The 72089-nt window shown below is 38.2% G+C and overlaps 2 protein-coding genes and 1 long non-coding RNA gene across 4 annotated transcripts; 1 reads left to right on the forward strand and 2 right to left on the reverse strand.

Annotated features, from left to right (window-relative positions):
- Nucleotides 1-1896: 1896 nt before the first annotated feature.
- On the reverse strand, nt 1897-34066 carry STT3B (staurosporin and temperature sensitive 3-like b). 2 transcript variants are annotated; one of them, XM_088977086.1, is made up of 7 exons: nt 33832-34066; nt 32684-33704; nt 29284-29820; nt 22046-22500; nt 16289-16411; nt 11965-12024; nt 1897-2280 (listed from the first exon to the last, which is right to left on the reverse strand). In XM_088977086.1, exons 2-7 carry the CDS (start codon nt 33584-33586, stop codon nt 2151-2153), a joined length of 2208 nt encoding a protein of 735 aa, XP_088833212.1. In that variant the 5' UTR covers nt 33587-33704; nt 33832-34066; the 3' UTR covers nt 1897-2150. The 2 variants fall into 2 exon arrangements, with proteins under 2 accessions (XP_088833212.1, XP_088833213.1); XM_088977087.1 differs by having other exon boundaries at nt 32684-33699; nt 33832-34034.
- A 5547-nt stretch (nt 34067-39613) lies between these two features.
- On the forward strand, nt 39614-41554 carry LOC148864186 (uncharacterized). The gene is made up of 2 exons (XR_016110686.1): nt 39614-39802; nt 40927-41554. It is a non-coding gene; the product is annotated as an uncharacterized LOC148864186 (long non-coding RNA).
- A 9360-nt stretch (nt 41555-50914) lies between these two features.
- Nucleotides 50915-52821, reverse strand: LOC148864187 (uncharacterized). Its single transcript, XM_088975621.1, has 2 exons — nt 52213-52821; nt 50915-51851 (listed from the first exon to the last, which is right to left on the reverse strand). The coding sequence occupies exons 1-2, from the start codon at nt 52594-52596 to the stop codon at nt 51288-51290; spliced, it is 948 nt and encodes a 315-aa protein (XP_088831747.1). The 5' UTR covers nt 52597-52821; the 3' UTR covers nt 50915-51287.
- Nucleotides 52822-72089: the final 19268 nt, after the last annotated feature.

Below are 72089 nucleotides of genomic sequence, written 5' to 3' on the forward strand. Positions count from 1 at the left end.
GGGTCTCATTGGACATTGTTTTATAAAATTTGGACATATATGAGAATTTTCTATAAAAAAGAATCGGCGGGTCTCACATAAGAAAAACGAACATAATTGATAGGTTCCATATGAAGATAGAGGTTTATTGTCTAACATGTTTTCTTTATTAGTGTGAATAAGCATTTCCAATATATGTGGGGCATGCCATCGCATTTCTTCCAAATTTGAACATATATGAGAAAATTCTATAGCTCCCGTTTGGATTTTGGTGGTGTTTAATCTGACAACATCCGCAATGTCGGAAGAATAATTTCCATATGATTTTAATCCTAGAATTCCAACGTTAATCTTGGGATAGATACTTAGATATCTGATTTTAAATTAGACAAGGTTCGAATTATTGATATGGAGCAGATTATAAATTAAAAAATGTAAAATATGCGTGTCGATACAATGAAACGCTTGATATCAATTTTTGAGTATCGAGAGTGCATCAATACTTTGAAGCTAATAATGTGTTAAACCCATTTCTCTGAGTTCAGATCTGGTCCCAACAAGCCATTGTAACCATTTCCCTTGTCCAGATCTGCTCCATTCATTTATGTTCATTTGATTTTCAAGTAAGCTATACAATGACTTTTCTCCATAAAAAGTCATTGTTAGAATGGGTAAAATTATTCATTTTTGGTCAATTTTTTTCCCAAGTTGAAAAATTACTTATTCAGGTAAATGATACTCAGATTTTGCATGAATATGAAAAATGAACATGGGAAAAATGGTCAATGAGAATTGCAATCACATTGACTGATCTTCCCCCTTCAGATCTGAAAAACAAATGGGGCCTAATGAAAAATCAATCTTGTATGTATATTATTGATTGGTAAGACACTGGTGGGATTCCACGATTACTTGGCCTCGGCCTAGATTGCTTCAATGGTGACTTGCTATTTTAATGTGTTTACATACAGATTGAGCCTACTTCTCAAATGACTTATTAAAGTTGATCTCTCGAGCTCTTCCAATTGCTTGATGATACTCTTTATCTTGGCTTTCTTTGATTTGCTTCACTCTTTTTTTGGTTATTAAAAACTTTCTTGGGCACCATTATAACTTTACATGGCTCTTGCTTAATTATTCTTTGCACAATTGGTTTGAGGATTTTTCCATAGGCTCAGCTTGTTTGTTTTTGCACTGGTGTAAATGCATGGGAGTGCAAATTTGACTTTGTCTTATTTATTTGTGAGAAACAAATAAGAAAAAAAATGAAGTGCTCCCCAGTATAATGTGAAAGATAAGAGGCCTACGATGACTAGACAATCAAATAGCATAAGAGGAATCGCTTACATTTTAGAACCACCAATGGGTTACTCTCATTTATGAAAAGATATCAACTTTACGGCATCGAGCCATCTACTTATCACCGGTCTAAGTTGGAAGTGAAAACTGATGTGAGAATTGAGATTATACTCAATACCAGTGTCCAGATAACCAGACAAGACCAGCCGGTTGGACAAAAAAACCATAAACCAATTTATTGGCCGCTTTGTTCAAGCCCTAAAACTGGTCAATCGGCAGATCCAAACGAACTGGTGAACTAGTCCCAGTTTGTTGGCCAGTTTGCTTCTCCTTCTGTTTTGAATGATATTGCCCCTAAAGAGTGTAGATTGTAAAACTGAGCTCATGAATGAAAACTAGCCTTAGCCTTTACGGCTTTTCCTTCGGAAAAACACCCCTACCTAATTCAAGTCTATGTCTCACAGTTCCATTGGATGTTAAGTCAAATTTCAAATTTGGATATCCCGGATTCTTATCAAATTGAATGCCAGATATATCCCTCTACCCAAATTTGACTCAACCTATTTGCAGCCCTAAGAAAATCCAATAGCTGCTGTTCCTAGGGAAAATGCCAATAGATGATGCCAAGGGAGGACAATGACAGTAATAAATAGCTAGCAACTTGTTCTTTTCGGGCATTTTAACAGAAAAAAAAAAAAAAAAAAAAAAAGAGCTGCCTTACCTGGCCAAGTGTGGTTCATTTGTCTTCCTAAAACTGTTACTAGAAGTCTAGCACATAAATTATTCCAAAATTAGAGCTCAATACATCTACAGCATTCTCCTCCTGTCCCGCCTAATACATCAGTGAGAGAAATGAGAAAATTATATGTATCTCACCACCTATTACTAGGTGGCTTGACCTTGTAAATTCGAACAATCCAGTTGGACGTCGTGAAAGCCTCTTCCAGATACTCTAGCTTAATGTCCTTATTTCCAATTTCGACCCCCCTTGCACGATCGTATCTGTTATCCAATCACACAAAAATAAAAACAATACAAAGTAACATTACGTCAATAAAGCAACATTGGACAGACAATGAGCCAAAAAAAAAAGAACCAGTCATGTTTGCATAAACATCAAATAATTCAAAATTTCAAACTGTTCAAATGTACTGATTCCAGTTATTTCAGTCGAAATAAGATTTTCACAAAGAAACCGAAGGGAAAGGATTCCCAGGAAGAATGATACTTTAAGCCTATGTTTGGTTTTAAGGAAAAGGTGGGAAAAGGAAAGGAAATGTAGGGAAACTCATGCAAGGTTTGTAAATGCATGGGAGTGAATCCTTGATTCGTAAAATCAAAGACATTTTGATCTTTTGACCTTTACCATGTCACCTTGTATATACAGAACCTGGATAGGTCCAACTATGAATCAAGCTGCTTGGCAAGGGCAAACAGGCTATCAATAGATTATAGACTTGTTCTTGGGCTGGCTCGGCCTTAGCTTTTGCCAAAATTTCAATGGGTCCAGACTGAAGCCCGAGCTCAGCCTGGCCCGTGAACAGGTCTAGCTATCAAGTCCCCAAAATAAACAATTCCACAAGGCTTTCTGAGAACCAACAAGGTGCAGTTGCAGGTTTGCCAGCCCACAAAAAGGAACTCTTGATGACCTGGTAATTTTGCATTTCGATAAGCTTCAGGAATTGTGCTTTCAAAGACCAACAACACAAAGCCCTATTGGGGCTTTGTACTTTGGGGCTTAAAAGCATTTTGGCTTCAGATTATAATATTTCTAAAAGAAAATCTTACTGATCGTTCAAAGCACGCTTTGGCTCAATTTTGTTTTCAAAAGCCATAAGCTAAAAAATAAAAGCTTATCCAAACAGAGCATTGGTTATGCAGGTTGCATCCCACCAAGAGAACCTGGAAGCATCTCTGGAAGCTGAATGCCCCCAACAAAGTTAAGACTTTGCTTTGGTGAGCTGTCCACAAAGCCTTGGTGGTAAATACCTCTCTTGCTAGAAGACAGATTCGCTCCGATCCTTCCTGCCCTCAGTGTGAACACTCTCCCAAAGATGTTAGCCATCTGCTCCTTCATTGTCACTTTGCCAGAGCAGTTTGGTTGGCAAGTCCCCTCAGCATTTGCCCTCCTACCAGTTCCACTATCACTTCTAAAGATTGGCTCAGAAATTTTCCCTTCAGTTGCTGACCTCAAGCTCTCACAGCTGCTAGTGGCTTGAGTGGGATAGCCAGTTGGAATATCTAGTTAGCTTGAAATCTTCTTATCTTCCATAACAAGCCGGATACTCCTTTTTCAGTGCACTGCACTCTTTGCCTTCTATCTTAAGTGTTCCCCGATCCCCCAGTTTCTTCCCCCATGCCTCCACCAGCTCCTATTCCATCAGGCCATTGGATCCCACCCTGCCCCCTGGAGGTTGGTTTAAAATCAATTGTGTTGCAGGGTTTCATCTCCCATTCTGGTAAGTCGGCTTTAGCTTGTGTGGCTAGATCCTGGACAGCAACATCATTACTTCACAGGGTCTCAGATTGTCCTGTAGCTGCTCTCTTACAGAAGAAATGCTCGCACTTAGGCAACATTATTGTTTCCTAGAAATTAACAGTAAAGTTCAGAACACCATCAACACTAACAAGATACCTCCTGGGATACATCTCTTGTGGTTTCCTGAATTACCTGATTGCCCTCCAAGAGCATGACTTACATGATCATGATGGGTCCCACAACTAGTGAATCTCCTTGACTCCACGTGACTTAAATTCCAAAAACCACTAAGATCCCAAAAAAGTAGAAATGGATATTGGAGGCCCTAAACAGTCTTTCAGGAAGTTTTCACATGTCATTACAAGCTCCCAATTACAGATGAGCCCATAGTCAACGGGAAAAACAACTGTACATAATAAGATAAATGGAGGCATTTTTTTGGGGGGGAAAAATCCTTAAACTTTCCCTGAGATTTCTTATAAAAACTAAAATAGCTCCTCAAGTTTCTTAAGTGAAATTGACCTCCCTTGTTGACTGGCATGGCAGGACAAAAATCACCCTTCACTTGTAGCATTAGTTGCTGTGGGTATATGATTACGCATAACATCAAAGTTCTGCTAAAATCTTAACAGTGCCCCTATTTAGCTTGACTTTAAATCAAACTGGAGCAAAATGCTCATTGTGGCTTACTTTAATACATGTAAATGTTCACCATCATTCAGATACCAAATATCCCTCTATAAATTTTAGCCACACATATCATTCAATAATTTTCTGGCTATTGAAATTTTGTAAAAGTAGACATCAAACTATGGATAATGTGCCAACCTTTGATTGGGCACAAAATTTACAGGCAGCATATTTAGAAGATGAGATTCAATATTGATGGTTTTGATCTGTCATGCCATTAGTTTGGCGACATTAAACATCCTAAGATCCTGTAAGGTATTCTTCATATTTCTCCCATTCTGTCAAAGTTCAGTAGAATCATTTGATGGGGATACTCAAGAATTAGGATAAAACTGGGGAGGATTAGGGATTTTATAGTAAAGGGGAATTTCATTTAAAAAGAAAATGGATACAGACATGTCAAAAGAGTTCACCATAAATCAGTACATCAAGAGATCCCCAAACAGCACAAAAAAGACATCAAACAACAAAACATAATCAAGGAGCTACACTATAAAACTACATTGTCTCCAACAACTTCTTCCCAAAGTCATTTCTTTTCAAATTTTTAAATTCAGAATGAGCAAGAGCCCTCTGAACAATTTAAGATCATTATCCACCACTAACTTCCTCTCTTGCCATGTCTTCAAAAATCCTATTGTTCCATTCTCTCCAAACACCCCAACAGACCACAAAAAGAATGGAGCTTCAAAAAAATTTAGCTTTCCTGCTGTCTGTTAATCTTTGCCATTTAGGAAAGATCTCCTAAGGATGAAGTGGACACACCAACAACACCTTAAATAATGCAGAAGAAAGACCGCAAACAAACACCACTACCCAACAATAAATAATAAATGGCATGAATCTTCTTCCTGCTGTTATGCACATCATACATCTGTTTGGAATCTGAAATCCCCTTGACTTCAAGTGATCAATTGTGAGGATACCATCCAAATAAAGAAGCCACACAAAAGCCTCAACTTGAGGGGAATTGAATTTCCCCAAACACCTGAAAAGTTGCTGATCTCTATGTGATTTCTCATCAAAGCATTGTAAAAAGATTTAACAGATTTTTTTATATATTTTTTCCATCACCTGGTACCAGATTTACAATCGCCCACCTTGACTTCTTCCCACTTGGCAAATAATTCTGCGCATTCATCTAATTCTCTATCCAATAATGGATGCCGGAACACTGGACCTACAACTTGATCACCTCTTGTTTCAAAGCACTGACAGTGTTTTAAAAGTGCAAGGTGGAGATTTTAAAAAAAATCAAAAAATTGCAAAAAATGTAAAAAATTCAAAAAAATGAAGAAAATCTTAAAATAGTATTAATGATAAAAAGTTCAGACTTTAATTTTTAATGTTTTAAAAAGAGCTATTAGCTCAAATTTAAATACAAAATCATAACATATAAAACATAATGGAAGTGAAATATACAAAAATAAAATAAAATAATGGCATGCAAAACATATTCAAGCATGTCAAACTTTTAATTTCTTCATTTCTTTCTCAATTGCATTATTTCAAATAGTTAATGTGATGCTACACCTTTCATTCCTAATTCTACCAGCTGTCTTTGTACCAAGCTCCTTGAGGTAAAAGCCCAAACAAGTCCATGTTAGGGTCTCAAAATTCTTAATAGTTAATACCTGAAAAATGATTTTATAATTTTAATTATCTTTTAGAAAGGTCTTTTATTAGGATGAATGTATGAACAACATTAGCAAATAGGGTAGAACCCCAACCAGGTTGCTGAGTTGGAGTCCCTGTATGAGGAGGAGGACATACCATGGTGTTTAGTGGGTGATTCCAATGTCACCAGGTTCAGTTCAGAACATTCTAATGGTAGAACCCCAACCAGAAGCATGAAAAATTTCTCTAATTTTATTGACAGACACAATCAATGTGATCTCCCTCTTACCAATGGACTTTTTACCTGGTCAAACATGCAAGAAAATGCCATATTTTATTGACAGACACAATCTATGTGATCTCCCTCTTACCAATGGACTTTTTACCTGGTCAAACATGCAAGAAAATGCCATAAGCTGCAGACTTGACAGATTTTTATTATCTCAGGATTGGTTGGAGAGATTTCCAAATCTGTGTCAAGAACTTCGTCCAAGATGTACCTCAGACCACTTGCCCATATTGCTGAACACCGAACGAATAATTAAAAGACCCCATTCAGATTGGAAAAATTCTGGCTACAACACAGATTTCAGTAAAAAAGGTTGCAACATGGTGGGAAGACTGCAAAGTAGAGGGTTGGGCTGGATTCAGACTTCTTCAGAAACTAAAAGCTTTGAAGAAAAATCTTAAAGCTTGGGGAAGAGAAGAATTTAAAGCTGTTGAAGAAGAGAATAAAAGAATACTTTCGGAATTGAAGGACTTGGACAGTAGAGAGCAAAATAGGACACTCAATGCCTTAAACAGAAACAAAAGAGCAGAATTAAGAAAGGAATGGGAGCAACTAGTTAGAAGGGAAGAGATCTATTGGAGACAAAGATCAAGAGTGAGATGGTTGAAAGAAGGGGACAATAATTCCAGATTTTTTCACACCTATGCCTCGGGAAGAAGTAGGAAGAATTTTATTTCTAAGCTCAATCTTAATCAGAGAGAAGTGGAGAATCCTGAGGAAATTTCTGAATCTTTCCTTTCTTTCTTTAAAAGCCTTTACTCCAATGATAGTGAAAATCAATTCACAATATTTAATTGGGATGGCACTACCCTTTCAGCTGAAAAGAGGGATTGGTTGGAAAGAAGTTTTGAAGATGAAGAAGTCAAGAAGACTATTTTCAGCATATGGACAGTGATAGGGCTCCAGGGTCGGATGGCTTCCCTATTCTTTTCTTCCAAAAATGTTGGGAAATTGTAAAGTCATATCTCATGGAGTTTTTCAGGGACTTCCATTCATCTGCCATTGTTAACAAGGGCCTTAATTCTACCTTTCTCTGCCTCATCCCTAAGAAAGAGGGAGTTTTGGAAGTTAAAGACTTCAGACCTATAAGTTTGGTTGGGAGCATATACAAAATTTTGGCGAAGGTTCTGGCCAACAGACTTAAAGAAGTCCTTGAAGATCTAATTTCCCCAAATCAGTTTGCTTTTGTTAAAGGAAGACAAATTGTGGACAGCATTCTTATTGCAAATGAGTGCGTGGAAGACAGAAAATCCTCTGGGATCCCGGGGGTCCTTGTGAAACTTGATCTTGAGAAGGTGTACGACAAAGTGGATTAGGATTGCATTCTTGATTGCTTAAGGCTAAGAGGTTTTGGGAGAAATTGGATCAGGTGGATTAAAGGTTGTATTGGCCTTCCATGGTTTTCAGTATTGATAAATGGTGAAGCAAAAGGTTATTTCAAGGCAAGCAATGGTCTAAGACAAGGTTGCCCTCTTTCCCCTTTACTTTTCACTTTGATGATGGATATATTTTATTATCTCTTTGACAAGTCAATTCTTTTCAACTTGGTGAAAGGTTTTGAAGTGGGTAGGGATAAACTTCACATCTCTCACTTACAGTTCGCCAACGACATAATCCTATTCTTAGATGCCTCTATAACCAACATCACAAACACTAAAATGGTGAATGTTTCGAGATTCTCACTGGTATGAGTTAATTTCTGTAAAAGCAGTATTGTGGCTATCAACTCAGTGGAAGTGGATCTTCTAGAAAATTTCAAATCTTTATTGGGGTGCAAAGTGGAGAATCTCCCCATTACCTACCTTGGGATGCCTCTTGGAGGGAATCCAAAATCCCTCAACTTTTGGAGTCCTGTGTTGGAGAAATGCGAGAAGAAACTATAGACTTGGAAAAAGTGTTCTCTCTCCAAAGGGGGTAGGCTTACTCTCTTAAAGGCCTCCTTATCAAATCTGCCAGTCTACTTTCTCTCTGTCTTCCAGATTCTGACCAAAGTCAGAAATCAGATTGAGAAGCTTCAAAGGAATTTTCTTTGGGAAGGTGGTGGAGATAAGAGAAACCATTTAGTCAGCTGGAAACAAGTATGCAGACCAAAAGAGGAAGGCGGTTTGGGTATTGGACAGCTTAAAGAGAAACTCCTCTCTTCTAGGCAAATGGCTCTGGAGATTTCCAAAAGAACCTAATGCTCTTTGGACTGTTGTCATCTCTAGTAAATATGGACGAAATACAAACGGGTGGGATTGCAATCTCCATTTGAACAGGATAAAGGCCATCAATCCTTGGAAAGGTATATGTTCCATTCATACTTCTTTCTTTCCTTTGATAAAGTATAAAATGGGAAATGGTTCTAAAATTAAATTCTGGAAAGATCCTTGGTGGGGGGGAATCTACCCTGGATGCCTCTTTCCCTAGGCTGTTTAACCTCACCCTTGTCCATGAAGCCTCTATCTCTGATTGCCTCCCAAACCAGTCCGCCGAGAATTCTTTAAACCTCCACCTTAGAAGACCCTTAAGGGACTCGGAGATTTCTGATTTAATAGCTTTAATCCAAACCCTCCAAGATGCCTATATATCCCCCTCTCATTCTGACACCCGAATATGGACCCTTCACCCAAATGGAGAATTCTCTTCTAAGTCTATGTTCAGGGCTTTGACTGCTGAAGATCAGCATCCCTCTTTTCCTTAACAAGAAAATTTGGTGTAGCCACATCCCCTTGAGAATTTGCTTCTTTGTATGGGAAGCCTGTCTCCAGAAAGTTAATACTTGTGGTCTCCTTCAGAAAAAACTGTTGGGAAGACTCTTCATTTCTCCTCATGTTTGTATTTTATGTCTCAGCAAGGGTGAATCTGCAGATCATGTCCTTCTTCATTGCAGCTTCACTCAAAGGATATGGTCCCATTTCTTGAATATGGCAGGGTACAGCTGGCTTTTCCATAACACATTATGGACAACTTGAATTAATGGCAAGGAATAGGACTTAGCAAAAGGGGTAAAGTCTTTTGGCAATCAGTGCCTCATGCAGTAATGTGGGGCGTTTGGGATGAAAGAAACACCCGTATCTTTGACGATAAAAGCAGAACCTTGGAGGAGTTAATCTCAGATATTACCTATCTTTGCATCCTTTGTTTGGTGAATTCAGATCTATTTAAATGACTTTCAGTCAATGATATTATCAGAAATATTCACCCCTTTCTGTTTCTGCCTCATCCTCAGCAATCTCCCTTGAGGCATCCCGTTTCCATCAGTGAAGGTGTGATAACCCTTAATTTTGACAGTTGTGCCTTAGGCAATCCGGGCTTTGCAGGTATTGGTGGTACAGTAAGGGGCGAAAGGGGCAATATCTGCTGGACTTTTAGTGGCCCAATCGGTTGAGCCGACTCCACAAAGGCCGAAGTGATGGCTGCTCTCACCGGAATCAGGATAATTAAGAATTTGGGAATTCAGAATTTGATCATTGCAGGTGATTCAGCAAATACAATAAAATGGTTAAGAGACAAAAAAGGGGGCCCTTGGAGACTTTATCACTATCTGACTGAAGCTTGGGATTCTTTGGATGGATTGAATGTTAACTTAGTTTGGATTCCTAGGGAATACAATCATACTGCAGATGGCCTAGCTAAATTTGGTGCGTATTTGGAGCATCTGTATAGCGACAAGCTTCCTCCTTTGTAACTTGCAGGGGTTCCCCCCCCCCTTATTCTCAATAAATCTTGGTTAAATTTTCTCAAAAAATATTAGCAAATAGGGGGTTCCTGACCAAGCCCCTTGAGGCAAGTCCAATTATAAATACCTATACTTCCACAATAACAACTTTCTTTCTAACCTGTCATTAACCGGCTGCCATGTTTTAAGAGAAGAAGCTCTAGCACCAATGGGAATACCTAGGTAATGTGAACCGAAATTTACCAATTTGACAACCCAAAGCAGCATCACAGTCATTTAACAAACTTTCATCAGTGTCTCCCACTCCACTACATCTTTTTTCATTATTAATGTGATAAAGGTAGCATTATCACCCTTCTCAATTGTTCCCAACTTGAACAAGATATGAAACAACTCCATGACCGATTTCTTTTAACTCCGTCATGCTTTATAAAAGCAAAATAATGCCATTGGGGCCTAGAGCAGCCTCTTCAATCTCCTCCAACACAAACTTTTCGAACAAAGTCTTTGCAGAATCACTAATATACCTTAAGCCCAATGACACCAATGACCATATGCCTTCTTGATAAGGTGTATACAAAGACATGTAGAATCTCCTTATGACTTGAAAATATCCTCATGAGGCTCTACCCACTCATCTCCAACTCTCAACTTGAGATACAATTCCCTCTCACTAGTTTTCGCATATGCATGAAAGAATGGTGTGTTTTTATCTCTTGCCTTTAGCCAAAAAGTTTTTTTTCCTCCAATAGATCTCTCTCTCTCTCTCTCTCTCTCTCTCTCTCAATCAACAACTATGAAATTTTATTAAGAATCAATAAGAAATACAAAGGTCAGAATTAAGGGGAGATTAACTCTCTTAATTCCCCTTGCAACAATTCTTACATATTACAACTGAGCTCGAAAAATATTATCTTTACCTGCCTCCAACAGATCTTAACTCCCCTTTGCAAAAGGCCTCTTTGATTATCTCTTTGAGCGTTCATCACATGAGACTGAAAATAAGAATCTGTCAAGCCTTCTAAGAATTACAGGTGATTTGACTGGACCAAAAAATATTTTGCCCCACTTAATGTGGGATCAACTAAACCCAAATTAGAAATGAACTCCCTAAATTTTCTCAGATCATCACTCTCTCATCCCCCCTCCCCCTCCCCCTTTCACGTCCCTGAGTTTCCTTATCACATTAAAGTCTCCACCTAAACACCACGAAAAACCCTATCTGTTCACTTTGAGGTCCTCCCAAAAGGCTTCTCTCTCAGAATCTTCATTTGATCCATGTACCTTGGTCAACACCCACTCCCAGCCATCATTTTTATCTTAGAACCAAAAGGGTAATGAAATATCCATTAGAAGTCCATGGTCTTGGAATCTGACAAGTGTTTGACAAAGATACTTCTACCACTTAGGAGAGACCATGCAACAATTTTTTAATAGGAAACAGTAGCTTTCAGAGACTATGCAACAATGACATCCGCAAAATCAGAACCTCCAGGAAAAACCTTAAGCAGTGAGATTTGATTGCCAAGATCTTCAACAGATCAACAGATTTTACAGCCACAATTTTTATCTCCAGACAAATACATGAGTTTTGTAATCTTTGTAAAAAAATATTTAATTTTCTACTATAGCATTCCTTGCAGACAATATCTATTTGCTGCTAGCAAATTGTCTTTCCCTGGTAAGTTATTTAGGCTCATGTTTCTTTCCTTGTTTCTTTCTACCATCCAACTCAGATATGCCCTACTTACCCCTATTCATTTTATTTCTCTTCCATGAAATTGAGATTTATTACAGGTTTCCCTTCAGAGGATAAGAAGTCTTTTTATTTCTTTTCAACCATTAGCATTCCTCAAACTAAAAAAAAAAAAACATTGCTCATCTACAAGAGGCTTAACAAGATCTACCAAATTATAGGAATTAAAAAATATAAAGAAGGATGTAACTTACCCAGGAGGCTTGCCATACTCTGTTGTCAGCTCTCCAAATCGATAGTAGGAAAGCTTGTACCTGCTCAGAACCACAGGTGATTCATTACAATCATGGAAATAAAGAAAATGCCAAAAATGTCCAAGGAATAATAGTTTTAGTTGTTATACAAGTGACAGATTTGAAAGCATTATAATTCTGTATTTACTTAGGAACAGGGGTTATTCATCTTCATTTTCAATGTACTCTTGTCCTGATATAAGAAGAGTGTGGGTGCTGCCACACTCATGACTGGCTTTCTCACAATTCTTGAATTTTATTAGAAAAAGTCAAAATACATAGCAGTACAAGCATCCCAAGGAGATGTTGAGATACACCTCTCACAACAATAAGCATCAATAAAACCAAAAGAAACAGATTTCAACTGAGTCCAATATAAATGATCCCTATTAACCCCTTGCTTAGCTAATGTATCAACCATCCCATTTGCTAGTCTTCTCATCCATTGAATTTTTTAGGTCATATTGTTGTTTGGACAATTTTAAGTTATTCCTTGCCAATCAGTTCAGGTTTTGAAGTCTTTGAGGGTTCAAGATGGCATACGCCAACATGTGTGCTAAACTGTTGATTAAAACCCTAACAAATAAGAAAATAATAAAAAGAAACTGTTATGTAAAACCACAAAATGAATCATTTAGTTTGGTTTAGGGCTGTTCATAAGAAGGCCCAAACCGACCAACCCGGTCTGACCCAACCCGAGTCGGCCAGGTTTTCTTTAGCATCGGTCAGTTTCAAGTTACTAAAAAGCATAAACTGATGGGTCGGTTTGGCTTCGGTTTCCACACATGAAAACCAAAACCGAACCGACTTAGTTCTTAGTTAGTACTTTGTAGTTAGTACCTAACTTAGTTTCTACTTTCTAGTTACTTATAGTTACTTATAAATGCCATTAATGGCAAGCATTGCAAGACAAGGAATGCCATTAATAGCTTCTTGCATTTTTTTGGAAGGTTTAAAGAAAGGATCCTATTCTCTAAGGTCCTTTACACCAAATAGGTAATTACAATTAGGTGTCTTTTTTACTTAGATTAGAAGCCTTCTTAAAAATTCCAAATTTCAGTCTTCTTTTTCTAACACAATTTGACTTTCTCTTTTCTTGGTAACTTCTAACTTGGTCCGCCCTTACTCCCTTAGCCCCTCAACTCAAGCACTCAAACCGACCCAAACCAACCAGGTCGGTTTCGGTTTCATTTTCAGGCATCCTGACCAGGTCAGGTCAGTTGGAAAAACAGCAGTAAACCGACCCAACCCAACCCATGAACAGCCCTAGTTTAGTTAGATATGCCTATTTTAGTATTACAAAATCAAAGATAAAGAACATAAAAAATATTTCATCGCATCATATACAAAATGGCTAAGTGCTTTGATTCCTTGTTTTTTCATGGTTATCTCAATAAAGAAAGGTTATAAATGCTATAGTCAAATTTCGCAAAAGGTATACTCCATGGACATCTTGTTTTTTGAGTTTCATACTTTCTTCTCTGCCTCTCCCTTAAAGTATAGTAATATTGAGAGAGGTTCAACTTCAATTGTCTATTCCTATTTCACATCTTGCTATTGCTCATGATCATATGCCTCCAAAGTTCTAGGTCTACACTAGTTGCCATAAGAACCAGCCACTATCTTCAAGTTTGGAATCAGAAGTTATGCCTTCAAAGACATTACAATCCATTGATCAAATATGCGAGCAATGTTTTAAAACGTGGAGGCATGACGCGAGGCGTCCACTACCTAGAGGCATAAGCCTCCTTAAGAGGAGGGGGTTAGGAGGAGGAAGGGGGGAACTCATTTTTTCTTTATTTTCAATAAAAATCTTTTATATTAAGAAGAATAAAGATGCATAACATTAGTTGAAAGGGGGGGGGGGTCTTGTCGAAGTGGAGGCAGGGGGTTTGGGGGGCAAACCCCCCAACCGAAGGGGCAGGGGGAAAACCACTTTCTTTCCTCTTATCTTTTCTTCCCTTCCCTTTTCTTTTATTTCCTTTTCTCTTTTTTCCTTCTCTTTCCTTTACTTTCCTTTCCATTTTTCCTTTTTTCTTTTTTTTTTTTTTGTCTTTTTATATAAGATGTGCATGAGGTGCATGAGGCTTACGCCTCTAGCACGTCTCATGAAAAAAGTGCGTGCGTACGCCTCAGAGGTGTCAGTGCCTTCGGCATATGCCTCAGGGCATTTTGGGAGCACTCCACATGGAGGGGCAGCTCCAGGTGTACACCTCCCACACCTTCTAAAACACTATATGCAAGTTAGCTCTTCTCTTTCTCAGCCAAGTACTTTTGACTCCACAACCTGTGATATCATCTACCTATTGCTATTTGCAAGGGTGTCAGATACATTTTAAATGGGTGAGAAGAACTGCAAATGGCATGGCAGATGCTTTAGCTAAACAAGGGGCAAATAGGCAGCAATTATTTTGGGATAAATTGTAAGGATGGGTATGGGGATTGCAGTTCTAGTTATATTTGATAAGGCGCCCTTGGAGGCTTGCCTTGCCTAATCGCCAAGAATTTCTATACTTTCTATAATAAAATACTTTAAATTCTTTATTTTTTGAGATTTGTAAAATAGACATTATTAAACTAAAATGTTCATTTTGTGTGTTTATATACTAATTTTGTTTTATTGTTTCCTTATTTGTTAGAGTTAATCAACACAAACATTGCTAAATGCTGTATTGAGCCCTCAAAGACTTCAAAACCTGAACCAATAAGGTATAACTTAAAATCTTCGGCCCCTATTATTAAGGAAATATGGTTATGGTTCCTAGGGAACTACCCTAGGATCTATGTTTTTTACTTAAAAAAATCCATCGCCCATGTGACTAGGCGACAAGGCACCCCCTGTCGCCTAGCCTTACCTTGGCACCTTGAAAACTATGATTGTGGGTAACTTACCCACAGATTTGTATCCTTAATTTTGATATATTGCTTAATAAAATTTACCTTTACTAATAAAAAAGGGTGTCAGATACATTTCATTTTACGTGCTGCTTTATCTCCATCCTGTTGAGCTTATGTATTCACTATTTGTACTGTATCCAATCTTAAAAGTGCTGCTGATAAACGAAGAGGAAAACCTTTAACCAGAAAGGCTGAAGGTTGAAGACCACATGGCACAAGAAGAGATACATGGCGGACTGAAATTAGCCCAAGAGGAAGTCAGGTCTACTTTCACACAAAAAAAAAGGAACTGTTTGAGCAATAAAAGGCAAGGAGGTGCTGACAGAGCTTGAAGGTAGATCTAAACTTGAACTGCTTATTAAGCAACAAATGATTGAGCTAAAAAGCTATAGAGATGTGGTAGTTGGGCAACCAAGAGTTGGTTTGAGAAGTTGACAGTTATTGATCAATAAGAGTATCAAGACAAGGAGGAGACATGTGGAGGTGCATCTAACAATAAAGTTGGCAGATCAAGGGCTCGTATGAGAAATGAGGCAATGCAAGGAAATGCAGGACCCCAACTGGCAGCAAGCTAAAATACAACAAGGGAACCAGTCCAGATCAGGTGAACCAAATTGAAGAAAAAGAACCATCACATGAACCTGATTACTTAAAACAAACATGTGCTTATCGAAGGCCAATTAACTTGAAAGTATAGCAACCGCCGTCTATCATTGTCCTCCTCTGGTTTGAACAATGAAATTCTGCAGGGCACCAATGCTCAAAATTAACCCAACCCAACAAACCACCCAGTACACAAGACATATCCTAATCCACATCTCCACACCAATCATCTTTCCAAGAGACCTGATTAGGCTCTTTGACTTTAGACTTCTTGAATAAAACCAACATCATCCACAGGAATAGCATGTGGGGACAGACCATTACTAATTGATAAATTATGTGATTGCTTTTGTTTCGCTAGAAGTGTTAGAATTCTTTGAAATGCAAGAAATAGAATAGTCATGGTTAGGATAAAGATGGAAACCCTAGTCCTAAAATCCATTATTTCCGAAGAAGTCTGTTTCACATCTCATTAAACATGGCCACATGTCCTAAATCATACTATGTCCTAAATCATAGTATTATTGCATGACACATATACATGGTTCAAAGTAGAAATATGTGTGAGTCTTGCCGCTTTGAATCGCACAAAACACAAATTTTGTATGTCACACGACTCACACATATTTCTACTTTGAACCATGTATACATGTAAAGTAGATTAATACAAATCACACAAATCACCCCAACAACATTTCCCTTTCCACTATAAACAAGCAATAACAATATTATTCACTTTTCTTTTATGAAAATGAAATGAAGTCGGTAAGGCTCAGAAGCATACATGAGACAGTTCAGCATCTTGGGCGCTGCACCCTTGTCAACACGATACTCTCCATTAACAAGGTAATCAGGTTCCTTGATGACAGGGAAAACGCCACCTCCAATCCGAACCATCCACAAAAATCTAGTACAGCATGCATGCCATCAGTATAATATGACAACAAATATAGGAATACATACACAAGAAATGCCACTTGATCTTGAAAGTGCCAATCAGGAAATTAAATAGTATATTGGAGAATGCTTATATCGATAAAATTGATCCCACAGTGACATAAGCTTAGTTAAAAACAATTTTCAATATGCACCAGACATTAATGATAAGTAAAAGAAACTTGCCCTAGTAACAAAGATGTTTCTATTTGATAAATGGTGTTCCTTGCCTATCTCAAGCAAAACATAGGCATAAGATATCATACTGAATCACAGGTTTCTTTAATTATTGCATATCATACCAAATCACATGTATCTAATCAATGTTCTGAAAAATGAACATACAGTACAACATAATGTTGAAACATTGGTTCTAACCATTGTACAATGCCATAGTGTGTCTTTAGTTCCCTGTAAATCATACTATAAGTTTTTTATCATCAACAATAAATATCATTGTACTGATTTGTTATGGCAACCCTGCACTCTATACTCCACAAAATGAAGTTAAGGAACTAATACAACAGTTGAGGCTGATGTGTCTGTAAAAACACAAATACTATCAAATTGCCACAAGAGGGCCTCTGAGATGGCGTTTAAAGGGAGATTTTGTTAGAGATGGTTTATTGAACAAAAGGTTCAAGTCCTTGAACCGCTATTTAGTACGAAGATCTATGAGTTCAGATCCTGAAACATGTGATGTTGAAATTCGGGCAAAAAAGAGTGGGGAAGACTGGGCTTTTCACGAGCTAGAAAAATAGGACCGTGTATTTTTTGTTTAGTTTCAGGAGAAAAAAGGATATGAGCAAGCCTTGAAACAAGAAGAAAACAAAGGAAGAATAAGATCACCTGAGATGTGTTTAGACAAATGGTGTCCAGGAGTAGGACAAATAGTGAAGCAACATAAGTTTGTATGGATTTAAGTGTTTGGAATCCCTCTTCATGCTTGGAGCACTCAAACAATCAAGGAGATAGAAAATGATTGCAGTAGATTTAAAAGATTTGACTTTCATAATTGGATTTGGGAGCAGGCTCAATCTGCGAAAATTTTAATAGAAACAGAGAACCCTAGTTTAATTCCTCCACTGCTTAACCTCTTCTATGCAGGGGAAATTTTTGTGTTGCATGTGGAAATGGGGTGTTGCGATCCAACATTTGTAAGGAGTGACAAGGAGGAAGATAAACAGTTGGACTCGACGGGAAAGAAGGGAGATGAAGGGTCAAGAAAGAAAAAGGGCAAAGGTGCAATTTTTCAAACTTTGGAGGGAAACAAGGGAAGCTCAACTAATTTAAATGTAGGTGACACTGATTCGAAAAAATGGGATAAGGGACCAATTAACAAAAATTGCCGTTCAGATCAACTAGGCCAAGATATTCGGAAGAGCTTAAAAGCCCTAATGTGTTTGAGTTCGAAAATGATAGACGTGATGGAGTTCCAAGACAGGAAGAGAATTTGAGCATTACAAGAGAGCCAATCAGGAAGGAGACTGAAGTATGAGGAAAAGATAAATACCAGTGACACATCACACACAATGAATACCACCAGGAATGTGAAACTCTAGATAGATTTGAAAAGAAGAGAAAGGTAGAGAATTGAAGGGTTGTCTTAATGCAGGTAATTGGGTTGGGTGAGAAAGGAATTGAAGATTTTGTAGTCCGTCAAAATAGTGGTGTGAAGGAGGTTGAAAGTAATATTGATATAGGACATTGAAGAATTGAAGACTTAAGAAGGGGAATGGTGGAACTAGAGGTTAAAAGAGATTTTATTGAACGAATTATAGAGTCTCGAAATTCCTATTCGGCAGCTAATAAGTTTTCAGTGGTAAGTGATGTCTGTGTTTTTCCTACTGATTTTGAAATCAGGAGTAAAATAGTGTTACAAAGTCGATGGGAAAAGGAGAAGAGACACAACTGACTTATGAAGGTTTTACAGACAATTCATAAGAGCTTGAAGAATAGGAAAGAAGTATATCTGAAGCTGTGGTGAACAGGGCCAAAGCCAGGGTGTGTAAAGAAAATGGAAGAGATAATTTAAATTTTGAAAGTGAGGTGGGAAGTGAAGCTAATGGAGAAAAAGGGATTGGGAAGAAGCAAACAGCAAGGAAGAAATTAACAAAAACAAAGAAAGAACAACAACAAAGATTTGAGTTCATCAATACAAATTGGTGAGAAATATCTATTGTCACATCATGAACATATGAGAGTCACTTTTGTTCTTCCTTCTTTGCCTTTGAGTCCTAATTGGGATCTCGGATTTCGTAGGGGTTTGAGGGATGAGGAAGCGACTTGTCTCCTTCTCCTTGATGGTGTTTGTTTAGAGCTTTCTTGTCCAGATAGAAGAATTTGGTTCCCAAGTTCTAAAGGTTCTTTTTCTTGTGCCTCCTTTTTTAAAGCTCTTTGTCAGTCCTCTTCCTCTTTGTCCTTTCCTTGGAAAGAAGTGTGGTTTCCGTTGATTCCCCCTAAAATTCAGGCCTTCTGTTGGGAAATGTCTCTTGGGAAAATTAACACTCTGGATTATTTGCAAAAGAAGAGGCCTTTTCTGTGTATTTCCCCGAATTGGTGCAAATCTGATGGCGAATCTTGTTACCAAACTTACCATTTACTAATTTCCTGTTCATTTGCTTCAGATATATGGGATTGGTTTTTCTCTTTGTTTGGGTGCAGGTGGAATATGCCAACGGAGATAAAAATGCTGTTTGACCCATCTACCTTTGTGTTACCGAAGAAGAGGGGAAGAGTAATGTGGAGGTACACTAGAGCAGCAGTGGTGTGGACCTTGTGGGAAGAAAGAAATGCCAGAATTTTCCAAGAGAAAGAAAGGAGCAAACGACAAATTGTGGAGTGTGTAATGACTAGGGTTATACACTGGCTACAAACGGTGGAACTATTCAAAAATTTCACATTTGATGATATTTGGAGGAATTGGCCATTAGTGGCTTCTAGCTCAATGCAGAAGGTTAAGGCAAGGTTGGTTTGGGCTCCTCCCATTGAAGGATTTCTGAAATTAAACTTCGATGGGAGTAGTCAAGGCAACCAGGCCCAGCTGGAATAGGAGGGGTCATCAGAGACAAGGAAGGAAATTTAAGAGCACTCTTCTCAGGACCAGTGGGGAATGGAGACTCTTTAGAGGCAGAATTATATGCAGCCATACAAGGTATACAGATAGCAAGAGAGCTAGGATTGGAAAATTTGGTGATAGAAGGGGACTCCAAGGTGGTAGTGGGTTGGCTAAAAAACCCAGATTCAGTGATCTGGGCTTACAAAAATGAATTGAAGAAATTCAAATGGTTAACTCAGTAGATGGAGGTAACTATACAGTGGGTGGGGAGGGAGGCAAATGCTTTTGCTGATTCTCTAGCCAAACAAGGGGTAACTAGGGAACAGTGGCACTGGGCTCAATTGTAAATTTATGATGTTTCTGTACCAATGAGTGAAGCTGCATCTCGCACCTCATTTTGGGATGCTTGTAATGAACATTTTATCATTTGCTTCTAATGAAATCAATTGAATTTTATCTATCAAACAATAAACATATGAGAGTCACTTCCACTAGATATATGCATGTATAGTATTGATAGTGATCACTGGTGCTTATAACTGAAACATCAAATCTGACACTTTAGATAGAAAGATGTGAGTATTAAGATTGTCACCAGATGCTAGGTGTTGAACAGGAACATGTTAATGGCATTTATGTAAGAGAAAAGAAGCCAAAATTGGGATTTTCTAATTTTTGTATTTTTAGATGGTAAGGAAACTTTGGCCATTTTACATGTCACCTATGGGGTCTGCCCTAGTTTGATTTTCCTAGTCATAGTTTGGGTGTATTAAAATTTTCATAGCCATTAGTAAGTAGTTTACTAGCTCTTAAGTTTTCTTATGGTAGATGGTAGTGACAATTTTGTAATTTCTGTTTTTCCTGGTTCTTGTAGGATTGTCCACCCTTATAGTGTCTATACATACATGTGCAAAGATTTGGAGTCATGAAGGAATGAATTTTATTTTATTTTTTGATAATAAAGAATTGAATTTTATTTGAGGTCTTATAAATTATTTTATGTTTTATAGTTAATTCTTTGCACCCCATTTAGTGATTCCTAGTTTTCTCTCTTTAATTTTTCAAGAAGATATTGCAGATAGCCCTCAAGTTCCTTAATAAAAGGCATTCTTTCAACATTAGCAAAAGAATGGAATTGATCTAGGCAAGTTTTTCCTTAATTTTCAGCACAAACCAAAATAAATGGAACCTTGGATTCCATAGTTTTCAACTTTTCTCCCAACCCCAGAGTTTTCATTCGTTAGTGAAAAAGGTGCTCCAAAACTAACCAAAGCTAGTTGCCCTGTACAATTCCTACCCATGAAATTTCACTAAAAAATTTCTATCCTAGACCTATTTTCCCCATTTCTAAGTTGTTCGCCATCATAGCAAAAATCTACAGTTTTTTGCAATAAAGTTCCTAGAACTTTTCTAACGTAATCCATCATTGTTTTTGGTCCTAAATCACCCATAAACCCATCCAAATTCTCCTAGCCAGCTAGTCTCACGCTTTGGTCATTCAAGTCTTATATCAATTCATATCAAAGCAAGAGGTCCTACATTAAGTGGTATCAAGGCTATAGGTCGTACGTCAACCGTATTCACCATGAAGTGTTTTTATGAGCCTATGATAATAAGTTAGATTGAGGAAACTAATATTCAAGGTGTGTGGGTAAATCCTATTCTGCTGAGAGTTGAAGTTTTTTTTTTTTTGAAGGCAAAGTATAATGTATAAACTCATAAGGTATATGGTCCTCTGTACAATGACAAAAATAGGCCTCAAAAAAACTTCACCCACAAAAAAGAAACATCAAAAAGAATCATCTTGAAAGCATTATGAATAGACAGCCAATCTCTAAGATTTTTTATGGATGTCCTTTGCATGGATATTCAGAAAACCCAAGCATGACCCAATTAACCCAAAGGAGAAATTTTTCTAAGTCACCGGCAATATCAGGAAACAGCAAGGCAAAATTTTTCTGGAGTTCAATCATTCTTTTAAGGGTTTTTAGTGTATTGTAATAGTCAGGTTAGTACAAGTTAATAGGAACTTGGGTGGGGACAGAACAGGATGCATGTGAGGCTCACTGGCCATGCTAGTGAAACCTTGCTATTATTCCACAGGATTGATCCCATGTCTCCTCTTTTGAATGATGCTGACCATCTTTTACTAGGATCTTATATGTTTTGTCTAAAACATATATATGTTAGATGACTAGATGACTAATTGGTGACATTAAGATCTTTTAAATGGTAAAAGACCTCTGCTTTCTATTTTTATTTTTATTTGCTTCTTTTAGGTAGGTGCTAAATCATAATAAGATATTCTGGCATGTATCTTAAAGAATAGACCAGAGAAAAAAAAAACAAACAAACGGGATGGATATTGAAAATAAAAGCCCTTGAAAAGTATGCTTTCAAATGTTCAAATCATCCAGTCAGGAAGCTTTTTATGGAAATTAAACATGAAAAGGAACATAATATTTCATAAAAACAATGCCATGCTATTCTACTATACTAGAAGAGATAGGACTTTCTTCTTTCTAGCAAAAACCTCTCATTCCTTACTTGTTGATGTCATCAGAAGAATATCCAGTAACACCTCCAAATACAACAAGCACATAATCCACATCCAGCGATCTCATTATCTCATATGCTTCATCCTCATAAGATGACATTGCACGTCCTACAGTGGCAATGTGTGTATTGTTCCATGTGTTGTTGTCTACAATAACAGTTCTATTCCCCATGGCAGTTATCTGGTAGCCATAATCCCACCAGGACATCACTTTAGCATCTGGAGGAGTATTCTGACGAAGCCAGAAGTATGCCTCACGGTAATCATCAAAAATAACCCTGCCACCATGGGCACTCCTTGCAGCCAAGACTATAGAAGGAGAAGAATATGCTTCTGATGTGACCCAGGTGCAATGGGTAACATATCTACTTAGCAAATAAAAAGCTCCTAGAAGTAATGCAATAGCACCATTTCCTTGGAAAGGCAGGGACTGATCCAGCGATGCCTAAAACATGGAGCAATGGCTTAATCATAATGAACATAATAGCAGAACAATTACCAAAAAAAATGGAACATTATAGCTTAAAGAGAAGAATAACAACTATACATTTTATTGATATTCTTGAACTCAAGTGCTTTGCCAAAATACCAATTTGCCTTGGAAATCAGCAATAATAATCAGAAAATAAATTAAAAACCAATGATCAAGGAAGCAAAAACTAGCGGAAGAGATCATTGGAACCATTGCGAGCCCCCACTAACTTATATATTAACTGCTGAGATAATTATGATAAATTACAGGAATGTCCCTTGTTAGGTGGCAGCAATGAAAAACAAATAAAAACAAACAATTCAGATAAGGCCCACAGTCCAACAACAGTACGGCCAACAGATAAATAAAATAATAAAGAAAAGAAAGAAGCAGCAACTAGGCCCGCTGCTCAACAGACTCTATACCCAAAATCATCATAGTGATGCCAAGAAACAGAGTTCAATTAAATGGCATTACAACCATGACATCATGAGCTTGGTAGCAGGTTCTGACAAGGAAAGAGCCCAGTTCCTATGTGGGATTGGTGGTGTAAGACAATCCCACACTAGTGAAGTAAGATGTTGTAAGTGCAACAGTGGAGGTGGGGATCTCCGGTAGAAATTATGGAGAAGTTTATTCCGGAAACCAGGTGGAAGAAAGTCCTAGCTGTGGAGAAAAAGACTCTTCTATTGGAAGAGCTAGGTGGAGCTTCAGCGGTAAAAATCAGAGATGGCAAACGATCTATGGTTATCTTATGTGGGGAGGCTTCAAGCTGGTTCAAAGGATTCTTCGATGGCATATTATTTGCCATTACAGAGACAGATTGGAAAGGGGAACTTTGTGTGCCAAAGAAAAAATTCATAGTGGAGAAGAAGAAGAAGGACGGAGAATTCATTCAACTGACTGAAATGTTTGGAAGGGGAAAAAGGAAAATTATTTGCATCCCTGCTGGAAAGGAGAAACAGGGGCGGCTGCAATTTGCGAAGGCCCTGGATGAGTATGAGCAGAGACTGTGGCTACTGGAAAGATAGTCAAAAGGTAGGAATGCACATCATCCACCTGTTACGAAGCATTCTTCAAAATCTCCGTGCAACAAGGAAAAGATGATGAGAGTTGGGGGTATCTGTGGTAACTACCTCTGCTCAAAACTGATGGCCGACAGCGGTTTGAAGGAGTGGTGAAGAAGAAAGGTGGTTAGAATGGGTAAGAAGGTGGATAACTGGGAAAGAGTGCTACAGGATGTAGTGGCCTCTGTGCCAACGATGGAAAAGGCATTACTTCGTCCATTTGGGGAAACAACAGCAATTTTAGATATGGATAGTAAAGCTAAAAATCTAATCAAAGCATCCACAAGAGAGGGAGTAGCGTCAGTGGAAAACTGGAATCCCTCTTGTAACAAGACGGAGGTAGATTATGAGTCCTTTCATCTGAAAATTGTGGGACTACCCTTTAATCTTTGGACAGAGGAAATATTCCTTCAGATTGCAGCAATATGTGGAGGATTCATTCTAGATGTGGATTTGTCTGGTCTTCAAATGGACAGCTTGCATTTAGGGGGATCCGAGCCAGAAAAAATTCCAAGGTTGATCAAAGTTTTCTCAGACGGCAGGTAGAGGCAAGTGTGGGTTGCGTCAGAAGTTGAATCGTTCCTTTGGGAGAAAGGGCAAAAGGTTGAAGATGATTACGTGACAGATAGAAGGCCACATGGCGAGGAGAGAAAGAGAGACATGAATGCTGATCTTGGTTTTCCCCCAAAAAAAAATAAAAAGTCAGGTGAAATTAATTCAGGCTCCATTTTCCCAACTTAAGCTGGTTTTTCAAACTGTTTTGAATTTTGATGGAACAAACCTGTGTCCTACATGGAAGCTTTAAAAGGAGAAGGAAGTAAGGCATCTAAACCAGGAGTGAACCAAACAGTTGAGACATGAATGCTGATCTTGGTTTTCCCCCAAAAAAAAATAAAAAGTCAGGTGAAATTAATTCAGGCTCCATTTTCCCAACTTAAGCTGGTTTTTCAAACTGTTTTGAATTTTGATGGAACAAACCTGTGTCCTACATGGAAGCTTTAAAAGGAGAATGAAGTAAGGCATCTAAACCAGGAGTGAACCAAACAGTTGGGCCAGTTTGCTTTCCGCCCTCACATGGGGGGTTGTGAAGGGATCGATGGGGGACACTGTTCTATCATCGCCCCCATCAATCCCTAACAGCAAATCCTCTGGGAAACAGCCACATTTACAGTGGGCTAGTCGACCTCCTTCGATGCAAGAAAAAACCAATCCTAGGTAAGCAAGATCAAAGGAAATGCAGGGGGATGAAGAAGACGACAGTCAGTGGATAAGCTGTGAAGTTTATGAGAGGATAGCCTTTCCGATGAAGAATCCAGTATAGGAAGTGTGGACAGGACTATCCAAGTTTGCTTCGAGGGTGAAGAGAATTTGTGCACCAGTGATCTGTTCGCCGCAGAAAGGGTCAGCGAGACTTAGTTTCAAGAGAGTTCTGTTGTTAAGTTAAAGCCGTTGAGCAAGTTACGCAGGGGGAGAAAGAATTCCATGAAAACCTTGGCAGTTATATGGAAATAACGTTGGAAGGGCAAGTGCAAAATGGTGTTAGCTTAATAAATCATGCCCAGGATCAACAAGGGTCATCCTGCTCACAGAAATAGTGTAGACTTCTCTCTGTCGAGCAACAAAAGTTGGAAGAGCAGAGGACAAATGTGCAGGGGAACTGTAGGACTACGAAGGAGTCTCCTCCAAGGGGCACAGAACCAAGAGCTGAAATGTTTATGGTATCCATGGATCACATTCAACCAGAAAAACCTGATGTCTAGATGGCCGACCACGATCTGAAACAGGGGGATGAGAAACCTGAAAATCCCCCTTCTGTTGTGTCTGCGCCCAAGGTTCTAAATATCGATACAGGCTGATATGCCGGTAGGGCAAGGTGTCTTGGAAAACCAAGATAGGGAAAGGAGATGGTCTTTAAAAAAGGAGCTAGGGGTTACTCTCTTGAGAGAGGAGATAAGTTGGAAGCAGAAATCTAGGAAGAAGTGGATTAAAGAAGGTGATGGAAATACAAAATTCTTCCATGTGTTAGCAAATGGCAGGAAAAGAAAGAGCTCAATCTCTTCTTTATTGGTGGAAGGTACTGAGATCACAGATCAAGGTGACATTGCTAAGGCCTTTGCTGGCTATTTCAGATCAATTTATCGCAGGCCAATTAATGAGAGGTGGTCACTTGATGGATTTGATTGGGAGTATTTGGAAGAAAATCAAGTGGAATTGTTGGAGAAAAGTTTTGAGGAAAGTGAAATTAAGCAATTTTCTCCATGGATAGATCTAAGGCTCCGGGACCAGATGGATTCACTATGGCATTCTATGAAGATTGTTGGGAGACAATCAAAGATGATTTGATCAAAAGTGTTAAGGAAATTCCACAGAAGGGGGAGAACTAGTCTGGGGATGAATTCAACCTTTTTAGCCTTGATCCCAAAGAAGAAAGATGCCACCCAGCCAGGTGATTTAAGCCTATATGCTTAGTGACTGGTATCTATAAGGTAATTGCCAAAGGTGCTTTCTCTGAGACTTAAAAAGATTCTCCCCTTAATCATTTCTTAGTTCCAAGGGGCCTTTATTCAGGATAGACAAATAGTTGATCAAATCTTAATTGCAAATGAATGTGTGGAAGCTCCAAAATGGTTAAAGAGAAAGGGAGTGGCAATTAAATTGGACTTAGAGAAAGCCTATGATCTAGTGGACTGGAAATTCTTGATTAATATCATGAAGAGGTGTGGTTTTGGGAACGTATGGTGTAAATGGATTAGAGGTTGTTTCCAAACAAGTCAATTTTCTGTTTTAGTGAATAGATCGACAGTTGATTTCATTTAAGGCTTACGAGGTATTAGACAAGGTGATCCACTCTCTCCCTTTCTATTTACATTGGTGGCCGAGGTATTAAGTAAGTTGATTTTAAAGGCTAATTCCTTCCAATTGTTCAAAGGATGGATAATAGGAAGAGATAGAGTTTTGGTCTCTCACTTGCAGTTTGCAGATGATATCCTCATTTTTTGTGATGGAGAAGAAAGAGAGGGGGTAGAAAATCCGAAGTTAGTAGTGAAGCTCTTCGAAAGGATCTCAAATTTGAGAATCAATTGGTCTAAAAGTTTAGTGGCTGGTATTAATGTAGAAGATGATGAGCTGAAGTCAATGGCAGATTTATTGGGGTGTGAAAAAGGAAATTGGCCTTTGTGTTATTTAGGTTTACCCCTTGGTGGCAACCCTAGATCGGATAGTTTTTGGAAACCAGTAGTGGAATGATTTGAGAAAAGACTAGCAAGTTGGAAAAGGAATTATATTTCTTTGGGTGGGAGAATTACATTGATCAAATCCACTTTGGCAAACCTCCCAGTGTACTGTATGTCGGTTTTTAGGATGCCTCAAGCTGTGGTAAAAAGAGTTGAAAAGATAATGAGAGATTTCCTTTGGGAGCCTGGTGAAGGGAAGAAAGATCATTTGGTTAGATGGGATAAGGTGATGCAATTGAAGATTGAGGGAGATCTGGGCATTGGAAATATTAAGTTGAAGAACCCGGCCTTATCGAGTAAATGGCTCTGGAGATTTCCTAAAGAAAATGAGAGCCTGTGGACTAGTTATTTCAAGTATCCATGGGCTGTCAAGCAACGGTTGGGATGTGGGCTGCTGCTTACATAGAGCTACTCTAGCTGCTTCTTGGAAGGTTATCCATGACAATCTTCCTATGTTCTTCAATCGCATAAGGTATGATTTGGCTTTGGGTCAGAAAATTAGATTTTGGGAGGATATGTGGGTAGGGGAAGCCCCCCTTTCAGAGGTTTTTCCTTCTCTCTTTGAGCTTTCTAGTTTCAAAGGTAAACCTATTTGTGATTTTATCAGCTCTTCCTCATCCCTTTCAAACCTAAGTTGGAATCTTGGCTTTTACTAGCAATCTGACAGAATGTGAAATTTCCAATGTCTCAGTTTTGCTTCTTCTGTTGAGTTCAGTATGTTTGGGGGAGGGTAGCTCAGATTCTAGAGTGTGGACCCTTAGTCAGTTGGGCTCTTTTTTTCCTATAAGTCCTTTTTGAAATCTCTTATCTCCACCACCCCCTCTCCTCATTTCCCTGTTAAGGAGATATGGTCTCGGCCCATCCCTCCAAAAGTTAGTGCTTTTTGTTGGGAAGTGTTTCATGGCTCCATTAACACTTGTGATTTGCTTCAGAGGAAAAGACCAAAGTGGTGTCTGTCCCCAAGTTGGTGCTCTTTATGTAAGTTGTATGGTAAGACTACCTTTCACCTTTTGATCTCCTGTCCTTTTGCTACTTCTATTTGGGAGTGGTTTTCATCTCTTTTTGGATGCAGTTGGCTTCCCCCAATTGTCTGGAAGGTGTTTTTAGCTCTCACCTTTTCAGCTGCCCTAAAAGAAGAGGCAGAATTATGTGGAGATGCACTAGAGAAGCAGTGATCTGGACAATTTGGGAGGAAAGAAATCTAGGAATCTTTGAAGACAAGGAAAGAAGTAAAGAAGCTGTGATTGAGGCGATTACTCTCAGAGTAGCACACTGGGTGAGCACTTTAAAGCTCTTTGCTGACTTTAAGGTTGAAGATTTCTGCAGATCGTGGGAAATAATTGCAGGTTCTTCGTCTAGAAGACAGATTGTTCATGAGTCCTGGTCTCCTCCATGTGTTGGGTGGAAGAAATTAAACTTTGATGGTAGTTGTATGGGCAATCCTGAACCATTGGGTATTGGTGGGGCAATTAGGGAAGAAAATGGAAACATTCTAGCTTTGTACTCAGGTCCTATTCAGCATGGAGATGTGGTGAGATCAGAATTATTGGCAGCAGTCTATGGAGTAGAGAAAGCTAAAGAAGTGGGATTACTAAGCTGATTATTGAAGGTGATTCAAAAGTAGTTGCGGGCTGGTTGGAAAAGAGGGAAGGAATCATATGGAAGTTAAGGAATGAATTCAGGAGATTCAAGCAGATTTCTAAAGATAGATGATCCAAATAAGATGGATTAGGAGGTCTGCAAACAGTTTGGCTGATGGTCTGGCAAAGCAAGGAACTCAAAGACACTCTATGTTCTGGGCAATTCTGTAAATAGTGAATAGTTTCTGGGTGGGCTTTGTTTTTGTGCCCACTGCCCACAAATCTTTGTTGTACCTCTTTTTTAATCTAAAGAATCAATTTTGTGTTGCTGATCAAAAAGAAAAAAGAAAGAAACCAGTTCCTATGTTCTAAATGCCAATACACATGTAGCAAGTTCCTCCGCAAACAAGGTTCACATCAGAGAGGCAGACCCTACGCTGAAAACACTGAAATTCCCAACAGACACACACCTACTTAAAACACAAACTCTAGCATTTTCTTTGAAGCAACCTAAATGGCATTATTAAGATATAACTATAAAAGGTATCCTGTGGAGCCAATTAAAACATATTTTTATTTGAAAGCTGCTAAGAACTAAAATATGCTGAAAAATAAGAAACCAGACACTCTTTCCATATTAAATCAGCAATTGGACACTAAATTTCTGATATGTTAAAGGCCCCTTGAATCCCAAGGATCCTTTGCAAGAAAATTCAAGTTATAAGAATATAAGGAACTTAGACCATTGGTCTCAATTTATACAAATTAGACAGAGCCTCATTAAGCAAAATGAATGGCCAGTTTGCTGATATGCTCAGATAAAAACATCCATGTGATAGAATATGAAGCCTTGGTTATAAATAGGCAAGCGTTTACCTTGTAAGAAGCCTTCATGCTGCTAGTTCCTTTGATAGAGCCAGTTGGTTGAGACTTGCTCTTCATCCGTACCAGTGAGCTCAAGTTCTTTATAGTGGCAGATACCGCAATTGCACTGACAAGGCATACTGCAGGTGCAGCAACAAGAATTAATCGAACCATTACACCAGCAAAATACATGCTTGTGAGACCATACATAACTATAAATATTGTGGCATCCGACAACCGCTTGAAACAAAAGTACAGGCCAGCTGGAAAAAGGAAAAGCTGGATGTGAAAGTCAAACATGAAAGAGGACCATGCTGTTGGCTGATGCTCAGAGACAGATGCTATAATTGGGATGTGATCCTTTGCATATGTTGGATCAAGTAAAGAGTAAAAACGACCAGTCCATGGAGAGATATACCCAGATGCCATGCCAACTCCAAGAGCAAGAGCACCCAAACCTACTGTACATGTCACAGTGATCCTCAAGAAAGCTTGAAATAATTTTGCATCACCTAGCAAGTGCTTAACCCAATCCAAGAAGTAAAATACCTACACCAATCATTATACATTAGACTCCCATGGCAACTTTATATGCTTATATCAACAACTGAAAAAATACCTAAACAGAAAAACAAAAGATAACACGTTTCCAACAGTAAGCAACCATCCTATTCTAATAGTAGGGAAGGTCATAATTTATAAAATCTTAACCATAGAATATCTAAAGAAATTTATGGAACTACAATGGACTCAATTTGAATATTTGACCAATGCAATTACCTAAAAACAGAATATGCAGCGGGATCACTTTTTTTTTCAAGAACGTGCAGCTGTGTATTGAATATCTTACTTGTGCAAAAAAAAAAGGAGTTTATGATGGGATGCATGTCAGATAGAGAAAAATGAAACAAGATAGCTCCCATCTAAAGCTTACATGGGAGGTGAGCCATTGAATAATCATAGTTTGAAGTTTCAATTTTGTTAGGCATCTACCTATGTGAAAATCAGAAAATTTTCATAAATTCCACTCAGATATCTGAAAAATCTAAGGAAATTGGGAAAATTAAAAAAAAAAAGTATTAGAAAGGATATGGAATTTATTTATAAACTAAATAAAATCTTTAAAAATATATAATTGCATACTCAACCAGTCAACCTACAATAAATAATTCTGTTTTCTTTTTAATAAAAAATTTCTTTTACTATCAAAAAACAATAGCTAACTAGATACCACGAATAATAGAAGGCTAAAAATCTTAAATATACATTTTCTTAGATGAGTTTAAATTAGCATTGATAACAACATTTAGTAATTATCATGCAAGGCGAGCATCCTTAAAAACCAAATACAACTTTTATATCCTAACTCCTTCATTTTTGAAAAGATCTTTATATTCTAGGTATCTAATTCAAAATGTTGACTAAGAAGTCTAGAATCAATAAATCCAAATGATTTTATTTAATTTTAGGAAAGATGTAGTATGAGCATTTTGTATGCCTCACGATTGGTATTCTTTTTTATTTTTGGTCAGTAACAGGTGACTTTATCAATTATGAAGAAAAAATTCTGTACATGCACTGGTTGTGTAAAGTGATTCAAAAACAGTAATGGGCTGGTTAAAAGGAAGCTCCAACACACCATGGCAGTACAGGTGCATGATGAGGGAATTAAGAAGTTTAGCAAGGGGTATGGTCACAAGTATAGCTTGGGTGCCAAATGCCAGCCAACAGTGTAGCAGATGCATTAGCTAAGAACAGTGTTAATAGGACAGAAAGATTTGGGGGACAATTGTAAAATGATATGCTAGTAATAGGAATCAGGTAGCTAAAGGGACCTGAGTAGAGGGCTACTAGGTTTTTTTGGGGTGAAAGCTTGTCAGATTGTATCATAAATATTTTTCCACGCTCAATAAATTTCAGTTATTCATACAAAAAAAAAAAAAAAAATCTTTACATGCAGTAGTATACCTTAATGACTCGAAAATGTTTTCAATTTGTTTCAGCAAAATTAGTGAAATTTCCACAAACTTTCACCAAAATTAAGAAAAATTGCACAGAACAAACTGAAAAAATTATTGATATATCAAATTCTTCTGAAACATTGGGGGAAATATTGAGGGATACTTGAATTTTTTTTTTTTTTTGCAAGATGTCTTCATTTTGCTCATTCGAGAAAGTGTCTATAACCAATATGTGATATAGTATTGGTCTATAGTCCTAGTACCAGCGAGGATGGAGAGAACATCTGGATCACTGATCAAACAATTTTCTCCTCCCAAAACTTCTTATCACTATTTTTAATTTTGAAATGATCATGACAACAAACCAGCAGGAGATATGATTACACATTGTACTACTTTTTGTATAGTTTGAGGGATTCTCTCCCTCCACATTAATAGTTTAATATAATTTACTTTTAACCAAAAAAAAGATCATATCCAAACAAACTTTGAGATATCTGGTATGGATCTCATTGTTTTTTTTTTTTTTTATCAATCAGAAAGAAACATCTCATTGGTTTTCAGAGCCTGCTGCCATGCATGTCAACCATCTGAACCTACAAATCACTTTAAGTCTACCTGTAAGTACACTTTTTTTACAACCGTAGAACTACAAAGTATTATGCAACCCACTTTATAGGCTGGAAGCACTCCACCTATCCCTATACTTGGTATAACTCTATAAGCATTGCACTTCAGCCCAAAAAATGCTGCTGTCTATTAACCCGTAACTCTGCCAACATGTTAGACATTCCATTTACTGACCTTTTGACCCATTGAAATGATACTTCCATTCCCCTTATCAACCACTTAATCTTCTAGATAACTAGTCTATATTCCCACATCACTTGACTGTAATCATGAAGACAACTGATTACCATTTTAGAGTCCCCTTCTATCATTAATTTTCTGATATTCATTGACTGTGTTAGCTTCAGCCCTTGAAATACAGTCAATGGTTCTGCTCTTAACGGGTTCCCAATCCCATCTGCAATAGGCCCCAAGAACGGTGCTTTGATTGCACCATTACCATTAGCACCCCTCCCACACCTGAAGGGCTTAGGTTGCCAATGCCACTTCCATCTTGAGACAATTCAAGTTCAAGAGCGAGTAAATAACTGAGAAAACCAAAACAACATTTGAACATGCTCGTATTATGATATAAAGGTGGGCAATTTGAAAAATAAATGCATGAAAAGTACAATTCTCTATCAAAAAACAAAGCAAAGAAGACCTTAATTTGATCCACGATACTATTAACTGTAGAAAATTTAATTTGAAAAAATGAAGCATTATTTTATCATGAAACGGTTTCTAAATTTACATAAGCCTCGAGGAAAAAAGGTTTTGAAAATGTTAACAATAGGAAAGCTAGATAAGCAGCAAAAAAACCACATGCCATAAGAAAAAACCTGCATCAAGAAGAACACGCCCATTGCTGCCATATGTTCCCCTGACTGTACATGCTGAAACCCGACAAACCGGATCTGCATAGCAAGCAGCATTCCCAGCACATACATGCAATTATAAGCTACGTACAATCTCATCGAGTATCTCCCAGTAATCAGAAGAACCATAACATAAAGCGGGATCAAATTAATGATAAAGACATATCCACCCCATGCAGAAACCATGTAAAAGTACCCGAAAGCTGAAGCCAAAGCCCAAGCAAGGGACCCAGTATTCACTGCTTTAATAAACAAATAGAAAGTGAGTAGTAACGCAAAGATTGCCACTCCCTCATTGTCGTAAGAACCGGCCACAGATCTCGAAATGTAACCTGGGCATATGGCAATTAATGCAGCAGCAACAAGCCCAGCCCCGGAATCCCAAATCTCTTTGCCAAAGAAGTAAGCTACCAGAGTAGTGTTAGATGCAAAGAACGGAGCAGTTAAGACACAGACCTCCCGGATATGGACTGCGAACCTCAGAAATCTCAAAACCCAGTAGATGAAAGCCGCAGTAACCATGAGACCCGGGTAGAGAGTCCCTCCAATGATCCGACCTAACGGATACCAACTCTCAGAGTCGAACCAATTCCAGAACTCATAGAATCCCTTCTCCGTCAAGAAAATCGTAGTTCGGTAATTGAAGTAAGGATCAAACTCATGGATCATGCTCTCATAACGAAGCACACTAAACAATCTAGTGATGAACGCCAAGACGTAAACGAGGCAAAGAATGCTGACACGAATCAGGAGTTCCTGCTGCTTGATCTTGAGCTTTAGCGCTTTCGGAGAAAAGTTAAATAGATCGGCTACTGTGCCACTTTGCGCAGGCTTTGGCGTCTGACTTGATTCAGATTTGGCACCCATCGTGAGAATTCGGATTTCCAATAGCTTGAATCTAATGTGATCTAAGGATCGATTAAAGTCGCAGGCATTCCATAATTAACACATATAAACCCTAGATCCTCACATAAAGTAGACTAATCTGCAGCAAAGCAATTGAATCTGGAATTGATGAGTAGGGTTTCTCGAATAGACTAACAAAAAGTGGTCAATTTTCTTAATTGATAGTTAAAAGTGATCGAAATTTGAAGAATAAAACGAGATCTTACGTGAAAATTCAACTGCGATCAAATCCTCGAAGTGATTATCTGCATTGGACAACCCTAAAAGAGGGGTTTTGTAGAGTGTTTTTGGGCTTTGGCTCAGAGGGTTTTAGACTTCAAACGTAGCTATCGAATCAAGCAGTAGAACAAAAATACAGAAGTCCACTCTCGCATGGAATATACAGCGTGCGCATTGTGCACCTCGCGTTAATTGGAGAAATTCATATTAATAAATCCGTTTATTCAAAGTGAGCGGATCGTAGGCCCAGCCCTGAAATATACGGGCCTGGGGTGGTGCCTGGACTAGGCCTGACACTTAAGCCCAGCCTGGCCGCATTATATATTGCATACGTTTTAGGGTTAAAAATAACAACGAGTTATTTTCAATTATAAAAAATAAAAATAAAAATAAAAATAATTCAGTGTAACGTTTTTTGGTATCTTGGCTTGATAACAATTCATAAAAGTGAGAAATTGAAGAGGCTGTTTTAGAGATTGAGGATAATGTTTTATGGTTGTCAAAAATTCTTCACTCTTACCATTTCTCTTAAACTTAGGCCTTGTCACATATTTATCATTTCGAGACAAACAATTATTACAAATTTACTATATTACCCCTCCATTTGAGTTTATCATTGGCAAAAATTGTGCAATGATGAAACCTATTATACCGTCTCTCCATCATGGATTTGGGGGGTCTTCATCCAAATGAGTTTGGACTCTTTGGGGTAGAGGACAAAATAATGACTTTTCTTTTTTGCTTATGGTCCGTTTGGTTTATAATAGGAATTGGAATCAAAATCCTTCAGAATTGGGATCGGAATATTTCCATAGTCTGTTTGGTTCAGACAGGAATGAGAATAGGAATTGGAATCGGCTGAATTTGTATTTCATTCCCAAAGAAGGGATAGGGAATGATCATTCTCTCAAATGGGGGAATGCCACTTTAGCAATAATGAAAATGGGATTCTAATTCCATCCAACCAAACAGTTGGAATCAAAATGGGCAATCTGAACTACTACTTATATTAAATCCATTCCATCCCATCTTATTAATTCTCGCATTTAAGGTATTAGCTCACATCCCCTCTTACTAAATACTACATTTAAATATTAAGTGAGCATTGTGGATTTTTTTTTCTCGATTAAAACTATGCCTATAAACAGATTGAATTCAAATCGAATCAGGTTAGATTCAAATTCAAAACCGATTATGAACACTAATATTCGAATTCGATATCCAATGGATATCAAATATTTGAGTTTGAATTCAATTTCGATTATCAATTTGAATTCAACAGATGGCAGTGGTGGCCAGTGAGTAGTGATGGCAGTGTAGCGATGGTGAAAGAGGGATAATAAAGATGATGGTTGTCGTAAAGACTACTATCACTAAAGATGGTAGTGTGGCGGATGAGAGATAGAGGAGAAGATGATGGTTGTCATCGGTAATGGTGGTCGTTGTTGAGACTACTATCACTGACGTTATTGTTGGTGGTTGCTCGAGTGGCTGTGATAATGAATCGAGATTTGAAAGAGAATAGATAGAGGAGAAGATGATTAGATGAGATATGAGAGAGAACTAAGGAGAGGCAGAGGATGAGGGGCGATGGACGGTGTGGTTGCTTGGGCGATGGTGATGGCGAAGAAGGGAGGATTAGGGTTTGCAAGAAGATGCAGTCTGGAGAGAGAGAGAGAGAGAGAGAGAGAGAGAGAGAGAGAGAGAGAGAGAGAGAGAGAGAGAGAGATTTGTAGTCATTTTCTTGTTGGTTGTTGCATATAGTGAGAGTTGAGAGAGGAGAGAGTAGCAAGGTGATGGCGAGAGAGGAGAAAACTTGGGCTAAGAAGAAAATGTAGAGTGGTTTATGGTTTAGGGCTGGCTGACTGGGGGTTTGATGAATAGATTTCCTCATTTACCCTAAGAGATTTTATTTATTACATTAATGTACAAAAAATATATTTATCGGATCAAATCAGTGCATATCCGAATTCGATCAAATAATTTAATCAATAAGAAATTAATATTCGAATTCAACTGAATATCTGTTTCGAATTATTCAAGTTCAATTCGATTGTGTTGAATCTCATATTCAAATTTGGATTTTTGAATACCGTTTACAGGCCTAATTAAAACACCCCTACTTTTGAATTTGGTCATTCTCTAACTATGGGGTAGAAAATGTAATTTAAATAATTATTTTGCACTTCATTTAATTCTCTCTCATTAAGGTGTTAATTCTCATTCCCTCTCCTTATATCATTTTTTTGGAGCATTTTTGTTTCTCACTAAAAAAAATACACTAATTAAATTTACCGCCAAAATTTTTATTAATATAAAACTTGTGCTCAAAACCAATATGAAAAAAACTACCATTTTGAAATTGGTCAACCAATGGTATCATAGTTAAATAATAAATTAAAAAAAAATGTAAATATTACAAAAATACAAAAAATGTAAAAAAAAAAGGTATATCTCAAATATTATATATTTATCATATTAAACAACAATAAATATGATAAATGAGAAGTATTTTTATTAATGATGCAAATAAAATACGATATTTAAATGGTTCAATCTTTTAGGTAAAATGGGTCAACCCATGATGTCATAATTAAATATTAAAAATTTTGAAAAAGATAGCAAAAAAAAAAAAATTAAAACATATAAAAAGTTTGTAAAATATACTTGGGTGCATCCCTAATATTGTGTATTCATCATATTAAACAAAATAAGTAGACAAATAAGAGGTATTTTGCCTAATGATAGAAATATAATAAAAGTAAATTAAATTGAAAAATATATGTTTGCATTTAATTGGTGGTCAATGGTCCATAGGGATGCAAAATGGGAAAGCTTAACTTGAGCTCAGATTGGCACAACTCACAAATTTAGATAATCTTACTTGGATTTTTGGTCCTCGAGTTGAGCCTAGGCCTATGCTCAAAATTTTGGGCTTTTCTATTTTTCAACTTGGGCCCAAGCGTAGCCCTTAGGTAGCCCAAGTAAGGCTAGACCTAATACATACATAGTCAAATAACCCATTTAATTGGTGGCCAATGGAATGGTTCATAACCATAAGGATGCAAATTAAGCTTAACTTGAGCCCATATTGACCCAACTCGCAAATTTAGATAACCTAGCGTGGATTTGCATTCCAGAAAAATGGTGTTTGAATTGTCTATGTGCTTGAATTCGAGAAAAATGGTGTTTGTCCTTTGCAGGGTTTATGTCTGTCTTCCATATGGTTCCCGTATAAACCTATTTCATATGTTTGATGTGTTTGACCACGCACTAAGCCATCGGTAATTAGAGCATTTAATGTTTCACCACAAAAAAAAAAAAAATCCTTTTACGACGTTTAATTTAAATGTCGTCCAAGTTCTTTTGTTTTTCGTGACGTTAATGACATATATTTTGATGACGTTTGTTATAAACGTCATGAAAACCTTAACTTTTAATGACATTTAGCTTATATTTTGGTAAATTGAATCCCTTTCTCCACAATTGCTTTAGTATATATATAATTATTATTATTATTATTTATTATTGTTTAACTTTGAAGCTTTTATTAATTATAAAGTTAAGTCATAGCTAATTTGAAAATAATTATAAAAAATACTTATATAAATGAATATTTTAAATGCTTAAATATTTAAATTGTTTTTATTATTAAGCGAAAAGTTTAATTATTAGTATTTCATTTTAATTTTGTTAATGTAGTTAATATTTTCAAATAATCAATTATATTATTGTTTTTAATTAGAATTTGAATATTCAAATAAATTTATCTATTTTATAATTAATTATAATTATAATATATAATATTTTAGAGTATAAAATATATATTTTTATATATAATATACGCTATATAACATAAAAATATATTCTTCTTTTTTGTGCTATTGAGTCAAACTTAAACTCATCAAATATTTAATCAAATGAATCTCGAATCAATAAATAAATTTTGAATCAAACTCAAACCCATGAGTATTTATTTCAATTGAACCGAGTGGACGCATGTTGAAGTTGGACTTAGACTTATCTTGACTACACTCTTAATTAAATAGTTGATTCATTAATATTAATAAATTAGATATTTAATTATTATTTATTGAATATTAGTTATTGCATTATTATTTAATTATCTAATTAATTGGTTATTTGACCAATCACAAACCAATTATTAAACGGGACAGTCAAGACAAAATCAAAAGCCTAAAACCAACTTGATTAATAGTTTGGACAAAATTATAACCTATAACTATCCCGATCAATAACCCAAAACTGACCCAGTTATTTACACAAATAAAAATTTTACTTTTATCAAACATAAAAAAAACTAAAACTAAAACCAATATTTTTCAAACCATCATTGACTTACATGGTCAGACCATTCGATTTGAAATCTATCTAAGCATCTAGTTATGCTTTTCACCATAACTTGTTTTTTGGCCCAAAACTATTGACTTGGTGACCCATCGTTGATTCGGGCAATCAAACTGTTGATTTGTTGGACCCAAACAACGATTTTTGGATTTTTATATTTTTTTTAATTTTGAATGGGTCATCTATTCAGATGGGACAGTTAAACCAATGACCCAAAAATCGATGGCCAAAATGGTTATGGATGATGAACTGTTTAGGTGTCTGGTTCCAAGTCGAACAAATTATCCTCTCAATCTTGGCATATCCAAACCTATCAAACAACATCGTTAAACTCTAGATACCTCAAAACATCTGCCCATAAAAGTTTTAACCCTATATTCCCCCTTTTGCCGTTCCATTAAACAAAGATTCCATTTTGGAATGTCCCGTTTAGGGGTGCTAACAGATCATATCAGATTCAAGTCAGAGTATATTCGAATCCAATTCAACACTATTTATGTCAGATCCGATCCTATCCAGATCTGATAGGAAATTATTTTTTTTTTTACGTTACTTTTGTGACATTTAAATAAAACATTGCAAAAGTTTGAGTTTTAGTGACATTAATTGTAATATAATATTTTAGAATATTTGATCGAATACTTAATCAATTATATTATTGTTTTTATTTTTTGCTATTGAGCCAAACTCAAGCTCATCGAATATTTAAGCAAATCAAATTCAAACTCAAACTCAAACCCATGAGTATTTCAATTGAGCCAAGCCAACACATGCTTAAATTTGGCTTAACTTAGCTTGACTATACTTCTAATTAAATAGTTGATTGATTTACTTACATAGTTAGTTCACTAGTAATTAGTAATTATTATTTGTTGATATCTTGTTTTATTAATACTTATTAATAATTGACTAGCAATTTCCATTGAACTCACCTAGGGTTGTCAATGGATCGAGTCTAGGTCGGGATACATTGTCCTTTATCTTAGGATTGTCAATAGAATTGTTTGGGATGGGTTTTGTCTTTGTATTAATAGAATATACTCAGGCCTGGCCTAATAAGTTGGCTTAGGTTTTAAGCCCGGTTGAACCATTAACCCATCGACCCGTTCAATCATTTTGGGTGTTTTTTATTTTTAATTATTTTTTAATTTTTATTATCAGAATAAGACGTTCATTCGAATTGGACGGTTGAACCGTCACCTAAAAACCGATAGGCAGAATGGTTCCGTTTATGGGTTATTTTTTAAAACAATGGTTGAACCGCTGACCCAGAAACCAGTGAACAAAACGGTTCTGCTTCATGCGAGTTTTTAAAACATTGATTAAAACTTCAACTTCATTTATAAAAAAATAAAACATATTTTTTAATATAAAAAAGGAAAAACCTAAAACTCTAAACCCGCCCAAACCCATACACCAAAATTTCATTCTACTTACCGCGTTGTGCTTTCTGCTTCTCCCTCTCTCGCTCACTCTTCTTCTCTCTTTCTCTCCTACTTCACCCGCGTCATTTTTTCTTCTTCTCTCTTTCCCTCCACTCCTCATATGCTGTAGGTCATTCTGGGGCTGCTTCAAACCCACTCCTCCTCTGTAAGTCATTTTGGGGTTGCTTCAACCTCATTTTCTAATTACGATTTGAGTTCAGGTATTTTTTATTTTTCATATTTTTCCTCTTTGTTTTGCATGGAAAATCTTCCATTGGAAATATACATCAAACCTAGAAATTTCTACCGATTATCTATTCGAAAATCTTTTATTTTATTTTTTATTTTTCATCTGTTTTATTTCTACTGATTCATCGAACCTAGAAATTAGTGGTGTGCATTTGTACATTATGTTTCTGCGGTCTTTTTTTGGGAGCTTCTCCTTTTGCTTAATTGATGTTGGAGCTTCTCTTTTTGCTTGTGGAGGAATGTTGCTTTAGGAAGCATTGCTCTTGGCAAGGGAGCTTCTCTTTTTGCTTAATTGATGCTGTAGTCGATCATGGAGTAGAAGACTGTTTACCTTGCGGGAGTGGAATGCAAAATGAATTCTGTTTCTCCTCCATTCCCTGAGAAAAGAAAATAGAAACATTAACTATATAGCGGCCTTTCACAGATAGGTCTCCTGCCCAAACCCACAAGTCCATAACCCCATGAAGGAAACTCGAAGGCAGAAAAGTAAAAAACAAAAATTATAATAGATTATCAGTTCTGAAGGAAACTAAAAGTTCTATAGATTTTATTGGTAGGTTAGTTCCTTTAATCTAAGAGGGCCTTTTAACTGATCATTTTAATTAATTCCTTTGCATCTCTCTAATCCATTCATTCATTTAATTTTCAATGTTTTCTTCCATCCACTCTGCCTTTTTTTGGTTGTTTTCTATTTTTCTTTATTGGGGTTCGTGGAAATGGATTAGTTTGTTAACTGCTCCAAGTATTGTAATTTAATTACTTTGTATTTCTGAACTATGACAGTATGCATGAGAGCAGACATATTCCAGGAAGAGTTCGAGTGGTTATAATATATGCATTTGCCAAATTTCTTTTTGTAGTACCCAAAAGAAAACTGTACTAAACTACTAATACATTCTGAAGTTTTTTGCTGGTATCTGTTGTGCCTTTGTTTTATCTTACTTTGTAACACAATGGAGTGTTTTGAGCTGAAGATTTTTTTTTTTAAAATTCATTCTCTTTTCTGCTGTTTTTGTTTTTATTTTTGTTTTTTTTTTCTAGCCCAAGGATGTTCACCGATGCAGGACAGTTCCATATTTTTTGACACCATCATCAACAGCAGCCGGAGGCAGAGCTAATTAAATTCAATGTCTCCTGCAACACCAACGGTTGTTTCTTCTGTGCACGAACTTTATGAGTTTGCATGCTTCGGTCCTGTTGTAGAGAAACTGGGTCTGACCTCAAAAATAATTGCAGAGACTTTTCATAAGTGGTTAAAATGTGGGCTTTACCTCTGCAAATTATTTCAATTCAATGAACTTAACCTATCAATCCCTCAGAAAGCCAGATTTTATCGCTTTTATATACCGGTGTTCTTCTGGTGTGAAGATAAAATTTTCCATCACAAGTCAATGTTCAAGGATTCAGAAGATATCGCTCCTTTAGTGGTATAGATATCCTTTTGGACATATCGTTTTCCTTTTTAGAGTGAAGACTATATGAAAAATATGGAGTTTCTGAGAGCTATAATTAAATCTTAGGAAATCTGCATCAATAGATGATTTCTATTTGACAGCTGAGGATCAGGTAGCGCAAGTAAGGTTAGATTATATGCATACATATATGGATACATATTTTGATACATGCATGCATATATAGTTTATACATATATTTATATAAAATTTTGTCATGAGATTGATTGGCAAACCCAAATGTGATCCCAACCCAAGTGCATCAAATTTCAATGCAGGTTAGGTTTAGATTTAGCTCAAACTTGGCCCAACCTACTTCATTTGCACCATAACTATCCAATTGTTTGGGTAAAATGGGTAAACTAATGATGCCATAATTAAATAATAAATATTAAAAAACATATATAAATACAACAAAATGGAAAATGCAAAATAAAAATGTAAGGAAAATTTTAACATATATAACATGTTATAAGTTTATTATATAAAAAATAAGTGGGATAAACAATAATTAAATTTAGAAGTAATTATGGAAATGAAATAGAAATTTTAAAGTTGCCCAAAAATGAAATCATTTTTTTTTCTTAAGTCAAAATGATGAATGCATGATGATTGATGTCATAATTATACAGTAAAACTCAAAGATAGATCAAAATAAAAAATATAGAAAACAAAAAATTGTCTATAAACACATCTTTAATATTATATATTTATTATATTAAACAAAAACAAATATGATAATAATTAGTATTTTTATTATCAATGAAAATGAAATACAAAATTTAAATCCATTTGCACACCATGCTTTGATTACTTATCTTTTTAACAGGCTTTGGTAAATGTATTGAAATTATTATTGGTATTTGAAATTGCCACATGCAACTCATGTGCATATTTACAAATTTAAGAGAAATGGGTAAAAGTGAAATAGAGTTTTACATAATAATCCTATATTTTATATAAGCTACATCTATAGTTAAATTACAAACATCCACCTTGCACTTGGGGAAAAATGACACTTAGCCCTCAAGCTTTGTTTTGCAACAAGGACCCCCTAAACTTTTGGATTCCAAAACTTTACCCCTACCACTAGCATTTTATTAGTTAGCTTCACAAAATATTATTGTAAACATTTTTAAAAGCCCAAACTACTTGTTATTTCATGAGACAATTTTGCTATTTAATTTAGTTTTTCTAAAATCCTAACTCACATATTTCTTTCAACAAAGTTCTTCTTGGTAAGGCATTGAGAATGATGTGTGCTTTAGAATTAATGGCTATTTTCATCATTTTTGATGTTTGTTGTTGCTAGCCCATAGAATCTTGATTGGGCAATTTACTAATTATACTTTCAACATTAACCCCCTCAAAAGGTTAGGAGGGAAAGTGTAGGAATTCAGAAGTTAGAGGTCATTGTCACAAAGCATAGTTCAGGGTGTAATAACACCTAGACCTGATCTGCTACTCACACCTGGCGCCTCACATTCACATCCTACCATGCATTGGGAACATTTCCGTACTTGTTAAATTATCATTCACAGAAGATGTTCCCAATGCACTATGGATGTGCCTGTAAGGCGCCCATTTGTGAGGAGCAGATCCGTTATTGTGCTTCAATAACACTCATTGAGTACAAGGTGACAATTTGTAATTTACCCTACATTTATGTGTGTGTATTATTTTACATGCATCATATATTATATCTATAACATGGCCATATTGTTGCGAAAAATATGAACATCTGTAATACATTAAATCTTGTATCAATCGATCATGTTAGGGACCAACAAAATTAAAGATGCCAATTGTGACGTTTCCATTTATTAGTGGTTCACGTTTTTTTTTTTTTTTTTTTATTCCTTCATAGTGCATTTTTTTTGTAATAAAGCATTTCTCATATAAATATTATAACATAGCATACAAGGGTCATTGTCGCAAACATATTTTAGGGAGTGTTAGCACCCTTGAGTACAAGGTGGCAATTTGTAACTTATCCTACATTTGTGTGTGCCTATGTAATATTCTATATTATACCTTATGTCATATGTATAAGCAGAGTCCTACTATTGCCAAGAAATGAATGTATGTTTGTGATTCGTTAATTCTTGTATCAAATTCACCTTAGAGACCAACAACATTACATAAATTTTATACAAATATTATATTATTTTATCTGACACAAAATATTATATATCTAATATTAGTTTTTCTCTTTAGAAATCAATTATTTGTATTAATCGATGGAGGGCGGTTGGGAAAGGATTTTTTGTTATCTTGGTGGGGGAGAGGAGAGGGGAGAGGAGAGGGGAGAGATGGAATGGGTGATTCTGCCCTGCAAGAGTGAAGAATATTAGAGATTGTGTAAACTTATGAGCGACGTAGATTGGTTACAAGTCTATTCAAAGAAAGAATACAACAGGGACAATGATTCATGAAAAAAAGCTTTGGCAATTAGAGTTATTAGTGATAGAGGGAAAGAAAATCTCATAAGCCTTAGAGAGACAAACTAAAGGTGTTGGAAGAATTGATAAAATTTTCTATAATGGATTTCACGTACGACAAACTCATACAATTCAGATTTGATGATAAAGTGGATTGTGATGCAAAATTTGGAACAAATGATCCTAGTGTTTCAACCAGGATTTGCTTCTTCTTCGAACATGCCAACTCGCTCTTTTGAATTAAATGGCTATGAATTTTGGATTCATCTATATGGATTTTTGCTTGAATCCCTTACTGCTACTATGCCATCTAATGAGACTGCCACTTAAAAAATAAAACAGTGTATCACCCTTATTCCTAAGTGTGATAACTCTGAGTGGGTTAATGATTTTAGGCCCATTAGCCTGTGTAGTGTTATTTATAAGATCATTTCCAAAATTCTTGTTAACATAATTAAGCCATATTTGAATGACATTATTTTCCTATTTCAGAGTGTTTTTATTCCAAATAGACAAATTATTGATAACATTCTCATTACTTATGAAATGATGCATACTATAAAAAAAAGAGAGGCAAGCAGGGGATACTTGCATGTGAGGTTGATATGGAAAAGGCCTATGATAGGTTAGAATGTGATTTTATTAGGAGAGTGTTTGTTAAATTTGGATTCGATATCAAATGGATTAATTTGGTGATAGAGTGCATCATTTTAGTTTCTTTTCAGATTCTCTTAAATGGATCTCCTACTCGTACTATTAGGGCCACTAGGGGTATTTAGCAAGGTGATCCCCTCTCCTTGTATATTTTTGTCCTTTGTGTTGAAGCCCTTGCAAGTAATTTTCATAAAGAGGTTGTGGGTGGCAAGAATGATATTGGCTGTAAAGCCTTTAAGGGAGGTCAAAAAATTCCAATTATTCAGTTTGTGGATGACTGTATCATTTTTGCTAAAGTCTCTATTAATGCTTGTATTAAAATCAAGGAGATCTTGGACAGATTTGCAAGAGCATTTGGTCAATTGCCCAATTATTTTAAATCGACCATTTCCTTTTCAAAAAACATCCCCAATATGCATTAGAAAATTATGGCCAAAATTCTTAAAATCCCAATTGGGAATAGGAATACAACCTATCTTGGTGCTCCCATTATTGAGGGTAGAGTGACAAAAAAAATGAATAACAAACTGACTGGTTGGAAAAAAAAAATCCCTCTCTCTAGCTGGGAGATTGACTTTAATTAATTCTTATGCCTTAATGTTTTTTCAATTTGTTATGCAAACTTTTAAAATTCCAAGTAGTGTGGTTGTTGATTTAGAAAAAGACCAAGGGGACTTTATTTGGTTGAACGCAAAGAGCCAAAACCCCATTCATTTTGTCAGATGGAGTAGGGTTTGCTCTCCCAAAAAATGGGGTGGATTAGGCTTGATGAATCTCAAATGGATGAATAAGGCCATTCTTGCTAAGTTTGGGTGGAAAATTTTAACTTGCCATGACAACCTTTGGGTCAAGGTTTTGATTAATAAATACCTTAATAACAATAATTTTTGGGATGCAAAAAAAAAAAAAAGAATAGTTTTTCTTGGGCTTAGAGAGGCATTTTGACTTCAAGAGAGCTTATTAAAAGGGGTTCTATGTAGAGAATTGCCAATGGAAAAAATGTAAATTCATGGTTGGATTCATGGGTTTGTAATGGTCCTTTGATTGAATTTAATAATAGGAGATATTTGATTGATATGGATTTGATGGTTAGTGGGGTAATGGACCTTGAAAGGAGAGTGTGGAAAGAGGATCTTATTAAATTTATTACCACTTACCAGGCTTGGCAGTGTATCTAACCTATATTAATTCCCCATGGGGACTATGAAGATGAAAGAGTTTGGAAATTCACCCGGGATGGTAACTTCTCGGTTAAAACAACTTATGAATAGGAGTGTTGGTTTAATAGTAGTGAGTGTCTTATTGCCAATTATCAAATTAATATTTGGAAGCTCATTCTCCCCCCCCCCCCCCCCAAAAAAAAAAATAAATAAAACTTTTCTATATATCTTATTAAATAATAGACTTTTCATAAAAAATAATCTTATAACCAGGGGTCTAGGGATTGATCTAGCTTGTGTCTTCTTTGGGGAGGAAGAGGACTTTGATCACTTATTTATTTGATGTGAAAACTCTAAACCAATATGGAGTAGATTAGATAAGGAATTTCCAATTCCCATGAACTCTTTCTTGTCGGTCAAGCAATGGTGGTCTTAACTTAACAAGCCAAATGGTTATTCTAGAGATAATTTCCTGAGAGAAAATTTTGATTGTGTTTCTTGGTTCATTTGGAAGGATAGAAATAATAAATGTTTTAATGGAGGTTTCAGTAATGTAGAGAATATCTTTTGCAGAGCTTTTGCTTACTGGAATGAAATTAAAGAAGTTTCTTCTTGCATGGGTAACACTAACAGTAAAAGTTTAAATCTTGTTAAGTGGTTTAAGCCCAAATCTAATTGCATCAAAATCAACTTTGATGCTTCCTGTTTGATTAATGGCAACTGTGCCATTGGGTGTGTTGCTAGGAACCATCAAGATTATGTCCTCGAGACCAAAGTGATTGGGATTGGTATCACGACGATCAACCTTGTGGAAGTGTGGGCTGCATGGGAGGCTGTCAACATTGCGATTAACTTTAGAGACTAGCAAATCACCACCAAAGGAGTCTTTAAATTGGTTATAGATTGTCTCAATGGTTGAGTCTCACCCCCATGGAGATTGGTTAGTATCATTAGGGAATGTCGAAACCTTGTTGAGTTTTTTAACCTTAATATCAGATTCAAGCATATGTATTGGGAAGCGAATCAGTTGGCTGATTGGTTAGCTTGTAAAGCTCTTAATAATCGAGAGGGTAGTAATGAGTTTAGGACATGTGATTTTAATTTTATTTGTGAAGTGGATATAAGGAGAAGAGCTACTGCTGGGCTTGTGCAGATCACATTTTTCCATAAACACACACACACACACACACACGCACACACACACACACAAGAGTACCCCTAATGCTTTGATACAAGACCCTTCCCAAGAAGCTTGGTTAAGGCATCAAGTTTTAAAAAAATGGAGCTAACACTCACCATTTTGGAGTGGCGAGTCCCCATTTGGGAAGCAAAAAATTCCTAAAATTTCCCTTGAAAAATACATGCAATAGTGACTCTATTTTCTTGGTTTGCTCCACTAGGGATATTGAGTTACAGACCAATACAGGCAAGGTGTTAATGCCAATTGCCCATCAAGGATCTCAAAACCTACTTAATGACTTATTAACTAAACCACAAAATAATAAATCACTTAGTACAGTCACTTCCAATATTACTAATTAAAATTTAAATAATAAATAACATATTTATGGGTTAATACATGTAATACTTTGTAAGAAATTATATAGCTACTATCTTACATGTAACAAGATTAATTAAGCCGACTTAATCTTTTTATGGCTTCAATTAAATCAGTTTAATGTTTTATTTACTAATTATTCAACATTTATTCATAATAACTAATGAATTAATTATATGTAAAATTACTTTTTACATATTTCTATCTATAATATATAAAATGAATACTTGTATTGGGTTAGTGCAGGTCATAAAAATTAAAATCCAAATACCATATATCATATATAAGTGATACTTCCATGCTATTACGATAGCGAATTTATAATTCTTTATCTTGATAGGCGTTAAGTGTTTTATAATATACCTTCTAGGTTAAGAATTGTATTGATTAAATCATTATTTGACTATTTATTGCACGTGTTTCGTATGGATTTATACCCTAATTATGGTGACTTAGGCCATATATTTAGTATTATCGAATACCAACAAAGTTCCTAATAGTTGTAACCCTAGCTCAAAGCAAACCAATAATTAATCTTGGATTCTTTGGTTATTTGAGATCCAAACCAACCTCAAATGCTGATTCAAACTCTAACTATTTTTAACACATTGCTACCAATAGTGTAGCAAATGGACTGGATCAATTTCAAATTATGGTGTATTCGAATAGGTAGATGCTAATTTTATTTATATGATGGATATATAAAATAATATTCAAAATTGATTCAAATATTTGATTCGATTAAAATATCAATGAATCTCTGTAAAATTAGCACAAATGTATAATATTAAATATAAAAAATATACATTATAAGAAGAAAAATATAAGTGCCTAATTTCCAACTTTATTCTAACAATAATATTTTGATTACTTATGTAAATAATTGGGTGGTATCAAATTAAGCAATATCTAATACATCCAATAAATAAAATATCGTATTTTTAGATCTAATTAACTTGACTTGATTATGGCTAAATAGATATCACAATCCAACTTAAGCAAATTGAATTTGATTTCAAATCCATTTAACTATAATCCATTTGTAGCATAGGTACCAATATCATATTCTAGATGAGCATTAGTTAATGGTCAACAATAACAATCTCATCTCATTCTAGTAGCTCCTTATGTACTTACAAGTTATAAGTAGGAGTGCAACTCGTGTTGGCCAGAGCTAGCATTTTACACTGTTTCGAGTTTAGGTCTTTGGGTCAGGCCTATTCAAAATTTGGCAAAAAGCTTAACTTGAACCCATCCAAGTTACACCCCTAGCTATAAAAAAGGGAGTCTCCCACTACGAGATGGAGAAATCTTCTTTGAATGTCACTCTTTTATAAAAAACTAGTCGGGACCCGTGTGATGCATGGGCTTTGTCAAGCATATTTAAGGTAAAAGAAGGTTTTATGACATTCCTCATTAGATCAACTTCAATCAAATCCACCCCAAATTTATTTGTTCTTTTTTTTTTTTGGGGGGGGGGGGGGCGATACTTGAGGGAGAAGGCTTCTAACATAAGCAAGGGGTAAAAGCAACCCCAAGGATCAAGGGTGGAGCGTGGGCGACCCAAGGGAACCCTAATCCCCACTTATACTATCCTTCTACATGTAAATTTCCCCTCTCCCCATCCAATGATTAGCCCCCAAAGTCCCATCCATGTTTATTCTCCTATCCCCATACATTTGGCCCTGTAGAAAAAAAATCTGACTCCTTCCCTACCAAAAATCATTGGGTTTAACTCTTTTCAATGGAAAATTGGTTGCATTTTTGGTTTAATTATCACTTAGCCCATTATTTTGCAAAACATAGTTGAATTTGGTCAATGGATCGAATGACTATATAATCCTTGAACTATTTGAAGTGGACAACCATTCCTAAACTGATAACTATTTTTTATAATTTAAATATTTTGTTATATTTATGATGAATATAATGGTTTTCAAGTCGTCATTGACCTAGATGGTGGGACCTTTCAACTTGAAAACTATCCATTTCACCATTAACCTGTATCTTGGACAAAAACCATTGTCTTGGTCAATGACCCATTAACCCAAGAGATTGAACCATTGACCCATTCAACTCGAATAACAATTTTGGACTTTTTAAATTATTATTATTATTATTATTATTATTATTATTATTATTTGGAATAGGCTATCTTTTCGAACCATACGTTTGAACCGTTGGCCCAGAAACCAGTGGCCAAAGCGGTTTCGATTGTAGGTCATTTTTTAAATCATTGATGAATATCATAAGTGGATCTATTCAACCCTGATGATTGAAATGCTAACTCAGAACCCACAAGCAAAAATGGTCCCATTTTCGTTTTGACTTTTAAAACATTGGGTTAAGATTAACTTCATTAATTAGGAAATATAGGTTAATTAGGGTAACTTAGGTGATGTTTGGCATCGATGATGATTTCTCCTTGCTAATTATCTAGAAACTAGTGATTTCTAGAACCAGTGATTTTTGAAAAATCATAAAAAAAATGTTGTTTGGTATAATTTATGCCATGTAAGCTGATTTTTGAGAAATCAGCTTTGAGTCTATTTGGTACTGATTTTAAATGGCCGATTATTTTTGTATTAGAGTTGTTATTCAATGCCATGTTGGATGCCATGCCATCCTAAAAAATCAATAAATCACTAGAAAAGGTGATCCCAGGAAAGGACTGATTTCATTAATTGATTTTCGGCTTATTTCCTAGAAATCGACATAATCGGCCAACCAAACAAGAAAAAAATCACATATTCTTCAAATTCTAATGTGGATCCTACGTGGTGCTGATTTCTGGAAAATGACCATCTGCCAAATGTCACATTAATTTAAAGTTGACGAATTATATTACTCATTTTAAGTTCATTTAACTTAATTAAATGAATTAATTAGGGCATTTATGTTACTCAGTTTAATTAGGAAATATTTTAGGGTTTCTAGACGACAGGAGCACCTTTTTGCCCCTAATATCAATAAAAATAACCTTTTAATTGTAATTTCTAAAAATAGGCAATTTTTTCAATAAAATATCAATAGGCACCTTTTAGAAATTATAATTAAAAGGTTATTTTTATTGATATTAGGGGCGAAAAGGTGCTCCTATTGACTAGAAACCCAATATTGTATTATCTAATGAAATAAATTATTTATTAATTAGCCAATTTTAATTAATTTCCTAATTAAAATAAAGGGTAAGTTGTTGAAACCTCCCTTGAAGTTTTGGAGCATTGCTGTGTCGTAGGATTATGACTGAAGTGACAACTTCAAAGATTTAATGCACCCCTCTAGAATTTTGATTGTATTTGGTTTGAAAGAAAAAGTAGGAAAAAAAAGGGAAAGGTAGGGAAACCTATACACCTACCAACCTTGTATAGGTTTCCTTACCTTTTCCTTCTTTTTCCTACCTTTTTCTTCAAACCAAACATAGCATATATGATTGGACTAATCGGGGCAAGGAAAGGCCAGCTATCCTTATTTTAATATATAGTAATAGACTTCGAAAGTTTTTATTTTGTGTCAAAGTAATGCGATTTCATTAATTCCCCTAATCACCTTCCAAAACTTGATTAATATTTTATTTTTATACCTTGATGAATAATCCACAAGCATTGGCCTTTTATGACGTGTGACCCGTGACCCGTGGGATGCTGCCCATTTCTTGGCTGCTTTCAACCATAAAAATATTAGTGAAGAGAAGAAAAACCCATCTATACTTCTGTCTCTCATATATACCCAGAGACGCTTCCTCTAGAAAAAAAAAGAAGAAAATTGAAGGAAAAAAATGGAAAAATCCAAATTCCAACCAGATTGATGTAATGTGGCCAACTTAGCAAGGTCCTTATCTCACGTGATTGTCCATCTACATCACGTGACACCAAGGTCATGGTCCTGTACTTCTAGAAATTACCCTCCTTTATGCTTAATTTACATAAAACCCCAAAATACAACCCCCTCCTCCCTCCCCCCGGCAAAAAAAAAAAAAACAAAAAAGAATTGAAGTATAACAGACGCATTTATTAACAAAGTGAGTTGAGCCATGAGGTCAAACCTACTTCATGCTTCTTCCTCATATGAGCTAAATGCGCATTCGGCTCAATATAGCAAAATCAGATGTGATCATGTGAACAGAGTCTCGGCCGAGTCACAAAAGTCCGACGCCGCTCCGGTGGTTTCTTTCCAACAACCCCTCTAAGATCACCTTCTTCTTGTACTCTTCCGAGTTAAAATCAATGCTATTAGAATTCGCTCCTTCTCCGGCGACCATGTCGGGCTTTACAGCCGTTCGGAGGCGAGGGATGGAATATAACCACGCTGACGTGACTAAAATAGCACAGAGTTTACCCCAGAAGAGCATTATGGCCAGAGTCACCATCAGGATTGACATCCCGGCCACTGCGTCGAATTTTCCGGCAACTGCCGCTTTTTCTGAGCTGGGTCTCTTCTCAGTTGACCGGGAACGAGTGGTGCTTGCAGCAGCCTGAATTATCTGGGGTCGGTTATGTGGAGGTGACCTTGAATGAGAATTCAACGTTGCCTGCTGACTGTGCTTCGTCTTGGACTGGTTTTCCGGCGAGGCCTCGCCGGATTTTCTAGACTCCGACTTCCGGGTTGGTTGCTTTTGACACGTATCAGCTCTTGCTTGTCCTGCGGTATCCAATTCCTTACGAGTTTGGACGATGGTCTTCTTCGCAGTTCTGTACTTTTCCTGAATTTGAATTCGAGAAGTACCAAAAGAAAATGATTCAGAACCACTAAATTACGCCGGTTACTTGCAAGCCGAGTTAAACTACGCCGATTGAAAGCTGTATTCTGATCGTTTCTCCCGCGTCAGTCTCAAATATTCATGCCTTGAAGAAATTAATGCCATCATTTTTTTTTTTTAATTTTCTCTTTTAATGATTAATTTTTAGCTCTTAGATGCGCTGTTAATTGCATTTTAATCGGAAATTACTAGCAAAGTTGAAGCTTAAGCTCCATTTTATAATCAGAAATTTAATAATGGTTATAAAATTATTAAATAATTATAGAAAAGTGAAAAATTACGATTGGGTTCAGGCGCAAGGTACCTCAAAGAGGCTTTGATGATCTGGCTCATCCATCAATACCGTCGGTCTGCGGCTGGGCTTCCTGTCCATCTTTGGCGGAATCTGACGCTTCGAAGCGATTTTGTTAGAATCCATAACCTCCCCAATGTCTTTAACGTCGGGTGCTTCATCGTGGAGGGGAGGAGCATCGACGGGGACGGTTTTGGTGGCGTTGGGTTTCTTCATCCGGAACCTTGACCAGGAGAGCCAGCGCTTTCTTCTCCGGCCACCGGAGCCGCCGTTAGTTTGTGCTGGTCTCATTTCGTCGGGGTCGAGAACTCGGCCTGCGAACCCGAAGCAAGACGGGAAGCAGGAGGCAATCCTCTTGGGTTTGGTCTTCTGGGGTTGTTTCGCGATTTCAGCCATTGAAGTTGGAGAGGGGGAGAGGAGGAGAGGCCTGGTTCGGCATGGAGAGCAGGAGATTTGAAGCTGCGAAAGTCTGAAATGGCGTCGTCGTGGAGTCTGGAATTGTATTTCACTTGGCGAAGAATGACGTGAAGACTTTTCAGAAGAAAAAATTCTGTTTTGCAGGAAAATAAAAGTTTATATTCGGTCTGACTTGGACTACGCGGGCCAAAGTCGTCAGTCGTCACTCCTTCGAGAATCGAGCCTGCACCTGCTCAAGTCTTGGCTTATATTACGAAAAGGACCTCGCCTTTAATGAGAATTTACGTGCGCTCCAGGTTTCAGCCTTTCGGGCAAAAAGCTTTGGCTTTGGGTTCGGGTGGATTTCCTTGGACCCACCACCCACAAATTGCGGACTGTTGGCACTGGGACCCACTGCACTGAGTGGGACTAATACAGTGGTCGTCCTGATGAGCCACCGAGGGGTCAAATTGTGGGTGGGTCCCGCGGTTCGGACAAAATGGACGGCATTGATGACATCAAATGAGATTTTGTTTCCTTTTTTTCAAAAGATATGATAATCATGATTGGATTAGCCCTTTCAATCAGATTTTTTTATTTTATATTTATCTAATTTGTTTTCAGTTTTTTCGTTATGGCCGTGTAATAATGGTTCCCAGAATAAATGTGCCATGTTAATTTTTTATTAAAGGCCCGTTTGGGATGGTTGAACTCAATTAAACTTTTATTTTTTGAGAAAAGATTCAATTAAACTGATTATGCTTTGAAACGCCCCGTATAGTAGTAAATAATAAACTATTCAAAGAATCTGAATTCTGAAGTGGATCCCCATTTGGAATGGCTTTTGTGTTTGGGGTGATGAGCGGTTTTGGTTGAGCACCCTTGTTTTAGATATGCTACTTCAGATGTTTTAATGTAGGGGTCAGCTCAAAATGCTAGGAGCGGTGTCCTGAAAACCCTTTCAAATGGAGACTCACGGTTAAGGATGGCAAATTTTACCATTTTTTTTTTGCTCGAAGGACGGGTTTTAGATTAAATTCGACTTTCTCTTACCCGTATATTGTTGAAAAGCATATAAGTTTTATGTATCAGGTGTGTTTAATAATATTTTAAATTTTATGTAGAGGATAATTGATAAATTCTGTATTATATATATGTTTTAATTAAATAATTGAAAATTTTGTTGTTTGTTTATGTTATTTTACTTATCTATTTATTATATATAACAAGAAATAATAGAAAATTATATGCGGGTTCTAAACCTAGCCTGCCCTACCATTGAATGCGGGGAGGGTTTTGCAATTTCATGTGCAAGAGGGGTTGGATTCTCAGAATCCAATCCACTACGGGTTGATATGTTTAGGCCACAAGTCACAAACATGCACTAAATGAAACACTAGGCCGACTTATCCGGCCAACAGACTTGGATCAAACGGTTTAAACATTTGGTGTATCTAATTAGTTTGGGTTTGATGTATGAAAGATGGTTCGGGGCTTAGTGCTGAGACCATAGACCAGATTGTTGTTTTCAATTTTCATGTACAATACTGACTAGACCTGTTCATCGGTTGGGTTGGGTTGGGTCAGGCCGGGCTTTGTCTATGTATCAACAGAATACATTCATGCCCGAGCTCAAGCCCGACTCGACCATCGGGCCTAGGTCTTGAATCCGAGCCCAACCCTCATATAAAGCTTGAAGCCTGGGCCCGAGTCTGAGCCCTACCAGAAATTTGAAAACATAATTTTTTTATTCAATAAAAAAGTGTTTTATTTATATTAAAAACCTTCAAAACTCAAAAATAATAAACATTTCACTATTGTTTGAAAACAAAAAAGAGAACAAGAACAAAGAAAAAATATTGTATATATATTATTAAATAAAATATGTTTTTTATTATTAAATATATAGTATCAAGTTAGGCCGGTCTTTTTCAAGAAAGCTCGAGCTCGTCTCATAAAAATTTGGGCCCGGTGCTTTAGGCCCGAGACACGGGCCTAAAATTATGACCAAACTCAACTTAGAATAGGTTGGGCCATGCTGGCCCATTGGGCTACCCAACCCATGAACAAGTTTAGTAATGGCACTGAATAAGTTATTGATAAGTTATTTATTTATTTATTCTCTCGATCATCTGGTTAGATTGTCTGGTTCATGGTAAAATCTTTTGGGCCTGGGACGACTGTTCAGGAATGCCAAATGAGAAGCATTGCTAGAACCATCAACCAGTTGCTTAGGCTGTGTTTGGAAGCAATGTAAATGGAGTGTAAATCCTGGTTTAGGGTAATTTGCACTTTGGTTCACTTTTGCGTTTGTTTGGCAACATTACATTTATGCATTGGCAAATGACAGAAAACACATTTTCTAATGCATATTTACATTGATAATAAGATGTAAAAGTACATCAATACAAAAGAAGTAATTTGCATTCAAGTGGGCTTTTGATAAAAAAAAGCATATGCTTTATTGAAATTCATGTTTGCAAAGTTAAAAATCTGTTTGGTAAGAAGGTAAATTTGCCAGTGCAAAACTAACCCAACTTTACATTTTATATGAATCATTTTACACTACATATTTGCATTCATACTTATTTGCATCATTTCCAAACCCAGCCTTAGGGATAATTGCAATCCAATGAAGAGTTTTTAGCTGGTTGTTAGATGGATATATATATTTTTCTAGTAGGGCATTGATTTGAAGGTCCAGATTAATTGATGACCATGTAGGACAGAGTCTTGCAATCATGATATCACATCTATTCTCCACAGAGGGTGCCCCATAAACGCCCCACATACACATCTCAGTGTGCAATAGGAACATCTCTTGAAATTGTCAATGGGGGATGTTTCCAATACATGGTTGGGATATGCTGTGGGACGCATATGTTAATTCTGCGATTATATGAGGATTGTCACTTCACGTGCATGGACCCCATTAATCCATCTGTTCAAATAGCTCTCACATGAATTGGGATCTGTTCCTCACAGAGTGCACCTCACACCGACCTCACAACTACATACCACCCTGACTGACCTCACAGGGTGGAACGTGGCTGTAAGATTAGTGTGAAGCACGCTCTATGAGGAGCAGATCCGGACTCATCTCACACATGTCCCAGAGTCTCCCCCCCTCTCTCTCTCTCAGTCTCAAGTGGCGGTTCTTTTGCTTAGGTGGACCCATTCAGTGGTGGAACATGATTCTTTATCTACTAAACATACAATATGTGGCAAGATGTGGGACCCAGAAAAAATACTTCTGTTTACCCATCATCTATTATCCTCTTTGGAACTTGTCTCCAAGGTTTATCAATAGACGGGTTACATCCATTATTAAGGACCAAAACAACTGAATGAAATCACCTAACTCCACTTAATTAGGCTGTCTTTGGTTGCAGTGCAATTTTATTTGCATTAATATAAATGCATGCAAATGCAAATAAAAAAATGAAAATTCTAATTTAATTTAATTTTATTTCGTGTCTTAATTTATTTCATTTATACTGCAATCAAATAAAATAAGATAAAATTTGATACAAAAATAGGTAAACACTTACACTCTTATAAATTTGTACTAGTGCAACTTTATTTGCATTGCAACCAAACACAGCATTAGGCTCAATTTAGAAGGAGCATAAATACAAATATGTGGAGTGCAAAACCTGGTGTTTTGTATTATTTTGTGTCTATTTATACTATACACATTTGTATTTATACTCTTTCCAAACTGAACCTTGGGATTCAAAGTTTAGATAAGAGTTTACTTTGCAAAACAAATTTGTATCTCCTGCCTTAATCCAAATCGTCACTTCTTAGCGTTAGTGATGGACAAATACAATTAGTTAACGTCACTTCAACTTGGCTAATGCAAACATAGATACAAAAAGTACGAGAGTTAATTAGGACGTTTGTGGTCTAGCATATGCAGGGTTTCATTTGTGTCGAGTAGTGTGCAATTGAATATTAGATGTGGATAATTAAACATATGGGACCAGGTACTTTATTAATGTTTCAACTACTAACTAATTAAATACCAATCAACATCTGCTGCACCAGATTAGCTAAGTTGGCATCTCCTTTCATCACGAGAATCTTGTTTATGGATTAATTGCATCAAGACTAACTTGATTGTGACTGGGGCTTGGCAATTTTGGGAGGAAACTCAATTGAGATCGGAGCAGTTAGGTTTCTTGATCCACTGCATTTGGTTTATGAGAAAATTACAAAAACTTGTATTTTCTCAATTCTAATAGTTTTCTCATAGGTTTTATTTGTTCGCGGTACAAATCTGAATTGATTATTTAAAAGTAATAGTTGTTTTATGGAATCAATGATAACGCCTCATACCATACAATTCAGTTATATGGCTATTGTGTTTAGTTAATCCGAATTCGAATTTTACATCCAATTCAATTTTGCGTCTGTTCATTTGTAATTGTGATCTGTATCCTAATGAATGACACAAAATTTGTATTTTTTTGTCTTATTTGCATGCACTAATAATGTAAATTTTGTACATCTCGTGGGGATGTGCCCATGATGTGACAATTGATACTTCTCACCACTTTGTATTGATCAACTTTAGGAAACAGTGATATCAAACACAATCACAATGAGTGTTTGGGATGTGGTTTGTTTTCTCTTTTCTTTTAATTTAATTTTTGAACTACAAAGTATATATTATCAATTTTGTTGAATAAGGGTCTGTTTGGTTTATAGTCGGAATTGGAATCGAAATTCTCTGGAATCGGAATTAGAATGGTCAATTCCTATAGTCTGTTTGGTTCAGACAGGAATGAGAGTGATAATTGAAATCAGCAGAAATGTGATTTTATTCTCAAGGGAGGGGCAGAGAATGACCATTCTCTCAAATGGGGGAATACCAGTCCAGCAAGAATGGGAATGGGATTTCTATTCCACCCAACCAAACAGTTGGATTCGGAATAGCCCATTCCGATTCCAATTCCAGACCCCTATTCCTGCAAACCAAACAGACCCTAAGATGAGATATTTATTACTCAATGCGTCAATTCTTTAGTTCATTCATCCACTTAAGTGCTATTACTGTAGCACTCAATCATTGTTTTAAAAGACTTAAGTCTTGAGACGAGGTGCATAGATTTTGTCTCAAGGCTAAAGCCTTGATGCGATGTGAGGCTTAAGCCTTTTATCAAAATAAGCTTTAAGCCTTAAGGTGTAAGGTGTGAGGTGTAGCCTAAGGCGTAAGTCTCAAATATCAATGATTAGTTAGTGATTTAGTACAAAAAATATGTATTTTTTTATAATTTAAAAAACTTATAAAAACACTTAAATAATTATGGATCAAATAAAAAAGTAAAAATGAAAAAAAAAAAAGGCAAATCAAATCCTATTAGTTTTTCTTAGTGTTTTAAGGTAGTTCAATACAAAAAAGGATTAATCAAGTTTCTAGTTTCTCTTGAATAAATCATGTGAGATTTTTCTTATTATTCTATATGTTTCTTACTGTTCCCAAGTTTGTTATTCTAAATGTAACGTCCCAAGTTTGTTATTATTATTATTATTATTTACATAGATCATGCAAATCAACTAAGTTGTTTCCTTTCTTCTAAATTATTTTTTACATGAAATATAAAATGTTTATAATTATTAGTTGATTAGTTATTATTTTATTTAATGCTTATAAACTTCTAGTTTATAGATATGTACACCATCTATAATTTTAATTTAATATATTATAGGTTATTTTCATCAATTTATAAACTTTAATTAATTTTTTTCTTAAACTTTGAGACTTACCTCTCTCTCTCTCTCTCTCTCTCTCTATATATATATATATATATATATATATATACCTGGTTGTGTGTGATTAATCACGAGTGACCACATAAATGTGGCCCGCACTAAACGTGGATCCTATGTGTATCTAACATTGATGTATTCACTTATGATTGGTCACACATTTGTATTCATAATAAACTATGTGGAGTTACTCAGGGAGAGCCCTATGTTAACTAAGGTTTTTAAAACTGACTCGGAGAATGAACTAGTCAGGGGTCTAGTTCTTTGGTCAAACGGTCCAATCATTCAAATCGAATGATTGGCCTGTTCTAACAAAAAAAAAAAAAAAAACGGTCAAAATGGTTTGAATGGTTAACTGCCTGGGTCAGTGATTTTCTAACTAAAATCAACCAATTTTCTATAAAAATGAAACCCGTCATACCGATTCCCAATTTTTCCGGTCTAACCATCCGGTTCGGTCTGATTTTGAAAACCATGATGTTAACAACAGACCGTAGAACATAGACAAGTCACAACTGCCAAATTTTTTCTATACCAGAAACTGGTTTGGCAGAAGGACCTAACAACCCAACTGTACTGGTCTAATCCAAAATCTGACAACATTTATAAAGGAGGAAGTGGATCACGAATTTACAGATTAGTTAACGTTTGTTTCTAGAGAAATGTTTGACCTCAGCTCTCACAGTCTCACGTTACGTAAAAATATGGAAAATGAAAATTGATAAATAAAAGAAACTCTAAGTAATGCCACCGTAAACGTTTCAAATGGTCAATGAACGCGTTACGGGCTGCGCAAGATTTGAATCCTGAGTTTCATACCTTAATGCTGTGTTTGGTTTTATAGAAAATAAGTGAAAAATAAAAAGTCATAAGTATGAATCTCAACTTTTTAAGTTTTCAATCAAACAAAACACAACGTAAGGCCCAAGAAAATCCTCCTTGAAATATCTTTTATGCCACCTCATGATATGATTTAGCTTATCACCATTGGAGTTATATGGAAACAACGCTGAAAATATTAATACCACCGATATGCCTGAAGCTATAGGTTAAATCAAGATTTTAACCAATCACGTCATTGATGTGGTCAAATGTATTTAAATACATTTTTTTATTAAATTTATATATTTTTAAATTCAATTAGAATATAATGAAAGATTGTATTCTAATATATACTTGAAAATTTTCTCTAGAAAATAAATATCTTACTTACTAAGATTGCATTTAGATAACCTTCAGAATTTGTGCTTTCAAAGTCCAAAAGCACAAAGATTGTAGGCTTTGTGCTTTAGGGTTCAAAAGTGTGTTGGATTTATGTTGTTATAATTTTAAAAGCAATTTTATCAAATGCTCAAAACAGTTTTTGGTTCATTTTTGTTTTTTACTACTCAAAGCTCAATAGTGAAGACTTATCCAAACAGAACTTTAGGGTTCAAAATTCAATGGGCCGCATGTCAATATCTTCCATCTGTCAAGCTACCAAAGCAGCCGGAAAATAGTAGATTCATTTGGTTGCAAAGCTGACCCCACATTTTTTACATCGGAGAAAGTTATCAGATATTCCCATCCTTAAGTTTATTTAATTTTTTGAAGGGTCATTTATTAAAAACACCCTTGTAGTTTCACAAATTTAATAAACTTACCTAATATAGTTTGCATTTTACTTAAACATCCATCATAGTTTGTAACCTATTTACTTAATCAGCCTTTCGTTAGATGGAAGTGAAAAATGACATTTTGATCTTAATGTCGGTTCAAACAAAGTTAATAAAAAAATCATTCTTGTTCGTTAGTAAAACATTAGCAACCATTATGTTCAGTCAATTTTGTCCTCTAATTGAAGAAGTGTTAGGGGTACTTTTGAAGTAACCCTGCCTTAAATATTTTCCACTTAATTTAAATGGTTATCTAACTATTTCTAGGTGGCAACACAAAAGTTTCATAATAAAAGGTTGATTAAGTAAATTGGTTGCAAATTCTAGGGGCCTAGTGTTTTAGTAAATGACATTTTTTTTTTTAATTCCGGTTATATAAATCATATTATAAGGCGGTAGACATGAGATGTTCTGTAGTCTGTACCCCAAGGTTTGAGGATTGGTTGACTGAAAAGGGGAAAGAAGGGGAAGAGAAGCAAGTGGATGGACCTTTGAAGGGGCTGCTTACATACCCTTTGATGAGGGATCAGGCCAATGTAGTTCACTGGAGTTGCAATTTCTATGATAAGAGGGTGAAAATGGTGGATGGCTAAAATGGGGAAAAAGATGATATGGATGAGAGAGAGAGAATGAATGGATTCGCATTAAGGAGATGGGGTAAAAATAGTTCCAAAGCCCCTTAAAATGGCTGGGAAGCACCTATTTATAGTTTTTGGGCGTACAATTTAGAAATTTCTTTACTTGTGTTTTAGCTATTTTATCTTCATGTTCTAAAATGTTATTTACACACATTAAAAACATGTGGCTAAATATCTTTCTAGAATTATCTTATTAATTGCTATTACCATATTTACCCTTTTGTCATTTAAATCATATGTTTATTTCGTTGCTTAGTTGGATTTCTTTTTAGAATATTCTTACATTTTTTATTCAAAAATGCCTTCTTGGATTTAACCCATTTATTTTAGTAAAATGGGCACCTAGTTTTTGCAAACCTATATAGACCATGGTATATGGAGAACTTGTGTCCTACATGGTACCCATATACTACACTCAAGACATTTATTCTTTCCTGGTTTAGCCCTTTTATTTACAATTTTGACACAAATGGAAGCATTATATGAAAATTGCCTACCTAATTTAATCTTATTTTATATTTTATTTCTATTATCAATAAAAATAATTCTTTTTTATTATACTTTTTTTTTTTAATATAAATAATCAAATCTAAGGATCATGATGCGTTTAACAATGCAACAATACCATGTAATACTTCAGCTGAATAACTACCATGTATACTTCAGCTGAATAACTACCATACAGGACCACCAACTTTCTCACCATCTTTGCATTTTTTTGCTGATATTGTCAATGACGATTATGATGTGTGTTCATTTAATTTAATTTATTTTTTCTTTCGCTTGTTTTTATGTGTTTGGACTTTGGAGGTTGCTTGTGGAAACTTGGGGTCTATATCTTTTGCCTCCAGCCACATAAAAGCATAATTAGAGACCACTAGTCCAAAGTGTCCAATTAATGTAGATCAACTGCCTAAACTCATCTCCATCAAATGACATAACCACCTCATATAAGGTTGTGTGGATAGTCCAAACCAAAAAACACTTTCTGATTCATTTTTGTTTCACAGTCCAAAGTTCAAAGCGGAAGCTTATCCAGTTTGAATATTGCAATGGTATAGGATTTGTGTGATGCATGTCCTAAAAACTTCACAATCACGTACGTTAATATAGAGGCTTGTTTGGTTGGGGTCTTATACGTCATCATCATCCACTTCTCACTCTGGTCCAAATGTTTAGACAGGTAAGAGTGCAATTTGTGCAAGTCACTTCAGTGACCTAATGTTTTAGCTAGGGCATGACCCAATAACAAACCTATCAATGTGAGCCACCTAATGCATTCACTTAAAAGCCATCCAAACCTATTTATTTAGCAGATTGGAAATGGGTTGGATCACTCATTGGATAGATTTAAATGGGTCGGATTAGATTGGGCCACTGGTATCATAAAAGTAGCAATTGGTAACCAATTATGTAATATTTATCAAAATGCACAAGGGGTCAGGGTTTGATTGGTCAATCTCTTTCGGTATCATGTCTTTGTGACAGCATAGATTTTTCTATATATTTAATCCAAAAAATGTAATATAATATGTTATAAATGTTAATGGATGGGTTAGGGAGTTAGATTCTAATGGTGTGCAATCCGGCTGGTTTTAGCTGTTAACGACTTTGCCTCCGATTGGAGCAACAGGGAGCCTGAAACGGAGAAGATGAGGGAACTCCGGGGGGAACCTGGTGAGATTGTTCCGAAGCTCAAGTTAGTATTCTCTCGAAGGCAAGATAAAACCAGATGGCGCAAAGTTCTCATACCTTGTTCTTGGGGGGTAGGGAGCCTTTAATAACCACTTCGCGCACTCACTCCGAGGCTTCTTTCAGGTCGGGTATGATTACTTCTGTGCTCTGCCAGTTCGGGTGTCATCCCCTCTGTTGGGACAAAACCGTCACTGTTCCTTTCCGGAACCGTCTCTGTAACTGGAGATGGCGGTGGCAGGTGGCCGTTTGAAGTGCGGCTGTCAAGCGTCAGATCCCAAGTCAGTCAGGTGCGCCGCCCCTGGATACAAACTTCCTCGGTGTCAGGCATGGTACGGTTGTTTAGTTCAGCGTCCTGGAGGTGAAGTGCTGGAGTGGTGAGCGAGGTGAAGTCTTGAGTTCGGATAGAGGTGTGTCTCGAACTGCCATGGGGCAGCCAGTTCGGGTTATTGCCCTTTGTGTTTGGCTTGGGGCCTAAGGGAGAGTTCGGGCTCCTAGTAGGGAGTTTGGACTGCTGGTTCCTCCCTTTGGTGCTCGCGCCTTGGATGCACTATTGTGCCGAGCTGTTGCCTTTGCCACGTGTTGCGTAATTACAAGGTTGGGCCAAATCTTGCTTCATCAATTGCCCTCCATTCCTCGTGCTAAGGGTCTTGCCCTGGCGCGGGGAGTTTGCGAGGTGGTAGGTGGATTTGTCCCGTACTTCAAATTTCGATAGCACGAGGTGTGTTGTCAGGGTTCTTTGGGTTTCTCGAGCGCCCAACAGGCGGGAAACACGCTGACCTGTTTACAAATGTTGACAGACGTGGTGGTGTGCGCTTATTTCAAATTTCAAAAAAGTGTGCCATCGGGAGACGTGACAGCGGGTCTTTTCGAATTTGAAAAAAAAAGCGTTGCTGCCGTTTGTAAAGCGAGGAGACGTGCGCTGGCGTTCTGTCAGTTTCAGAAAGATGTGTGCTGTCGTCCTGTCAGTTTCAGAAATACGTGCGCCAGCGTTTTGTCAGTTTCAGAAAGACGTGCGCCAATCACGTCTCGGTCTCAGGGGACGTGCGGTCATCATGACTACGGGCCGTCGGATTGGCTTTGATATGTACTGTTGGTTCTCGGTTATTGTGGGTATAAATAGCGGGGGACCCCAATCATTTTTTCACTTTTGCGCTTTGTTTCTTGAGCTCGCGTCCAAGTTTCAGCTCGTGTCCAGGCTTTTAGTTCGCCTTCAAGGTTTTTTGCTCGTGTTCCAGTTTCCGTAGTCTGTTCAAACCTTTTTCTGGGTGAGTATTTTCCTGGAATCCACCTTTTTTCCTTGATGTCGAGCTCGGATAGCTCAGACGATTCTTTAAGTGGGTCTGATGCAGGTTCTACGAATCGAGTTTCATCCCCTGGTGGACTTAGCGAACCTGAGGTAGAACTTGACGAAAAGTTTGAGCCCGTAGGCCGAGCCACCTCGGGCAATTTGGCATCCACCTCTCGTCGGGGTCGGATGTTGGACAAGTTTGGTCCCTCGACCATGACGCTTGAAGAGCTCCAATCCCTTATTACCTATTACAACTTGCCTGGGGAGTACGCCTATTTCATTCCTTCGGGTAGCTTTCCTTGGGAACATGGTCCTGAAGAGATCGTGATATTCTGGGAACAGATTGCTGTGGGGTTGCGACTCTCTTTCCACCCCCTTCTTGTCGAGGTCATGAACCACTTCGGCGTTACTGTCGGCCAGTTTCAGCCGAACTCCATTCGTAACTTGGTAGGGACAATCTCCCTATTTTGCGAACAGGGCTTTCCTTTAGAATTGGAGATATTCTCCTCTATTTTAATGCTTAAGAAACAAGCGGGTCCCCTTCTTGGGCATAGGTGGGCGTATTACCTGTCTCCTCGCCCGAGTTTTAAGCTCTTGCACGATCTTCCCAACAAGGTCCCGACGTGGAAGCGGGACTACTTCGGGGTGCGAAGTGTACTAGGGTGGCCGCTTTAGACCGGGTGGGGGATGGCCGCCCCTGACTCCGGTGTTACGCTTGATAAAGAGACGGTGAAGGGCCTCTGGCAATGGGCACGGTTAGGGCTAAAATGCCATCAGTATCTGACGGAGGCCAAGCTCATTGTGACCGGCCTGAGTTCGGCTAGGTTCCTTGCACAGAGGTTTCTTGTTTTGCTTTGTTCTTTCACTTTTTCTAATGCCGAACTCTTTTTGCAGGTGTGATGGACTCACTTGCGGTGGACACCTATTTCAAGGTATGAAAAGGAGGAAGTGAGTCGCCAAGTGAACTCGTGTCGAGCTGCCCCAGGATGTAGAGCCTCAGGTGCTAGACTACCCGTCAGAGGATCCGCCTAGGGAGCCTCAGGTGCTACTCCAATGCAAGAAGCGGTAGGGGCCCCTTATGCCGAGACTACTCACACGGGAGCTCCCGTCTACTCTAGTGCTCCTGCTTACTCTGGGTCCGCTTATATGCGAGCTGAGCCCTCAGGCTCGGGAGCCCAAGGGGAATTCGGGAGCATGCTGTCGCTGAACTACGCTATTCAGAAGAGTAGGGGGGTTACCTTCCCTGAGGAAATCGTGGCGTGGACCAATCTTCCTTTGAACCAGGTCGCCTGTCGTGTTGCTACTCATGCTATGGTGGTGAGTCAGATTTCTTGTCGGGCTTCTTTACTTTTATCCCTCTTGCTGTCGTTCTCTTAATCACTTGTTCTTTCCTTTTGGTAGATGTACTCTTCTATCCATGCCTTGGCGGCCCAGGTGGAGTGGAGCTCGAGGCAGGTGCGAGCTGTTGAAGAGGCTTTCCGTGCTGCCGAGGCAACTTCCCGAGCTGTTGAGGCAGTTGCTCGTGCTGCTGAGGAGGCTGCTCGCGCTGCTATGGCCAGGCAGGCGAGGTCTCAGAGAGATGCCGGGGCCATGGGGGTTGTTGTGAAGCACATGGTGGACCTGAGGCTGGATCTGCAGCATCAGGTTGAATACCTTCAGGAGGACATTAGGGAGAGGATCAGATATTTTCTCAAGGAATCGAAGATGCCAAGAAGAAGGCTGTTGATGAGTAGATCGCCTCGTCGCGCTTTGATGACCTGATGGTAGACTCGTACAGAAGGAGTTTTAAACTGAGCCGGTGGATGATCCGGAACACGTACCCTAAGCCCGATATCAGTGTCATGTCCACTTCACGCATAACTCAGGAGATAACCAATGCTGCTGATGGTGAGCTAGATTCCGAGGGCGAGGCAGGACCTTCGGGTATCGTTGAAGTGCCTTCTGATAATGAAGAAATAGCTTCAGGCTTGTAAATTTTTTTTTTTCGAAATGTACACTCTCTTATATTGAAATGGAATGACTTTTCTTTCGGTTAAGTGTTGGTTGTTCTCTCCCAAGTTGACCGTATTTGCCGAACTGATCATATGCCCGATCTGTTTCTTGCCCAGGTTACTACACTCGCACGACCTATTTTGTTGTTTAATACTTAAGTCTCCGCTTCGCTTGAGCCTTTGGCAGACTTTTCTTTGCTTGCCTATGCCGAGGTTCTATCGTTAGCTCGGCATCCTGGCCCTTGGGCTCTACAAGAGATTTTGTCCACTTTGCTTGGTGGTCTATAGGTAGTATCACCTTAAGTTGACGATGTTCCACGCTCGGGGTACTTGTTTGCCCTTTAGGGTTTTGAGCTCGTATGCCCCATCGAGCGCTCTCTTTACTCTGTAGGGCCCTTACCAATTTGGTCCAAGTTTGCCCATGCCGGGTTTGAGCACCATGATCTTTCGGAGAACCAGGTCACCGACTCGGAAGCTCTGCTTCTTTACTCTGGCATTGTAGTAGCGAGCTACTTTTTGCTGGTAGGCCGCAGTCCGGATGTGTGCGAGGTCTCTTACATCATCCAGTAGGTCGAGGTTGGTATGTAACTCATCTCCGTTTGTCTGATCGTCATATGCTTCTAGTCGCATTGTAGGTGTTTCAATTTCCATTGGGATTACCGCTTCAGTGCCGTAGGTGAGGTTAAAGGGGGTCTCTCCCGTGGCGGTTTTTTCTGTAGTTCGGTGAGCCCATAGAACACTAGGTAGTTTGTCCGCCCACAACCCTTTAGCTCGGTCTAGTCGTGCTTTCAGTCCGCAGATGATGGCTCTATTCATTACTTCTGTCTAACCGATTGCCTGCGGGTGTGCGACCGATATGAAGTTTTGACGAATTCCCATATTTTGACACCATTCTTGGAACTTGATATCCTCGAACTATTTGCCGTTGATGGAGATCAGTACCCGAGGTAGCCCGAAGTGACATACTATGCTCTTCCAAAAGAAGTTCTGTATGTTTCGGGCTGTAACTGTTGCCAGAGGTTCAGCTTCTATCCATTTTGTGAAGTAATCTACTGCCACCTCTAGGAACTTTCTCCCACCTGTTGCTGGCGGGAATGGCCTCAGGAGGTCGATGCCCCATTGCGCAAAGGGCCATGGGATAGTGAGGTATTTGAGGTCGGAAGCAGGCTGATGGTGGATATTGGCGTGCTTCTGACACTTGTCGCATTTTCTGACGAGCTCGACAGCTTCTGCCTTCATCGTTGGCTAGTAGTATCTTTGTTGAAGTGCCTTTTAGGTGAGGGCTCTGCCCCCAGGTGTCTGCCGCACAGTCCTTCATGAGTGTCGCGGAGTACGAGCTCAACTTCGGCAGGTCGCAAGCAACGCAGGTAAGGGAGTGTGTAGGACCGTCGGTACAACCGTTCGTCTATTATGACGTATTTGGCTGCCTGGCACTGCACCCTCTTGGCTGCATTGCAGTCTGTAGGGAGGGTTCCATCTAGCAAGAAGCTCGCGAGTGGGTCGATCCAGCTCGGCTCTGCTTCAAGGACTGGAGCGACCTCCTCTGCCCCACCAAGAATGCTTGGCTGAGGTAAGTCCTTTATGTACACGGTTCTCATGGTGTTGTGACTCGTGCTTGCTAAGCGGGACAGGGCCTCGGCCTCAGTGTTCTCTAACATCGGGATTTGCCTGATTAAGTGTGATTTGAAGTTGAGCAGAGCCTCCTTTACTTTCGCCATGTATGCGATCATAGAGATCTCGCATGCTTCGTATTCGCCCATAACCTGGTTGACCACGAGCTGGGAATCACTGCAGATAACTATGTGTTTTGCTCTTACCTTTTGCGCTAGGTTCAGCTCGACTATCAATGCCTCGTATTCTGTCTCATTGTTGGATGTCGCGAACTCAAAGCATAGTGCGTATTCCAATTTCGTGCCACCTGGGCCTTATAAGACTATTCCAGCCCCGCTGCCCTACTGGTTTGAGGAGCCATCTATGTGAAGGATCCAACGCTCCTCATCCCAGTTCGCGCTTGGCCTAACTAGGAGAGATGCCAACTGACTGCTACTTCATGGGGTTCAGACTCTATTAGCTTGGGAGCTCCGGGTTCACCCGAACTGGGGATCTCGGGCTCAACCGGCCCAGGGGCTTCGAGGCTGAATGTGCACTTGGCGATAAAATCTGCTAAGGCTTGGGTAAGACTTGCCTCAGAGGTTTGTCAGTCAAGACGATGACGGTGTGAGCCTGGAAATATGGGTGGAGTTTCCGAGCTGCAATTACCAGTGCGTATGCTAGCTTTTCTATATGCGGGTATCTCGTTTCTGCTCCCTGTAGAATTTTACTAACATAATAGATGGGCCGCTGGACCCGATCTACTTCTTTTATTAGTACCGAACTAACCACCTCGTCGCTTGCCGAGAGGTACAGTTCTAAGACCTCGCTCTCCTCGGGCCTAGCTAAGGTTAGCACAGTAGCGAGGTAGGCCTTTAGCTCGTCGAACGCGAGCTGGCAATCTCGGGTCCATTCGAACCCTTTGCCTTTGATTGCCTTAAAGAAAGGTAGACAACGGTCTGCCGATTTGGACATGAAGTGGCTCAGAGCGGCTATGCGGTTGTTTAGCCTCTGAACCTCTTTTGCTTTTCAGGGTGTTCTCATATCTAGGATGGCCTTTATCTTGTCTGGGTTTGCCTCAATACTGCGCCGGTTGACAATGTACCTTAGGAACTTACCCGAGGTGACACCGAAGACACATTTGTTGAGGTTCAGTTTCTTGCTAAATTGACGCAGAATTTGGAAGACAGAATCTATGTCTTGTATTAATTCCTGTGAGAATTGCGTCTTGACGACCATGTCGTCTACATAACATTCTATTTTTGTGCTAATTAAGGGCCGAAACAACTTATTTACAAGTCCTTGGAAGGTCGCCCCGCATTCTTCAGTTCGAAGGGCATGACCTTGTAGTAGTACAGGCCCAACTCGGTTATGAAGCTGGTTTTTTCCTCATCGGACTAGTCCATCCTGATTTGGTTGTAGCCTGAGTAGGCTTCCAAGAAGCTTAGCAACTCATGTCTCGAGGTTGCGTCCACTAGGCGGTCAATTCTAGGGAGGGGGAAGCAGTCTTTTGGGCAAGCTTGGTTCAGGTTGGTGTAGTTGACGCACTTGCGCCACTTGCTATTTGCCTTTTCCACCAGTACTGGGTTGGCTACCCAGCTCGGGTAATGAACTTCCCTTATGAAGTCCGCTGCGAGGAGCTTTTCGACCTCCTTGTCGACTGCCCTCCAGCGCTCCGGGGCTAAGTTGCATTTCTTCTGTCTAATGGGTCTGACTACAGGGTCTGTGTTAAGTTTGTGAGTTATAAGGTCAGGGTCAATACCAGGCATATCGGCCGCGGACCATGCAAAAATATCTAAATTTTGAAGTAAGAAACTCACCAGTTCGGTTCGTAGAGGCTCATTGATGGAAGCACCGATCTGTAGCGTTCGAGCCAGATCTGTAGCCGAGGTCGGGATCGTGACCGTTTCCTTTATGGGCAAAGCTCGTTCCTCGCCCTGCTTTGTAGGCCGCTCTAGTTCGAGGTCGTCGACTGCCTTGGTTTTTCCCTTCAGGGCGGCAACATAACACTTGCGGGACTCAAGCTGGTCGCCCCGTGCTACCCCCACACCGAAGTCTATGGGGTACTTCATTGCCAGATAGTAGTTGGAGACCACTGCCCACAGAATACGCATAATTGGCCGCCCTATTATGGCATTGTATGGGGAGGGGGTCGCGACCACCAGGAAATCGTGGTTGAATCTGACCGCGCAAGGCCATGTGCCGACTTCCACAGGTATTGTTATATTCCTGAGGGGCCTGACTTCCTCTCCGCTGAAGCCCACCAGAGGAATGTTTGCGGGCTTCAGCTCGCTCCTCTGCAACAGTAGCTGGTCAAATGCCGACTTAAAGAGGATGTCCGCCGAACTACCTGAATCCACAAGTATGTGCCTGACTTCGAAGTCGCTGATCCATAGTTTTATGACAAGCGCGTCATCGTGGGGGTAGTGGACACCTCGCATGTCGTCTTCCGCGAAAAAGATCGGTTCTTCTGTTTTCGGCCTCCCTGTAGGGTTCTGTTCTTCTCGGGCTGTCTGGTGAACTGACGTTCGGGCTGCTGCCGAAGTACACCTTGCTACCACTGAACCTCCCACTATCACATGGATGGTTCCCCGAACTGGCCTTTCTTCTGGAGGCTGTCGCTGTAAAGCTTCGGTCGGTCTGCTGCTGGATTCGGGGGCATCCTTTCCGTGCTCCCCTTGCTGACCTGCCTTATTATTATTATCATTATGCTGTACAAAATTTGTCAAGTATCCACGACGGATGAGTCCCTCTATCTCGTCCGGAAGATTATTACACTGTTCGGTACTATGACCGTGATCTCTATGAAAACTACAGTACAAATTTTTATTTCTCTCGTTTGGATTACTCTTTAGGCGAGGTGGCCACTTTACGTATGGGGCGTCTTTGATCATCATCAAGATCTCGGTCTGCCTTGTGTTTAACGGTGTGTAATCCATTTGAACTGCTAAGGGAGCTCGGGACTGCTGGCTTGGCCTCGCCTCCCGGGCCTGGCTTCTTCTGTCGCCTGGGTTGGAGGGCTCACCTTCTCTTTTTCTTTTCTCGACCCCGCCTTCGGTTGTTTGTTGATTTCTTCCTCTGTTCTCATGAACTTGTCTGCGAGCTTGAGGAAATCGGCCACGATCGTGAGCTGGCTGGCTACCATGTGCCATTTGAACTCCTTGTGTGTTACTCTTCTCTTGGCCGCCGCGAGCTGTACTGCGGGGTCTAATCGCGGTATATGCAAGCATGCTTCATTGACCTGCTTGATGTAGCCCCGGATGGATTCTCCTTCCCTCTGGACTACTCCAATGATGCTTTCCTCGGTTCTGGGGCACTGGTTGTTGGTAACGAAGTGTGCGGTGAAGACCTGCACGAACTAGGTCCAACTTCTTATTGACATAGGGGCTAGGTTCCTGTACTATGTGCGGGCCATCCCCTTGAAGGTGGTGGTGAAGGCCACACACATGCATGATTCATTGGCCCTAGCGAGGTGCATTTGGGATTGGAAAGCATCGACGTGGTCGTTGTGGGGTGGTCAAAGGACCCATCATACTTGTCTAGAGGTGGGAGTTTGAAGTCTTTGGGCATGAGGACTGACAAGAGTTCTGATGCGAGGGGGGAAGGAACTGAGAGAATTGGGGCAGCTTTTACCTCGTCCGAGCTCGTCTCGCCCTTACCTCTGAGCTCGGGTAGGACACGGGTGGCAGTTCGGCGACTTCGTTGGCGCCTTCGTTGTTGAGCGGGCCTGGTACTGGCGCTGCTGGCCTCTGTGTTGTCGAGCTCGATGGGCCCGGAATGTTGGTAGTCTGGTGCTAGGGCGCTAAACCGGTTCTCCGTGAACGGGAACTCAGGCTTGGAGCGTCGAGGTGCTGACTTTGCGGGCGAGGTTCCCAACCTGCCTGCGAGCTGCGAGGTGGGGGTGATTTTCCTTTCCTTTCGGCCTGGGGATGAGGCCTGGCTATTAGGGGGGTTCTGGAGTTGGGAGGCTTCTCCTCGGTGAGGGCGTCCACCCTGAGGGGAGGCCTTAACCGGCTTCGGAACAGGGTGCCGAGGTGGAAGCAGTGACTGGTTCAGGGGTAGCTGAGGGAACTGCTGCTGATAATGGTGTTGAGAGAGGTGGTGTAGTATTTGGTGTTGCTGGAATTGTTGCATTTGGGCTTGCATTGCCTGCATGCATTGCATTAGGTTGCCAGTGGGGCAACAGTTGGTTCAGCAAAAGTTGTTTCGATAGGGAGTGGAAGAGGGATGTTCAGGGTAGGAAGGTTTAGGGGCGCCACTGCTTGTGGCGCATTCAAGTTGGGGATCCCATCCACTGGACGGGGGATGGTGAACTGTTTGATGCACACCACGGGGACTTGGAGTTGTTCCCCGGTGGTGTTCGTTTCTGTGCCACGTCCGACATTACTGGAGGAAGTTATGGGTGTTGGAGTTTTTTGGAAGAAGAGGAGGTTATGAGAGTTTTAGAGGGAGGCTTTTAGAAGCGTTCCCATAGACGGCACCAATTGATGGTGTGCAATCCGGCCGGTCTTAGCTATCAACGACCTTGCCTCCAACTGGAGCAACAGGGAGCCTGAAACAGAGAAGATTAGGGAACTTCGGGGGGAACTCGGTGAGATTGCTCCGAAGCTCAAGTTACTATTCTCTCAAAGGCAAGATAAAACCAGATGGCGCAAAGTTCTCATAGCTTGTTCTTGGGGGGTAGGGAGCCTTTTATAACCACTTCGCGCACTCACTCCGAGACTTCTGTCAGGTCGGGTATGATTACTTCTATGCTCTGCCAGTTCGGGTGTCATCCCCTCTGCTAGGATAGAACCGCCACTACTCCTTGTCGGAACCGTCTCTGTAATTGGAGATGGCCATGGCTGGTGGCCGTTTGAAG

This window comes from Nelumbo lutea, chromosome 3 (assembly GCF_056320005.1).
Source record: "Nelumbo lutea isolate HS-2025 chromosome 3, American lotus-T2T, whole genome shotgun sequence".
Classification (NCBI taxonomy): Eukaryota; Viridiplantae; Streptophyta; class Magnoliopsida; order Proteales; family Nelumbonaceae; genus Nelumbo; species Nelumbo lutea.

Bases quoted from the DNA above. Each gene is read 5' to 3' on its own strand.
- LOC148864187 (XM_088975621.1), bottom strand. From the start codon at position 52,596: ATGGCTGAAATCGCGAAACAACCCCAGAAGACCAAACCCAAGAGGATT. The intron at 51,852-52,212 runs GTACCTTGCGCC...ATTCAAATTCAG, and splicing joins ATCATCAAAGCCTCTTTGAG to GAAAAGTACAGAACTGCGAA.
- STT3B (XM_088977086.1), bottom strand. From the start codon at position 33,586: ATGGGTGCCAAATCTGAATCAAGTCAGACGCCAAAGCCTGCGCAAAGT. The intron at 29,821-32,683 runs GTTTTTTCTTAT...TGATTGGTGTAG, and splicing joins GCGTGTTCTTCTTGATGCAG to GTATTTTACTTCTTGGATTG. The intron at 12,025-16,288 runs GTATGCTTCTGA...GGTTCTGAGCAG, and splicing joins AAGATGCTGAACTGTCTCAT to GTACAAGCTTTCCTACTATC.